This window comes from Artibeus jamaicensis, unplaced genomic scaffold, assembly GCF_021234435.1.
Source record: "Artibeus jamaicensis isolate MK-2021 breed Jamaican fruit bat unplaced genomic scaffold, CSHL_Jam_final contig_511, whole genome shotgun sequence".
In the NCBI taxonomy this organism is placed as follows: domain Eukaryota; kingdom Metazoa; phylum Chordata; class Mammalia; order Chiroptera; family Phyllostomidae; genus Artibeus; species Artibeus jamaicensis.
Window position 1 is genome coordinate 1,007,202 of NW_026521866.1, and position 72,089 is coordinate 1,079,290.

General features: G+C 37.5%; 1 protein-coding gene across 2 annotated transcripts; it reads left to right on the top strand.

Annotated features, from left to right (window-relative positions):
• Positions 1-5,609: 5,609 nt before the first annotated feature.
• VAPA (VAMP associated protein A) lies at positions 5,610-57,149 on the top strand. Of its 2 annotated transcripts, XM_037154071.2 has the most exons (7): positions 5,610-6,334; positions 29,292-29,444; positions 32,441-32,544; positions 33,011-33,091; positions 46,079-46,213; positions 50,340-50,513; positions 53,830-57,149. In XM_037154071.2, exons 1-7 carry the CDS (start codon positions 6,256-6,258, stop codon positions 53,986-53,988), a joined length of 885 nt encoding a protein of 294 aa, XP_037009966.2. In that variant the 5' UTR covers positions 5,610-6,255; the 3' UTR covers positions 53,989-57,149. The 2 variants fall into 2 exon arrangements, with proteins under 2 accessions (XP_037009966.2, XP_037009967.1); XM_037154072.2 differs by lacking the exon at positions 46,079-46,213 and having other exon boundaries at positions 5,617-6,334.
• The last annotated feature ends 14,940 nt before the right edge of the window (positions 57,150-72,089 follow it).

Consider the following 72,089-nt stretch of genomic DNA (forward strand, 5'->3'; position numbering starts at 1 on the left):
CCTCTTCCATCTCACTTATAACTTTCCAATATTACATGAGTGTAACTGACTAGTTGAACTTATTTCAAGAATAGAATCCTTGCTGCAAAGGAACATTCATATTTGTCTTTTCTGCTTTAATGTAAGCTTGTAAGGGCTGAATCCACGTCTACTGGCTCACCACTATATCACCTACTATTGTACTAGGCACATGGCAATAATTTAACATTTAATGCTAATAAGGTAACAGTCCTGGAACCAGGCACTATTCTAAGCTCTTCCTGTGTGTTAACTAATTTAATTCTCATAATAAATCTTGGATGTAGATATTATTCTGCCCAGTTAATAGGGGTAGAATGGGTATAGAGTAGTGAAGTTCCTTGTAGTAGAGAACAAGATTTGAACGCAGCAGTTCAGAACCAAAACCTGTACTCCTTTACTGCATCAATATTTACTGAAAGTATGCCTCTTTAAATATTTACTAAATTGAATTATGCAGAGAATATAATTATAATTATGAACATGTAGTTATATTCATAATTATAGAGAACATCAACAGCAAAGTTTAAAATGCATAATTGTTGATAAGATGATGGTATATTTTGTTACCAAGTGTACTGAAAACTGGTGTTTTTTTTTTAATCCTTGCCAAAAATGTAACAGATAATCTGTCCAGAGGTGAATATTATTAGTAATTCAAGTAGGCTGAAGTGATATTTAAGGCCTTTCTACCTCTTAGACTTAGGAAAACTTGGAAGCTGGAGAAATATGCTTGAGTATATATGTATTTTTGCTAATACCTCAGGAGACCTCTGTATGCTTCAATAATCAATGTAAAAAGAGCAATGGACATTAGGCACCATATTTCTGTAGTCTTAGCTTAACTGTTAAACAATAGAGAAGTCAATTACATTGTACTTAAATTGTTGCCTTAATCACTTTTGCTTGTCATTGTATTGTGGCTTGGGGAAGAACAAAATGCACAGAATGAAAAATTGGATAACTTTCTCCCCATAGTTTAGCTCTATTACTGAATGAGATTCTCTCACCAATACTTTCATTTTTATACTTAGCAATAAAAGTAACATGGACTTCATGTCAAGATGGTGGCATAGGTAAATCTGGCTTGCCTCCTTATACAACCCTGTCAAAATAACAACTAAAATATAGAATAACCATCACCCAGAACTGTCAGAAATCAAGTTGAATGGAATTTTGACAACTACAGAATTGAAGAAACCACATCCATCCAGACAGGGGGGGAGGGACAGAGACATGGAATGGGCTGGTCCCACAACCATGTATGATAGATAAAAATTCAGGAGGAATATCTCAGGAGTGAGGAGTCCCAGCCCTATACCAGAACCCCTAGCCCATGTTTTCAGTTCCAGAAAGATAAGTCCTTATAACATATGGCTGCAAAACAAGTGGGGATTGAGTTGGTGATAGAAACTTATGGAGTCCCGAGCAGTTCCCCTTAAAGAACCCACACACAGACTTACTCAGACTCACTCCCTCTGAGAACCAGCACCAGGGTAGCAGCTTGAAAGGCACTATGCATACAAGGAGGAACTGAAATGTGTGGCAAGCCAGGAGCTGGGGGACAGCCTTCTCCCAGACAGAATGGTGGGCAGAGGCCATTGTCCCCTTTCTAACTATCCCACAGAGCTACAGAATTAGCAGGAGGATGCCATATCTGAGACCCCATCAACCTGGCTAACATGTTTGCCCCACCCTGGGTATCCACTGAGACTCCTCTCACCCAGCTTACAGGCCCATCTAAACTGTTAACCATGACTTTTCCATATGAATGGCTGGTCTTCCTTCATGCTTTACAACTTCCTAAATCCTATCAAACAAGCAACAGCTGGCCTCAGTGAGCCCCCAGCCCCCAAACCTCTTAAGTGGCCTCAGACCTGACACTAGCAGCAGCCTTCCTAGATTCACAATTTGGTGTTGCCAGGCAATCTCCAAGCCCAGCACAAGTAGCAGCCATCGCAGAATGCTTTATAGCTCATGCAGGGTGGCCCCTGGGCAGAACACTGGTAGAGGCTGACCTTGGCCTGCACCACCCAGGAAACCCCAGACCATGTGCACCCAGTCGACAGCTATAGACCATGTTGGAGCTCCACCACTCTGCCCCTGCACAGCTGATCCTCTACAGAGGGTGGAGGTTGGTAGTCTGTGATCAGAGCCACTCCTTGCTGCTGACTGGCCGGGATAAATCCCTCTGATTGACCTGCCAACAGCAACCAAGTCTCAATGACAAGAGGAGGATATACTCAGCCCACGTGAAGGGTGAACCTTGAGTACCCAGCTTGGGTGATAGGGAAGGCTGTGCCACTGAACCCCACAGGACACCTATTACATTAGGCCACACTACCAGGACAAGGAGCCAAAGCAGTTCTACTGAACACATAGAAAGAAACACAGGGAGGCTTCCAAAATGACAAAACAAAGAAACATGGCCCAAATGAAAGAACAGATCAAAACTCCAGAAAAAGAACTAAACAAAATGGAGATAAGCAATCTATCAGATGCAGAGTTCAAAACACCTGCTCAAGGAACTTAGTGAGTACCTCCACAGCATAAAAAAGATCCAGTCAGAAATGAAGGATATGCTAATTGAAATAAAGAACAATTTACAAGGAAACAACAGTACAGTGGATGAAGCCAAGAATCAAATCAATGATTTGGAATATAAGGAACAACCTATGAGAACAACCACCAATGAGAACAACAAGAAGAAAAAAGAATCCAAAACAATGAGGATAGTGGGAGCAGCCTCTGGGACAACTTCTAGCGTGCCAACAGTCTCATCATAGGGGTGCTAGAGGAGAAGAGAAAGAGCAAGAAACTGGAAATCTATTTGGAAAAGTAATGAAAGAAAACTTCCCTAATTTGGTGAAGGAAAGAGACATGGAAGTCCAGGAAGCACAGAGAGTCCCACAGTTGTGATGGATACAAAGAGGCCCACTCCAAGACACATCATAATTAAAATGCTGAAGGCTAAAGATAAAGAGAGAATCTTAAAAGCAGCAAGAGAAAAGAAGTTAGTTACCTACAGGGGAGTTCCCATAAAACTGTCAGTTGGTTTCTCAAAAGAAACTTTGCTGGGTAGAATGGATTGGCAAGAAATATTCAAAGTCATGAAAAGTAGGGACCTACGAACAAGATTGCTCTAACCAGCAGAGATACGTAAAACTGAAGGGCAGACAAAGAGCTTCTCGGTCAAGGAAAAACTAAAGGAGTTCATCATCGCCAAACCATTATTATATGAAATGTTAAAGGGACTTACATAAGAAAAAGAAGATCAAAACCATGACCAATAAGATGGCAAAAAAATATCAACAATTGAATCTAAAAAAACAAACTAAGCAAACAGGAAGAACAGAACAGAGACAGAATCATGGATAAAGAGAGCTTTATGATGTTTGCCAGATGGGAGAGGGGTTGAGGGAAATGGGTGAAGAGGTGAGGGGCTTAAGAAGTACAAACAGGTAATTACAGAGTAGCCATGGGGTTGTAAAGTACAGTATAGGAAATAGAGTAGCCAAAGAACTTACATGCATGACCCATGGACATGAACAAAGATGTAGGGATTGCTTGAGAGAACAGGGGGTGCTGGGTTGAGGGGGGCAAAGAGGGAACATTGGGATAAGTGTATAGCATAATCAATAAAATATAATTAGAAAAACAAAAGTAACACTTGCTGTTACAAGGTTATTTTGAGTAGCATGCAATGATGTTTATAAAGTTCTTTGAACTGTTATTAGGAAGGTATTAATAACTACCAAAACACAAACCACTGAAATAGTGCACTATTTAATGATGGGTAGATGATTCAGGGGGCTCTGAGTCATTATAAATACAATGCTCTACAACTGAATAGAACTATTCCAAAGACATCTCATGTATTCTTAGACTACTACATATTTAAAGAGGTTTCTTCATGATAGACTGGGAAACTGGAATACATCCAATTTCAGCTTCATATTGAACTCAGGGTGAATGGGCAGCCATTGTCCCCTAAAGGAGTGACTGGTAACTTTCCGAGCATGCTGTACCTGCTAATTGGCTCTTTGCAGACTGGGGATTCCCTTATGCTTCTGGTAAGAGAAGCTGTGGAGGAGCCAGTTCAGCCAAGGCTAACTTGCCTGTGGATAAGATTTGTTAGGCAAGGGGAAAAAAAGGAGTTTGTGTCAGTTTTAGGCTTGTCAGTTCACAAATAAATATACGTGGGACACCATCCTGTGGGATGAATGTCAACCTCAACTTGACTGAGCAACAAGGAAAAAGTACTCATGGACCTGGACCACAGTATGGTAATTGCAGGAGGGAGAGAGTATAAGGGGGATAAATGGTAATGCAAAAAATATGATTAACAAAATAGTGATCATCAAATTTGAGAATATCGTATTTTTGCCAGGTATAATGCTTATCCATATTTTTGTGCGCATTATATATGGGATTATTATACCCATGGCATGTAATCATTACGCAAGTGTATAATGCGCATCCTTATTTCTCCCTAAAAATTTTAGGCAAAATTATGCATCATAAATGGTAAATAACAGTAACTCTAAACATAAAAAAATCTTAAGTTCCTTTTTTATAAACATGAAAATTTTTATTAACTTTAATAATTAAAATTTCAAAAGAACTTTGTGGATAAAAAGAAACAAAGTAAAGATAAATTTGGAATATGCTTTTCAAGTTATTTAAGCGCTACTATCCGAGGTTTTTCATGGCTGAAGATACATTCATTAGTTATGTATAGCAAGCACAATCTTCTGTGGATGCTAGGCTAGCTATTCCCGAGAGCTGTTCACAGATGGGCTCTAACACCTGGATTGTGTATGAAATCCTGGACTTTGTGCCCACGCCTAGCTTACTGCTCCATTTGTCTCGGCTATTCTCTGGACAAAGCTGGATGCTCAATGGCAGCAGCACCAATTTGTGCCTTGTTTCGTGCTGCTTCTAGGGATTTAATTTAAGGTAGTACTATAAAGGTTTGTGTACATTCCAGTACATTCCTTTATTTCATTTAATATTCCCGTGTCCTAGTATCTTGGCAATTGGTTAAAGACTTGTCAGCAACTTCGCTGCTGGGATTTTTCTCATTTGACTTAATTTGATTACATGCTGCCATAAGTGATGCAGATGGAATTAATTTGGAATATGTGAACCTGACAGCTGTTTTGGTTTGGGTCTATCACTAACCAGAACTCAGAAAGGACTACAACTGAACGCGGTAGATTTTGACTTTTATTTCTAGGTTGATATGAATGCCTTGTCAGATGTCCCCAACGACGCGTTTGCTTCTCGAACGAGGGGTTTCCTCATCAGCTTTTGTATCACTGGAAAGAATTCAGGAAGCAGGGCAGGTAAGTGAGATGGGAATACCCCAGAGAATTTATCTCTACCAGTAGAGGAACATATAGAATTACAGAGCATATAGAAAAAACCTGGCATGTTTTGTACAATATTTTTATTTTCAAATTTTTTTTTTAGCGCAAACGAGACGCTGACAGCGTGTCAGCAAGCCCCACCCAATTTGCCACCAACAGACTTCATTCTCATCCTCTCTCCCACAAACACTACTACAATTCCCAGCAAGCATCCCGCAATGCCGCAAGTGGACCAAGCCCTGGGCGGAGCCCCCCCTGCAAGGAGCATGCCGGGAGTTGTTGTGACTGAATGTGACTACTTTTTCATTAGGCAGTCCCACTTGGAAGATGGAGGTGCACAGCCATAGCCTTTTTCCAGTTTCGCAACAGAGTCCCTAAAACGTGATCGTTGATTGAGCCCTTTTGCCCCGCGGTGCGCGCGCAAGGGTTCCAGGGGGCTTAGCTCCGCCCTCTGCCCACACTCATCTACCTGACAGCTGGCGGTACTCCTACAGGCGGTGAGGCCAAAGAGCGCGCAAGAGCACTAGCGAGCTCCGCGTAGAGCGGAATTCTTGGGCGGGAGGAGCGCACGAACTCCCGGCTGTTGGGGCGCGCACGTATGCACGCAGAAGTCGTCACGTGGGGCGCCGTGGATCGCAGTGCGCGTGGCCGCAGTGGTTGGTGTGGGGTTGAGTCAGTTGAGACCCGGAGCTGCTGACCTAGCAGGCGGCTGACCAGCCTCGCGACTTAGCTGCAGGCATTGGGGTGCTGAAGCCTTGAACTGTCCCAGTCACAGAGCTCGTGGGAGCCGTCGCTGCAGTCTTCCCTCGTCCCCAACCAGCAAACCGCCGCAGCGGGCGCGCCCCCGCTCTGCGCTGTCTCTCCGATGGCGTCCACCTCTGGGGCCATGGCGAAGCACGAGCAGATCCTGGTCCTCGACCCTCCCACAGACCTCAAATTCAAAGGTAGGCCGGAAGAAGGCAGCGCCTGACTGTAATAGGATGGGCGGAGGGCTCGATTTAAAGTGGATGACGGGTATGGAGGGAATGTCTGCATCTGGAGTCCGAGTGAGTGTCCCCTCCCCCACACCCCAGCACTTTCCTGCTTCAGCGGCCGTCTCTTCGGCCCTCGGCAAGCCTGCCCGGCGCCGGGCTCTCTTTCCTCTTCTGCCCGCTTGCGCCTCGGTGAGCGCGCTGGCCTGCTCGAGGCGGAGGGCCCCGGTCCTGACGCCGCCGCCATCTTGTGGTCCCGCGGGGGCGCCTCCTGGTGCTGCCTGCGCTACTGCCTGCTCCTGGCACTTGTCCTTGGTCCCCGAAGGCCCACGGGCGTTGTCTGGGAGGGCGTGGGTGGGAGGTGACCTTAGAGAGTGCCCTCTGGTCTGTGTTAGAAAGGGGGGCTCTGAGACTGGCGTTAGTGCGTCCAACGCCCTCGCCGGCTGTCAGAAGCGGTGGGAGGCGAGAGGAGGCGAGCAGCGGCGCGACGGCCCTTGGACAGGGTTCGGAGAGACAACCAGTCCCCGGGCGGGCTCCCTCCGCCAGCCTCGGAGGAAGGAGTGGGTGGAGCCCGTCCCCGGCCCTCTCCGACGGTGTTGCTACCTACCTTTTAGTCCGGTTTCTTGGGTACTTCAAGAGCTAAGGAGGCAGAGAAGTCCATGAAGTCTGCTGGTTGTGACTTACGCGGTTGTTTGCTGAGACCCTAGCGCGCGTGCGAGCAGGAAAGCTGCGTCAGTTCCAGAATTGATAGTAGTAGGTTAATAGTAGACGTCTTCCTGGTCCTCCGATACGACATTTCAGCTTACCTTCCGGGAAGGGCAGACTTGGCGTTTGTCAGCTCTTGTTTAGCCCTTGAATTGAGCTCTTTTGCCGCGAAATCTTCAGTGTTTGAGGCTTCTGCCTTTACTTTTGTGGCTCCCAACAAACCTCGAGAAAAGCTGGTGAAATGTCACTCAGCTGTGGAGCAGCGTTGATTTATTTTGCAACAATACCTGTGATAACTTATCTGACTTTGATGATTCTTCAGGCATCCAAGGGGCTCTTTGGTTCATTTGCTTTGCAATATGTAGGGTTCTTTAGGGAAGAGAATTAACTGGACAGGTTTCTTTTTAGGAGTAATGAAAGTGTATGGAGATTCCAAATAGAAAATAGATTTCTTCTTCAGTTAAGTGTAAAGTGAATCCCTATTTGGAGGATTCAGTATCGCGTATTTTAGTTTGTGTCTATGATGAGAATAATTCTTGTGAAACGTATAACCATTCCAGTGCTTTAAAAAATTAAAATTTTTATTGCTGTACAAGATCAAATCCAAGAGAAAAACAATTAAATTGTTTTATATAGGAAAGTTTTAAATAGTTTTAAGCATTTAAAATATTGTGTTCTGGTATTATGAGAGTAATATATAACTCCTTTATTTTGTAAGCTTTTTAGTGCATTTACATACCTCTTTGAATGGAAATGTACGTGTGTGAGCTGCTGGTTAGGTGAGGATTTGGTTTTAAAACTATGAAATGTTTTGAGGGACACTAAGTGCATTTTATTGTATCAAGTTTATGTGTGTGGCATGATTTTACACAGTTTTAGCTGAAAGAAAAAAAGTCTCTGGGAAAGCATTAAATTCTTAGAGTTTACTTATTTTGCTTTTACTCTTTGACTTGCTGAGTTCACAGAGGAAATTTCCTCTGCTGGGTAACCATATGTGTATTGCTATTAGGGACAAAAGCCTTTAAATCTAATTTTAGGCTAGGAAATTTCAAGTTTGAAGCTTTCTCCCTAGAGAAGTTGTAATATCGCCAAAGGTAGAGACTCATAATAGCAGAGAGACATGTTAAACAACCAAAACCCCTGCACAATGAGTTATCCATGTATTTCACTTATTTTAGGTTTTGAAGAATTACTGGCTATGATTATAGGAGTTGTTCTAGTGTTATAGATGAAAGTAATTCACAAGGGCCATTTTAGAAAGTTTGGACATCAACTACTACCATTTAAAATTGGCTTAAAAAAGTGATTGAAAAAATTGGGTCATTTATTTAGTGAACAGTTACTGAAAGCTTTGTGCTCTCCCTGTATTGTAAGAGTATTAAACAATGAGCAATTCATTCAACAGGTATCAGCTTATTTTTGGGACTCACTGCTAAGCAAGGTGGAGAAAAGATTCATAGTTTGTGGTTTAATGGAGAAAGCATACAGTTAAACAACAGTAAAATGCAATAGGTTATATCTTTGGCCTTGAAGAACTCTGAGGCCAGTGAGGGAGACAGAAGACATATAGATGGAGGCAAAACAAGTAGGCAGAAAGGAAGCCCTTTCTCTCCGCCCCCTCATTCATTTAGGAAGTTTTCTGGGAAGAAGCTAGTTTTCAATTGGGGTGTGGTAGGAGGTTGGTCTAGGGATGATGGTTTGCTCTCCCACTGATGTGAGAGAATGTATGGCTTATAGATACCCAGTGGTTTACTGCCTGCTTCTTTTTAAAGATGTGGTAGTGGGAGGATTGGGAACATGGAGGGGTAGAATGAATTAGGAGGTGACATTTGGTTCCATTTGATTTCTTCCTCAATGTTATTCTTTTAATCAGAGGTACAATAGTTTGCTTTGATGGAATTCTAATGCACAGTTCAACACTAAACAAGGAGATTCATTTAGAATCCACAATCTCCTTATGCTTAGTGTGATGATACAAAAAGTCATTAACTCTGACTTGGCCTCAGTGACCTATAATTTTTAATGAAGTAAAAGTCTGTTTTAAAGGATAGTTTTGCAAAATGTCATCTCCATTTTGAATTATTTTGACTCCACATTTCAGTGATAGAGTATCTCCAAGAGTGACTTATTTAATCATTCTGAGATTGGGAAGTGAATTTTTTCTCTTAATATGTGTAACAAAGTAATGATGATATGAATTATCAGCACTTAGTACAATTGTGGAGAAGCAGATACCAGTTTAATTCATTCTCTGCATATCTCAGTATTATATTAAACAAATTTATTGATTGTTTTATATAACTTATCGTTGTTAATATATGAAAGTGCTTTTATAACGAGGTAATGAATTGTGAAGTAGCTCTTTTGTTATATTAGTAAAGAAAAAGTAGATGTTTTCAAATTCTATTACTTAAATCCTGTCAGTAATTTGACCTTGAATTCAGATTAGGAATTTATTATTACACATGAGAGACTATCTTTTGTCCTTAATTTTTACTGTTGTAAAATTTCTTCTTTTGTATTACATAATGTTTTATTTTTCCTACCAATTCATAGTTTTGGAGGAAAGTGGGAAGAAGAATGTCTGGAAAATGCTAGAATGAATTGCTAATATATTCTTTTCCTTAATGATCAGAGGAAGAGGAAAATAGACCAAAACCATTGTTTTGAGGGTGGCACATAACAGTAATGAATCAGTAAAGAAAAGTAAGCTGTATGAGGAACCAGGGACCTGTGATGTGTCAGCCAGAGCATCTTTGAATAGCTGCACATCACTAAGAGAAAGGGCAAGTGAAGATACAGAGTACTCCTAGTCTCGGATACCTGGCACATTTTTAGGGTTTCAGGTCAGCTTCTATATCACAATGGCTGCATCAACCCTCTGGGGTGATTGCCCTCGTTCCCCTAATAGACATCATCTTATTACTCTGTTCCTTAAAAGCTTTCAAATGCCATATTTTGCTATATATAATGTGCTCCTGTGTATACTGTGCACCCATGTTTTTGGCTGAAATTTTCAGGAACAAAAATCTTCTGTTTTAATTTTTTAATTCACTTTTTCATTCATTTATATTTAGATACTTGTTTTTTATATTGTAAAATAATTTTAGCATTTATTTTGGAAAATACTATGGTACAAGAAATTTTATGTAACAAATAATTACAAAACACAAGAACTGATACAAGGTATCTCATGTACTACCCATGTAGAATGTGCATCCTTATTGTTTCCTCAAAAATGTAGGCAAAAATTGGGCATTATACATGGCAAAATAGAATAGCTTTAGATTGCCCACTGAATAAAAGCCTCATTTGTTTACTATGCCATATAAGGCCTTCCATGATGTGCTATTTCCATTTCTAACACCTGTTTATTTGCACATCTGTATTTTCTTCCCTGAGAAAGAAAAATGCTTCTCATATTCAAGTTTGTTAATTTATTATTTTTGCTGGTTAGGGTAAGAACCCTTATTCATATCTGGATGATGTTCCATCAGATATTTTTCCACTCTTCAACCACTGGCTTCTTCCTTTAAATATGTTAATACACCTAAGTCTTTTACTTTTCAAGCAAACAAAATAGTTCTTTGACCCTCAGCTCCTTCTGGTACAATATGTGTTCTTCCCAGACCTTCACTTTCTTTGCAGTGAGGCTTCTTGGAAAAATAGTCCATATTCACTGTGTCTCCAGATCCTCTCACCTCCTGTACACTCTAGTACTGTCTCTGTATTTACTACTTATTCATTGTTAACTGCACTGATCATTTCCAGTTTTTGTATAACTTGCCTCTCTTTGGCATTTGACATTATTGGTAGTTCTTTTTAAAAATTCAATTCTTTTGACTTCTAAGATAAAGTTGTCTTCTAATTTTCTGCTTTGTTCCCTTTATTGTCTCATTTGTGGTCTAAAAATGCTAATGTTTCTGAGGTTCTGATTTGGTTTCAATTCTATCTCTGTGAATTTTGCTTGTTTAGTCTCATTGTTTTGAGGGCTACTCTTTTTCTTCCTCTGGTAGAAAGAAACACATTATTACACACTCTAATCAGTAACTGAATTCAGACTTTACACTCAGTTTTGGAATACATACTAATTACTTATTGACTATCTGGACTTGAATGTTATTCAGACATCTCACACTCATCATGTACCAGGCTGGTTTTTTCCTGCCCAGGCCTACCTGACCCCCTCCTTTTTTATTTTTTAGTGGCATCATAATACTCAGGCCAAAAATTCTCCACACATTTAATAATTAAAACTTGTATTTCTACACCTCAGAGATAACTCTTGAACCTGTCTTCAGTTTTAAATTTGTTTTTAATTCATTTCTACAAAGATTGTACAAATCTTTACAAATTTGTAAAGATTTCAATTTTTGCTGTATATAATGTGTGGTGAAGATATGTTGGAACCACAGTTTTGAGTAAAATAAAATCTTTTTTCATGAGGCAGTTCTAATGGGAGAGGTAGACACTAATCAGATAATTAGAAAAAGGAAATGTAGCCATGAAGAGATATGTAGTGCTATGAGAACATAAAATAGTGGACTTTGATCTGGTCAAGGAAGATTGTCACAACTGAACTAAGATTTGCTAAGAATAACTAGAAGTTACCTGGGTGAGGAAGAAAGGAAAATGTAGTAGATCCCATAGCAGGAGGGAGCATTAAACACTTACATGTTATTTAACAATAAATTTAAAATGTCAAGTTGGTATTTACAAGGTTGAAAGCGTCAGTGAGAAGGAGTGGAAAAACCAAGCTGAGTGTGGTGTTGGTTTAGTAGGTTAAGTAAGGAGTTCTATTTTTATTCTAACCTACGAGGGATTTTAAGTGGGCTGAATGGTAGAGGTAAAGGGGATGGAGTGACATCACTTTTGTATTTAAACATATATATGATTCTGGTAGCAATATGAAATAATATTAGAGGGGAAATAGAGATGAATTAGGCATTGTTGCAGTCCAGGCAAGAGGTGACAACCTGGACTGAGAGAGTGGTGTTGGAGATAATGAAGAGTTAAAAAGGTACAAAGTAGTGAGACTTGCCAGTCTGTTAGACTTGTGCACTGAGAGTAGAAAGTCTCTTAGATCTGGCTTACTGAGATTTTGGAGACAGATTTCTGAGACAACTGGAGGAATGGTGATGGTATGCACTGAGGGAAGGAAGAAACATTTGTGTCTGGATGAGGACCAAATGCATTCCTTTTATTTGGGTGTGTGTTGGAGAGTGTTAGGAGGAAGATCATGATCTCATTAAGATATGTTTAGGTCCTTTCAAAATATTAATATAGTGGGTAGTAGGCATTTGGTTATAGGGAGAGATCTGGGCTTTGGATAATTTCTTTATGTCAAGTGCTTATCTTTTATCTTTTCTCTACTAGTCACCAAACTGGTCTCCTTTGTTTCTAGTGTTCCTCTCTTCCACACTGGTGCTAGACTACTTTTTGAAAAATGAAAACCTGATAGTGTTCCCTTGGGTAAAGAACCTGCAATAATTTTCCATAATGTGCTTGACATTTTGAAGTCCAAAATCCACTCCCTATCACTACATTTCTCTTCTGTCCATCGCTTTGGTTATGTGAAACCATTTCCCAAACAATTTAAGCTATTGGAAGACTTTCTGTATGTTCTATTAGAATATTGTTCTCCCTCACATCTGTCAGACAATCTCCAGTTTAAGATTTACTTGTGAAGTCTTTGATTTTCCCAGTCTGAGTTGGTCACCACCTTCCTTCATGCCACTGTGGAAGCTTGTTTACCTGTAATGACAGCACTTACCACATTACATAGTATTGATGCTTATATGATTTTTATCTTCCCAAACTATTGTAAACTATTTGAGGATATACTCATTTATTTTTAAATCCATAGTAACAAGATTTGGCATGGGATTATTGCCCAATAAACACTGATTGCATCAGATGATTTCTCTTGTAATTCCTGTTTTTAGTCTTGCATGTCTTTCAGTAGAGTTTTGCATCTGCTTTTGTAGGTAGTTGTGTTTTCAAAATTTTGTAGTTCCAGAAAAGGGATGGGTAGTAGGGCATTTTGATAAGAGCTGATTAGCCATAGAAGAACTGTTCATTTTTTGTGTTTCACTTTTTTCATTTTTTTTAAAGATTTTATTTATTTATTTTTAGAGGGGAAGGGAAGGAGAGAGGGAGAGAAACATCAATGTATGGTTGCCTTTCGTGCGTCCCCTGCTGGGAACTGGCCTGCAGGGAACCTGCCTGCAACCCTGGCATGTGCCCTGACTGGGAATCGAACCACGATTGTCTGGTTCGCAGGCCCGCGCTCAATCCACTGAGCTACACCAGCCAGGGCCTCACTTTTTTCATTTTTAAAGTGAGCAGGTGATATGTTGGGTGTTGTTTTGGCCCTAGAGGTTTGTGAGTATATATGACAGGTGAGTATAAAAAGAAAACATTTTTCTTTGAAGTAGAAAAATATCATGATGATTGGGAAACCTTGATTAATTTCTTTAAAGTTTGATATTTTGCTATTGTTATTGTTTATAATTTTGTTGGTTTGCTGTATTAAGGTACCTTGTAAATTTCCTTTAAGGAAGGCCTTCCTTAATCATGCAGAGATGGTCTTTGAAGAGAGTATAGTCTGTTAGACCTTTTATTTTCTCAGAGGTACTTCCTAACCTCTTTTTTTCTTTTGCCTTTGTATCTTGACTTTCAGTGAAGTCTTATCTGACTTTCAGAGATGATAGTAGTTAAATATAGGATATATCTTGATTTCCTTCAGATGTAAAAAAGTTATTTTGCAGTAAAATTAAATGTTTGCTGGTTTATTGTAGTATAAGGACAATAAAATGTATTATTTTGTATAACTTCTAAAGAAAAATCCTTGTAAAACATTACATTTAGGAGGGAGCTTTTATTTGCAAATGCTTGTTTTACTGGGTTTATTATAACTGAAATGACTCATTTCAGATAAAAAGTTGAAAACTTATGAAAACTTTCAAACATTCATAAAAACAGATTCTAATGAACCTCTGTACACTTAAATGTAACACCTTTATATATGCAATGTTAACATTAGCATTTTAGCATATTTTTTTTAAAGGGGAAGGAAGGGAAACAATGTGTGGTTGGTTGCCTTTCATATGGCCCCCACCGGGGACCTGGCCCACAACCCAGGCATGGGCCCTGACTGGGAATCAACCAGTGACCCTTTGGTTCGCAGCCTGCCCTGAATCTACTGAGCTACACCAGCCAGGGCCGTATTTGCTTTTTTTTTGCTGCAATATTTTAAGATGAATTCTGGCTATCATAATATTTCAAGCCTAAATACTTGAACTTGCATTTCTGATAAACAAAAAAGGGATGTTAAAAAATATAGTCATGAAACCATTACCACTTAATAAAACCAAAAGTAATTCTTTAATACTTAACATTTGCTCTATTGAACATGTTCCATTGTATTCCTTCCTGTTCTTCTTGTTGGCTTGTCCAATCTGTGTATTATATCCAAGTCTTCTTAATGTTAAGCAGTGCCTTCCTCTACCTTTTTTTTTTTTTAATTATGTCATTTACTTGGTGAAAAGAGATGAGGTTACAGTCTAGAAGAATGTCCCATATTACTGATCTTTCTGATAATGTATTTCTTGTAAGTTTGGAGTTACATTTAAGGGCTTGATTACTACATTCAGGTTTCAAGCTTTTTTATTTTATTTTTTTTGTAAAAATGCTTTACAGGTAGAATTGTGTTACATCGAGTATGGATAATGTCAGGTCTCACTTTTAGTGATATTAAGTTGATTGGTGGTGATAGCCTTATTCCTCCATTGAAAAATTATATAATATAGTATGACCCCATTTATGGTAATATGTGCAAGGGAAAAATGAAAAAAATAATATTAGAAATACTACAATTTTAGGATTTGGGTATCTTTTGTTTTTATATTTTTACTTTTATGTGTTTTCTAAGATTTTTACAACAAACATTCAGTGTTTTTGTGTAATAAGAAAAAAATATTTTGCTATTACACTTAATGCCTTTGGTCTCATTTGTCATTCCTCTATAAATTTGTTTCTCATTAATAACTTAGCCCTTTACACAATCTGAAGTTTTTTTTAATAATGGGAAATATGTAAATGTAAATAGAAAACAAGTCTAATGTTCAGAACCACGTATTAACAGTTCACAAATCAAGGCCTATGAAGGTAGAAACATGGTAGAAAACTTTATCTGAAAGTAAATCTAATTTATAATTTTCCTGTAACAGTTCACCAATCCTAACTCTCCATACACATTATGTTTCATTGAGCTTTTATTGTTGGCCACTTGTGAGAAGTATGGTAGATTTGTTTGGGATTGTTTTTCTGAGAATAGACCCTGCCCATAGACTTTTAAAGGGGTTGGTAGATCTAAGCAGCAGACAAATTTATAGGACCCTTATTCTCCCAGGCAATATATATGCTGATAACTGACCAGTCAACATTTTGATGCCTCCCCTTTAAGCGCAACTATAGTTGGATATGATAGGCTTTAGACTTTTAATGTTATATAGGCTTGGAGGCAGTGACTGATTTGTGCAAGCAGAAGCAAATTAGTTGAGAGAGAAGAGGAAGAGAAAATCAGGCAAGAGATCTTGTGGTGCTAAGAATTGGTTTTCCTCAATGCAGTTTCTTCTAGTGAGACCATACTTTATTTCCTATGTCATTGATTGCTTATGTCTTATACTCTCTTAAATATGACTTTATTCTTCCTTCAACAAGGTTGGACTTCATGGTTTGTGAAGCTGTGTTCATGATTGAAGCACATAATTTCACTTTATAAAAATAATCGAGACCATGTCTTAAATTTTTATAGAAGAAACATCTGCATAGATACCATTTTTTGATGGCTAACATGCTTTTCTCTGGCATTTAGAATGTTCTCTATAGCTAGAATGATTATGAAAATTTGGTACTATTTTCAAAATTTAGATTTAAATGAATGAGAAGTTTAGCTATGTATATTACAGCTTTTTAAGGACATGATTTGATTCAGTTACTGTTTTTAAAAATAGAGATGTCATTTTAAAAAGAATCATTCGAGGTGGCTTTAAAATACAAGTTTGCAATATAAGAGTATGGACTTACATTTTTCACTGACTTTTATTTTGTAGCCATATATGCCCATATATCCCTCCATGTGTATTTATATTCATGCATATTTGTATTTACATGTATATTTTTATTTTGGTACTTGGGTAATCTGACATAAATTGTGGTGACTGCCGTACCTTTAAAGGTATAGCGTACCTTGACATCATAGAGTATTTTTTGTTTAGTTTATTTTCTCTATGACAAAATTTTACTTATTCTTATAACTTATAGGGGAAGATGAGATGTTTGGTCTTGTTCTGAGTTCTGTTCCCACTGCTAGAAACCTGTTGAACAACATCCTCGGAAGAAATTGGGTTGGCAAAAATTCTGTATGGGTTTTTCTGTAAAATAAAAGACATATTTTTCATTTTCACCAGTAACTATTGATTTGGATATTTTGAGTATATTGGCTATCTCCCACTATTGGCTTCTAGTGGGTAGAGGCCAGGGGTGCTGCTAAACATCTTCCAATGCACAGATAGCCCACAGTAAAGAATTACTTGGGCAAAATGTCAGTAGTACCAAGCAAACCATTTTTGACACGTTTGATCAGTCACAGCACCTTCTCCATATATTGCACAAATCTGTTTTTTGAGCTTCAGTTGCGTTTTTACCCTTCTTGAAGCAATAAAGATAATATGCTAAAAGTGTCGTGTATTTTCTTTCGTCTTAAGTATTACAGTGGCTGCACAAAAATTCACCGACTCTGATGTTTTTAAAATGAGTGAGAGCTGTCACAGTACAATCTAACAAAATTGTTTGGAACGAAATTAAAGACAACTAAGCACGACTGGAGCCATTGTATGGAACAAGCTAAAGGAACTTTTTGGCCAACCCAATATATTTTTCTGAATCTTTTCTGTTATTCCGCCTAGGACTTCACCACTAACAGATTTTATGAACAAATTAAGCTAGTATGTATATACATTTAAAAGTCCCTCCAGATTATAAAATTAATACTCAATGTTAACCTACCACTCGAAATATTTGCTATAGTTTTTATATATTTTCTGTGTATAATAACTCTGCACATTTATATGCTGTAGTTTCTAATTTATATTTCTTCATGTTATAAATATTGCTTCTAATCTAACAAGAGTTTTAGATCTTTAAGTGGGGCTAAAAATGTTTATTTCAGGTTATCCCAATTTCTTTTTTAATCTTTCATCCTATCTAGATTTTAAAAAGTAATCTAGAGTATGAGATTTCAATATGTTTGAAAATATTATAGAAAAGGTAAATAAACTGAAGTAACTTCATTTTTAAAATTTGTATTGGAAATGTTTTAGGGCTTTCTTGTATGTAAACATATACAATATGTTCTTAGTTTTTGATACTTGTTTTGGGAAAAGTTCATTGTTGACCTTTTCCCAAAAGGTAATTGCTAATTTGTCTGCAGTTTCATGCTTTAGTGTAGCATAAATCTACCTGGATTGCTTATGAATTAGGAACTAAGTATACCTAGGTATTTGGGTAAAATATGCACAGAATTTATACAGAATTTATGAGAGTTCATGCTCAGGAGTCAGGCCTAGTTGACTTCCTATTTTTATTGCTTTGTGGTTTATGACCTTGAATGAGTGTTTTAACCTTTCTGAAATCTGAGTTTGACTTACCTGTAAAATGGGGATAATACATACCACAAATCTCCATTCATAGACTTGTTATGAGAGAGTTAAATGTCTTAATTCATGCAGTTACTTGTACATGGTGAGTACCCAATAAAAACTAGCTATTGTAAGAACTTGTTATCATTGTTTTAAGTATTACTGCTGCTGTCATGGTGGAAAATTCTTGGTAGATATTCTGTATACTTCATGTGCAGAATTTGAAGTTAACTCAACATGATACTATTTAGCAACATAATTCTGTATAACTGGAAAACTGCTTTAATCAGTGATTTAGCTGTTGATTTACTAAAACTTGTGGGAACAATGAAGTAGTTGTCATCTGCATTGCTACAGCTACGTTATTTGTATATTTGAGCAGAGCATCTAGTTTTCCTCATTGGGATTTTTATATATTCTATTTCAGTTAAGGTAGGATGAAGAAGTAAACACATAATGCTGGAATAATTCCACTGCTAGGATTATATCCTAAGAATCCTAAAACATCAATTTCAAAGAACCTATGCACCACAATGTTCATAGCAGCACAATTTACAATAGCCAAGAGCTGGAAGCAACTTAGGTGCCCATCAGTAAATGAATGGATCCAAAAATTGTGGTACATATACACAATGGAATTCTATGCAGCAGAGAGAGAGAAGGAGCTACTACCCTTTGCAACAACATGGATGGAACTGGAAAGCATTATGCTGAGTGAAATAGGCCAGGTGTTGAAAGACAAATACCATATGATCTCACCTTTAACAGGAAGCTAAACAACAAAACAAACAAGCAAGCAGAATAAAAACAAAGACACTGAAATGGAGAACAAGGGGACAGTGACCAGAGGGGAGAGGGAAGGGAATTTAAGGGGGAAAAGGGGGAGGGATTTGGAGGAACAAGTATGGACACAGGGATGAGGACTGGGGGGGGGCGGGGGCGGGGAGGAAGTGGGAGGGAGGTGGGGAGCACGGTGCGGGGGGGGGGGGCTGGGATGGGAGAAATAGACAAAAAAACTGTACTTGAAAAATAACTAAATAAAATAAAAAAACATAATGCTGGAATAAATGATTTATGAAGACCTAGGGCCTTAGTGTTTGATCATAACATACATGCTTCTGATATTTCTTGTTGTTGATTGGTTAAAAAGATTTCATATGACTATTCAACTATATTTCCAGTATGTATTCTCACTCAACAAATGTGTTAGCAGTTACTTTAGGCCTGTGTTAATTACTCCAGTTTATTCAGGGATGAATTGAATGTTTCTTCACAAGGGGCTTATAGTGTAGTTGGGTGAAATAAGACCTGTACATAAATAATAAAAGCAAGAAGTACCATGAGAGAGGCATAGATTATGTACTATGTGAACTGCACAGGTGGCCATGTTTCTCTTCAAAGATTTGATGCTTTGCTACATTGTACTTTCTTTTATTAATTATCCAAAGGTCACTAACTCAGTCTGTATCTCATAGCCAAGAACTCAGGAAGACTTTGTCAAGAACTGAAGGATCTGCCCTGATCAGTGTGGTTCAGTTGGTTGGGCATTGTTCTGCCAAAGCAAAAGGTTGCCACTTCAATTCTGATCAGGGTGCTGTGTTGCAGGTTCAGTTCCAGGTTAGGGCATGTACAAGAGGCAGCCGATCAATGTTTCTCTCACACATCGATGTTTCTCTTCTTATTTTTCCCTTCCCCTCTCTCTAAAGATAAATACATAAATTTTAAAAAAATAATTGAAGGATCTGAAAGTTTAACCTGCTACAATTTTATGGGTGTTGGTAGAAGACATGAGACTCCTGGGTTTAGAGACAAAGGAAGTTATTATTCATAGCCCTGCAAGCAGCAGCAGGAGCTTCATAGTTGTTGGTTTCCTTTGTCCCCATGGGGGCAACACAAAGGGTTTCAGTTCAGGTAGATTCTATCCATATGGTTGGGTTTTCATCCTAGGTGAAAAACTTTGAGTTTGGGGAACCAGAATCTTTCATAATGGGCTTCATGGAAACCTGCCTGACCATCCAGGAAGCTTATCTTTGTAATACTGGACAGTAAACAAACCTCTTCAGGAGAAAGACGAACTCTTCCAAGACTGTTCACGGTTTAATACACACATGAAAAAATCTGATTAAAGCTCCAGTGCCTCCTCTTAAAAAACATTCAGAAATGCTAGAGACCCATGGAGAATTATCTCCCAATAGGCCTCTGAATAGCTAGCCTAAATGGATGTCACAGCGTTCATGAATTAAATGTTCATGTGGCATTGCCTGTTTATTCTTAAACTGCATCTCAGATGATTTTGTTTCTGAAGTGCTGCATGCATGCTATGTACCACTTTTTATCCTGAATTAAAATTTGATTCTCTTCACAGTAAGCAAATACTGAACTCAAGTTGATGTGTCTGCTGAGATTTTTAGGACTGAGTGTCTTGATGTCTTCATCTTACTTTAGAAAGCATGAAATATAAGATGGAAAGATGAACGGACAGATGAATATGTTATATCTCAAAATAATTAGATCAAAATATTTTAGAATTTAGGTAAGTGAATGTGTGATTATTCACTGTACAATAATTTTAGTTTATCTATATGAGATTTTTTCAAAATATCGGGAGAAAAGCCAACTGGTCTCTTTCTTTCTGTCTTTCAAGTCAGTTTTTTTTTGCAGCTAAACTTAGCCTGGCATTTCAAGAAAACTTTAATGGTAATTCACATCAAAATAGGAATGGGTGATAACCATTTAAAAATTTATTTATTTACCGTGGTTCTGTTTAGTTTAATGTGATTCCTTTAAGATTAGGAGCTTTGGACAATAAATAGCCCACCATTAGTAGGAAGTCATTGCTCAAAATGCTAGAATTTTTGGTATATAGACAGCTTGAATATAAAGGGCAGTTTATGCCAGAAATATGTTTTTAGGCAAAGGAGGCAAGTCCAGTCCACTTAAGACATGCTTCCTAAGCGAGCTACACTTACTAATCTTTTCCTACCTTTTTGAAATTTCTGGTTCCAAGTTTTTTCAAACTTATGTCCAAACCTTTTTATGCAGAAACTATCATTGTGTATGTTAACATTGTTGTCTGATTGTTAGAATTTGGGACCAGGAATAGGATTTTGACTTATTGTCAGTGACAACTGTAGTGAAGTTAGGACAGAACACTTAGTAACAGGAAATGTTATGGCCCTTTAAAAGGGAGACTAAAGAAGGACACCCATGTAATTAAAAGGTAGAATTATTTGAAAAAAAAAAAGGTAGAATTATTTGGAGTGTAGATTTTTTTCCCCAAGTGAAGGAGTGCAAATAAATGGAACTTTAATTATGTGGAATTCTCTTGTGTTTTATGGACTATATTATATATAAACAGTGAAATTTCATCTCTAACATAGGAAGTATATGTGTCAGGTGGTACTTGTGATTGGTGACTATTATACTATCAGGTAATCTTTAAATGAATTATTGCATTAATGTTAAGCTAAACATTTATATTGGGCAAATGACAGGATTTTCTTTATAGGGATTGAGTTTTAGAAATCCTCAAAACATGAGTGTTTATTGTCTGTATAAGTTGCTTCAAATGTTTACTTTCTCATCAAAGCTACTTTTTTCTTTTTTTCATATTTTTTATTGTTTACTCTAGAACAGTTGTCTCATTTTTCCCCCTTATGCCCACCTCCAACCAGACTCCTTCCTCTCCTTCAGGAGACTTGGGGTCTGTTTGAGACTTGGTGCTTCCTGGACTTGTATATCTAGTTCCTTCACCAAGTCAGGGAAGTTTTCTTTCATTATCTTTTTCAAGTAGATTTCCAATTTCTTGTTCTCTTCTCCTTCCAGCAACCCCATGATGTGAATGTTGGTATGCTGAAGTTGTCCCAGAAGCTCCTTACACTATCCTCATTTGGGGCGGGGGGGAAATTCTTTGTCCTTCTCGCTCTTCTGATTGGTTGTTTTTTTTGCTTCCTTATATTCCAAATTGCTGATGTGATTCTTGGCTTCATCCACTCTACTGTTGATTCCCTGTAAATTGTTCTTTATTTCAATTAGGGTATCCTTCATTTCTCACTGGATCTTTTTCATGCTGTTGAAGTTGTCACTAAGTTCATTGAGCATCCTTGTAACCAGTGTTTTAAACTCTGCATCTAGTAGATTGCGTGTCTCCATTTTGTTTAGTTCTTTTCCTGAAGTTTAGTTCCCTTCTTTCATTTAGGCCACATTTCTTTGTCTTCTCATTTTGGCAGTCTCCCTGTGTTTATTTCTATATATTAGGCAGACTGCTACATCTCCCAGGCTTGGTAGTGTGGCGTATGTAGTAGGTGTCCTGTAGGTCCAGTGACACAGCCTACCCTATCACCTAAGCTGGGGTCTGTACACGCTCCTCTTGTAGTTGAGTCTTGATTGCTGATGGAACATCCAAGGTCAGCCACTGCCTGTGTGGGGTTTTTTTTTGGGGGGGGGGGTGTCACATAGCGTAAACTACAGAGCATAAGCTACAAAGTGATTTGCAAATGCCTGCTTCTTATAATGGCCTTGGAGGTGCCCAGGAGAGGTCAAACTGAACAAAGGCTGGCTGATGCTAGTGCCTGGACTAGGGCAACTTAGTGAGAGGTACAGGGGTCACTGAAGCCTTATGCTGCTTCTTTGAGTGAATTTAGGTAAATCTAAAGCATGGGCCAAAAAAAGCTATTGTTATGGAAAAGCCATTGGAAACAGCTTATTTGGGCTCAAAAGTTGGATGGGGCAGAGCCTTAGGGAATCACCAGGGTGGGGCAAACAGTGATAGCCAGGTTGATGGAGTCTCAGTTATGAAGCCTGCCTGGCACCTCTGTGGCTGGTGAGGGAAGGGCTCAGAAAAGGAACATTGGCCTCTGCCAGCATAGCTCTGGCCCTGATGCAGGACAGTTCACTTCCTCCCTGTATGTCTGTGGTGCCATGATGCCTTTCAATATGTGCCCCAGTACTGGAACTCAGAGGGAATAAGTCCAAAAAAGTCTGTGTGTAAGCCCTTTAAGAAGAACTGCCTGGGACTCCAGAAGTTTCTGTCTCCCACAGCCTCAATCCCTACTGATTTTTTATAGTCAGAAGTTAGGGAGACTTATTCTTGGTACTGGAACCCTGGGTTGTGGGGGCACCTGGTGTGGGGCTAGGATTCCTCATGCCTAAGAGATTCCTCCCAGTTTTTATACACCACACGTAGGTGTTAGACCAGTCTGTTCCACATCTCTGGCCCTTCTACCAGTCTTGATGTGGTTTCTTCTTTAATTCAATAGTGGATTTCCCATTCAGCTTGATTTCTTTTGGTTATGAATGATGATTGTTCTATAGTTGTTATTTTGATATGGTTGTGTGAGGAGGTGAGTTGTGTTTGCCTATGTAGACATCTTGACTAGAAGTCCCAAACTGCTTTTTATTTCAATAAAATGGAGGGGGAGATCTCTGCTTTGCACTATTTTTTAAAAATATTACATCAGGATTACTGTTTCTATAAAAAAGAACCTTTATTTTGTATTAAATGTATAGTTCAAGGAAATATGAAAAGTAATGTTCATGTAATCACTATTTAGGACAAGAAATAGAACTTGGACAGCATTCCAGAACCTTTCTGTACCCTCTCCCAGTTACTACCTCTTTCTTTCCCTGCTAAGTTAACCCTTAATCCTGGCTTTTCGTAACTATTAACTTGTTTTTCTTAAGTATTTAACCACGTATGCATTGGAGAGGATAAGTATTCAATTAGTAAAGCAATAGAGTAGTAATATAATGCAGCATTTTTAAACACTATATGACACAATATGCCATTTTAATACTTTGTATTTTGTAATGTTCTCTTTACCATTCCAAAATGAAATTTACATATAAAATTACCTGCCAACATACATCATTCAAGTTTTAATATAATTTCCTAACTATAACATAAATGAATAAGTAAACTTGTAATTAAATGTGTTTTTTATTGTGTAAATGTTTGGGCACATACACTAGAAGGTAAAGTAGTCAGATGCTTGTAACCTACTTAAACGAAAAGGTTTGCATTCAGTAAGGCAAGAGTTAAATCTAAGTAGAGGACTGATGTAATAGTCAAGAGGACTTTTACATTTTGTAATAAGGGCAAGATACAAATATTTATGCATATAGGTAGAATCATGTGAATGTGTCACCTACAAATATTTGTTGAGTGATACAGATATGTTGTAGTTACATGATTCAAATAACATGAGTGATATTGCTGTTGGCAGAATAATTTTTTGTAATGGTAAACTCACTTTTTAAAGTTTTGGAGGAAAGAGAACATTTTTTTCCTCAATTTACATAGCGGATGAATTTTTGAAAAAGTTTTCATCAGTATGAATTTTTAGATACATATTTGAAAATTTGGTGGTATAAGGACATGATACTTCACTGAATGGGTCTGCCCTGGCATTGCAGAATGGCTAAAATCTTGTTCCTCTTTTCCACCTAGTCATAAATGTCAGGCAGAAATACCTGATAGGGGCAGTATTACCCTGGGGTTTAGGATCTTTTCATAGCAAGTAAATTACATATTTTTTCTTTCTCTCTGTTTCGGAGGGTTTGTAAAGGTAGATTTTATTCAGTCTTTTTAACTTGCAGGCTTCAGGGGTCCAGGTCTTCCTCCCACCCCCACCTAGTCTCCCTGTCTCACCCTACCCCCAAAAGATTTCATGTAAAATTGTATTTGCCAATGTATGTTTTTTCTGGGGCACTGTATAGCTTTCATTAGATTCTCAAAGGGTTCTGTGATCCAAAAGAGTGGACCAGATAATATCTTTATTCCCAAGACCTCTTATAGCTATTAAATCTGGTTATTCTTACATTGATGGTTATCAGCACTTGCTAATTTTCCGTTTTAACCAGGAAAATGGCTTAGACTCTAACTGTCTGCTGGCAGCAACCCTTATGGAGAGGCATGGTTAGAGAGACACAAAGAAGCAAAGAATATCATTCATTTTTAGATGGGTTTATTATAGGTAATTTTACATTTTATCGATAAAGCTAACATATCGAATTAATTAAGAATTTTGTTTGAAATTGGTGGGGTTTTTTCTTTGACATATTATCTTCATCCTTATGTAGCTTGCATTTTTATGTCTTGAAGGACCATAATCTATTACTGAAGATTTATTTTTAAGCCCTGCTAGGCAATATAAGTTTAACCATAAGTGGTCATGTGGATGACAATAGTCATCCATGCAAAATAATCGTCAGTTTTCATCCAAAGTCTAACTTTGTCACAAAAGTTAGATGGTTATTAATGAGAAATGTTTAAAAATTTGTTTACTTAAATTTTACTTTTAAAGTGGATGACCAGTTTTATCCACATGACCTCTCACACTCCATTTAGAAGCACAAACCACTACAGGGTTAAGTACTATTCCAGAGTTAATATGTTGATGGAAAGTAACACATGTTTATTTCTAAATCAGTTTTAAAAATCAGTTACTTTACCTTATTTTGGATAATTGGTGTTTTCTTTGAAATTGAGAATTATAAAAATTGAATTTAAAATTTAAAAAACTTTTAAATAATTGTTATGAAAATACACTATTATTCAAAATTAAAATTTTGTGAAATGTTTGTTTTCTCATGTTAAAGTCTTACTTGAGATAGTCCTATAAAAATTGATACATTCTGGACTTCCGGCCAAGATGGAGGTGTAAGTATACACACCGTGCCTCCTTGCACAACCAAAAGAAGGACAACAATTCCAAAACAAAAAACAACCAGAACTGACAGAAAATCAAACTGTACGGAAGTCCAACAACCAAGGAGTCAAAGAGGACACATTCATCCAGACCAGTAGGAGGGGCAGAGACAGGCAGCTGGGCAGAGAGGACTCGCAGAGAGGACTCGGGGCAAGGCACCATCAGTAGCTGATGGTCCCAGCAAGGTGGCAGATTGTGGAACAGGGTGCAGCATACAAAGCAGCTGGTGGACTGGCGGTCCCACATTCCTGTGCAGATAAACCAGGAGGAACAACTGGGGAGCAGGATGGACTGTGCAACCCAGGGCCCGAGAACAGGGAAATAAAGCCTCCAACTACTGACTGAAAACACCTGTGGGGCTTCAGGTGGCAGCAGGAGAAATTCCCAGCCTCACAGGAAAGTTTGTTGGAGAGACCCACAGGGTCCTAGTACGTACACAAACCCACCTACACAGGAATCAGCACCCAGAGGGCCTAATTTGCTTATGGGAAGTGGGGGAAATGACTGAAAGCCAGCAGAGAGTGGAGCAAGTGCCACTGTACCCTCCTGGACCCCTTCCCCACATACAGGGTCACAACCCAGTGGCTGGGTTGCTTGCCCAGTGTGAACACCCAAGGCTCCGCCCCCTCACTACTTAACAGATGCATCAAGATCAAAAAAATATATATATTTGCCCAAACGAAAGAACAAATCAAAGCTCCAGAAAAAATACAACTTAAGCAGTGAAGAGATAGCCAACCTATCAGATGCACAGTTCAGAACACTGGTAATCAGGATGCTCACAGAATTGGTTGAATTTGGTCACAAATTAGATGAAAAAATGAAGGCTACACTAAGTGAAATAAAGGAAAATGTACAAGGAACCAATAGCGATGGGAAGGAAACATGGACTCAAATCAATGGTGTGGACCAGAAGGAAGAAAGAAACATCCAACCAGCAAAGAATGAAGAAACAAGAATTCAAAAAAAATGAGGAGAGGCTTGCAGGACATCTTGAAATGTTCCAACATCCGAATTATAGAGGTACCAGAGGGGAAGAGGAAGAACAACAAGTAGAAAACTTATTTGAACAAATAATAGAGGAGAACTTCCCTAATCCGGCAAAGGAAGTAGACTTCTAGGGAGTCCAGGAAGCTCAGAGAGTCCCAAAGAAGGTGGACCCAAGGAGGAATACCAAGGCACATCATAATTACATTACCCAAGATTAAAGATAAAGAAGGAATCTTAGAAGCAGCAAGAGAAAAGGAGACAGTTACCTACAAAGGAGTTCCCATAAGACTGTCAGCTGATTTCTCAAAAGAGACCTTACCAGGCAAGAAGGGGCTGGAAAGAAGTATTCCAAGTCATGAAAGGCAAGGACTTACATCCAAGATTCCTCTACCCAGCAAAGCTTTCATTTAGAATAGAAGGGCAGATAAAGTGCTTCTCAGATAAGGTCAAGTTAAAGTTGAGTTCATCAACGCCAAGCCCCTATTGTATGAAATGTTAAAGGGACTTTATCTGAGAAAAAGAAGATAAAAAATATGTACAGTCAAATGACAGCAAACTCACAATCATTAACAACCACACCTAAAACAAAAACAAAAGCAAACTAAGCAAACAACTAGAACAGGAACAGAACCACAGAAATGGAGATCACATGGAGGGTTATAACAGGGGAGTGGGAGGGGAGAGAAGAGGAAAAGGTACAGAGAATAAGTAGCATAGATGGTAAGGTGGAAAACAGAATGGGGGAAGGTAAGACTAGTATAGGAAATGTAGAAGCCAGGGAACTTATATGTAGGACCCATGGACATGAACTTCTCATAAAGAAGGGGAATGTGGGTGGGAGGGGGTGTGCAAGGTGGAGGGGAGTGGGGGCGGGGAATGGGACAACTGTTTAGTATAATCAAGGAAATATATTTAAAAAAATAAAAATTTATACCGTCTCAATTATCTGTAGTAATTTTTGGACTTGGAGAATGTTAAGAAATGGAATCTATTTCTTTAAGACTTCGTTTTATTAGCAGTTTAAAATGCATCAATAGCCAACCATTTTATGGATTCGTGTGGCAAAATGGACAGATTGGCATTTTCTCCTTTATTCACACGTGCCTGTTAATCAAATGCTGATTAAAAAATGCAAGCATTTGGGATTAAAGAAGCAGCAAAGGGTGTAAAATGATATAGAAATTGAATGATTAATTTCACCATATAATTAATTAAAGCAAACTCTTCAACCATTGCACTTCATATATATAGGGCAGGGCAAAAGTAGCTTACTGTTGTGAATACAGGAAACCTGTATTCTATTTATTAATCATTGTATTATTTTCCATATAAACAACTTCAAACCTACTTTTTCCCCACCCCATGTGTTGTATATGTTTTTTTCACCCACAAAAAAACATACGTACTTGTTGATTTACTTGGCTATTTTCACATTAAATTATTTTCTGTAACTGTTCCTCTGCCTTTATATATTTTCTTTTAATGTTCTCCCATTTCTATCTTCAGCTTCTCATCCAGGTTCTAAGTCTTTATTTGTTGGAAAATAATTTGTAACTCAAACTTCAAATGTAGGATATTTATAATTTCCCTTAATAGGATATGAAATAAATATGTTCTAGAGGGCTTGAATTTGAAATTTCTTTTCCTCTCATTGCATTAAGCAGATCTGCTTGTTTTACAGTTTTAAAAGATAAGCTTACTCTTCTTTATTTAAATAAAATAAAGCCTTTAAAATTAGTCGTCTTTGATTTAAGTCTTCTGGCTTTTTAAAATGGAACTTAAGATTGATTGTTTAAAAAACATTTAAAATTGATTTTGGGTTAGTTAGAGGTGTGTGGTTATTGCTTTGAATTGGCACATATTTTTAAGTTTACGCTCTTTCAATGAACAGGTGTTTGTTTTATTGTTTAATCTGTAAATCTCTCTTTAGGTTTTTCTTTAGCCATGAGCAAAAATGATGTAATCTTTATTTTTCCCTCCTTTAAAAAAAAAGGTTTAGGATTTATTTAATTCAGGCAGGACTGGATCACCTGTTTTGATGGATTTTTTTGTGTGTGTTGCTAGGATGTAGAACCAAAGCTTTAAAACTTTGTATCTAGCTCTTACTGGTGTGGCTCAGACAGGTGGGCATCTTCAGAGGATGCACAAATCCTGGTCAGGGCACATGCCCGCATTGTGGGCCTGTATGTGTCTGCCTGTAGATGTCTGGGTGGGGGAGTGGGAGAGGCAGAAACCTATAGATGTTTCTGTCCTTCTCTTCCTCTCTCTCTCTCTCTCTAAGAAAATAAATAGAATCTTAAAAAACCCAATGAACTTTGTATGTAGAGTATTTGGCACAGTGGTCATAATAGGTACTTAACATATGTGAGTGAAAGAATGAATCAAATCTGAGGGAAGCAAGAGTATTGTGGTCAGATGTAGAGATGCATTTGGCTCAGTAGAGTGAGTTTGAAGATTAGCACTGGTTTGCACACCATTAGAAAATCCTGATCTTTTCAGTAATGTGGTACCAGTCTACTATAAGAATATAATTATAGACTTAAAAATTGAAACTTTCAAAATACTTTTATATGATAGAAATAATACATGCTCATGTAGAAAATTTTTAAAATATGGTAAGGAATATATAAGAAAGTAAAACTCATTCGTAAGTCTACCACTTTGAGAAAAGTACTCTTAGTCATTTGGTATATTTATGTACAAAGACTTTAATATTTACTTCAAATAAAATTGAGGTTATATACATTTAATTTTGAATTCTGTTCTGTGTGTAAAACACTCCAATTAAATTTTTTTCCTGTTTTTGGTTTTTGAACTTTACAGGCCCCTTCACAGATGTAGTCACTACAAATCTTAAGTTGCGAAATCCATCGGATAGAAAAGTATGTTTCAAAGTGAAGACTACAGCACCTCGTCGGTACTGTGTGAGACCCAACAGTGGAATTATTGACCCAGGGTCGACTGTGACTGTTTCAGGTAGCACATCATATCCAGAATTTACACAGTTTTGAGTTTTGACATTTTATGATTATTTTTAATTTGTTTTAATGATAGGCTTTTAACTGGTGGGAGAGGAAAGTTTTTGTTATTCTGGCTTTGCCTTTAATAATGTCCTGTTCTTATATATTAATTATGTGCAAATTGTACAAAATTTCTCACCCTTATCTGTGATGGGGTGTTACGTGGTCAATTTATAAGCAATTGTCAATTTAAAATTTTGAATCTTTATTTCTACAGCTCACTACCATATTATCTGCCCTTACTGTTTTATCTTTGAAATGTGACATAATTTTTGTAATTGCTCATTCTTACTCAGATTGCTAGCTATTGTTACATGTTACATGCAACTATAGAAGTATTTTAAATCTTTTGCTTAAAATATATAATGCCTCTTTCTGTTGATTATGTCAAATTCAATGAGTATTTTTGCTTTTCATTGTAAACAGTGCCCTGCATTTGAAATTTATTTCTATCACTTCCTTTTGTGTTTACTTGTAGTGCAAAGAGTGTGCTTGTTTTCTTCCATGCATGCTTATTTTTGCTGTGAAGTCTGTGCTGATGTTATAATTAATGCCTTCTATAAAATGTTCCTTTCTTTCCTTAGACTTCCCAAGATAGTAGTTTCTAATATCATCTAACAGCTGAGAAATAGAAACCCAGTGTAAGACTGTTTCTTACTTATGGGAGAACCACTTAGGCCTCACAAAGAAACCATTTACTCTTACTCTCTATCAGTAGTTTTCAACTCTTACCGTGTGTCATAATAACACAGAGAGCAGGAACACACGTGGACCCTCCCAGATCAGAATCTGTGGGGACATGGCCTGGACATGTGTACTTTAAAAACAAAAGAAAACATGGTGGGTGTTTTTGATAAGCATTCTAAAGATACAGTAATTCTATATCAGTTTTCTGGTTTTTCAAAGCCACAGAGGTTAAAAATAACAAATTATATATAAAGAGTGAGAGCCTAGAGGGAGACCCATTAAGAGTATTCAGGAGTAGGACCTGACTTAAAAGCGGTAGAGGACAGAGCATAGTCAAAGTTCTTGATGACCCTAAATCCTCCCTCTGTGCTATAGTTGAAAACTCAGAGCAAGGAGGACCTAGAAAAGATGTTTTAAGTGAGTCTTGTGGTATGGTGGCCTGGGAGGAATACTTTCATATTTGTTTGTTCAGGCCATCAGTTCCTGGGTAAAATGAATAGGAAATAAGATAAAACAATGTGTACATGCATTCTGGAAGTTGCTGTCTAAATCTTTAAGCTAAGTTGGAAGAAAATAGAATTATTTCTATTCATATGGTTAAAAATAGTTTATCCCTAGGAATCCACAAAGCTATTCAGAATGACTTTTTCTTTGAGGGTTCTAGATTGCTGAAATTTTACTACATTAATTTTTTTAATGTATATTTTTCAAAGCACTTTCTGCCATATAAACCCCTTATATTGAGCACCTGACTTCAGACACACTATTATTTGCATAACATGCCCTCAGATCCTTCTTCTCCCACCAGAACTTAGCTCTTCCAGTTTTTAGCGTAGTGCTTTTCCATATGAGGAGTCACTCAAACTACACTTCCTCCAGCTGCTTTCCCTGATTGACTCTCTGTACTTACTCATTTTTTCCCCTCTGCCTTTAGTGTGTGTGGATGCGCTCTCTCTCTTTATATATATATGCATATATATGTATATATATATATATATATATATATATATGTAAAATATAAAGATTGTCTTCTTGTTATTTGCAGCCTTGTATAACTGCCATAAAGTCACAACCATATTTGAAAATTTTCTTTTTGCCTAGTCTGTAGTGACTAGCTGGTAATGATTGCTAAGTGAACAGTATTAATAGAAATTTATTGTCCTTTTTTGGATTTTGTGTGTTTATCCTGTTTATTTTCTGCTGCTATGTATTTGACCTTTTAAAAAAGTTTTTTTTAACTGTTGATAGTTGATGGACTTCTCAGACATACTTAGAAATAATACTTTCTTGTATAATTGATACTTCTCATGTTTACTTAATTGTATTCTCTTTCTGAAAGTGTGACGTGCATATATATCTTAGAAATAACCTAAATATTAGCATGTAAATGTTGATTTATTCATTATTAGATTTATATTACATAATTTAAAACCACATGGAGTCTCTACAAACCCTCTTTTATAGGCTAATGCTTAGAAAAATTTGAATATGATTATTTGGATGCTAGAAAAGTTCTAGGAATCATGAGGCCATATGATTTCTTTGTATACTTTGTTTTCTTAGAATTGTGTTTAAACAAATTGATAAACTCTAATGGGTGTTTCTTTAACATCTATTTTTAAAAAATTAGTTGTATTAGAACACTAATAGTTTGTAAGTGTTATCAGGCACTTATAAACTACCATTTTGTATAAGGGGTAGTTTATAAGTGCCTGAAACCACTTAAGGGATTTCAGGTTCTTTTTCAGGCAACTATATCAATAGTCTGAGGATAAAAGGTTTAATTTATATGGATAAGCAGTAGTTTATAAGTTACTTAGTATTTCTCCTTTAGATAACCCAGTTGTCTAATTTTAAGAGGGATTATCTCTCCTAAAAGAAAGCCTAAATTTATAACTAGTTTCAACAGAAAATTTATTAGATTTAATCCAGACTTGTAGGCATGAAAACAGTTAATGGTGGTGAAATTTTGAAAACTTCCTAAACATAAGTCTAGAAGGGAAAGTCGGGTTGATACTTACCTTTTTAAAATACTCATTTGTTTATTTTGTAGATTGTTAGAGTTAGCATTTCAGAAAGATGGAAATATTTAAAATAATTGGAAAATATAAAGTTGTTTCTGAGTCCTTAATGTGAATAATCCAGTGTTTGGTTTCTTGAACCCTTCCTGGTTTTCTTTAAACTTGCATACTAGTGAAGCAGGTAATAGGAATAAGAAGAAAACAAATGCAGAATACAATGTAATGTTTTTTTTTTCTTATTTAGTAATGCTACAGCCTTTTGACTATGATCCTAATGAAAAGAGTAAACACAAGTTTATGGTACAGACAATTTTTGCCCCACCAAACATTTCAGATATGGAAGCTGTGGTAAGTACAGAAATTGAACACAGTTTGTTTTGGGGAATGTTGTTTAAACTTTGGGTTTTGTTTAGTTTTCAATTGAGAAAACTAATTTGAAAAAACCTATAAATCTATTTATTACAGACAGTCCAGACTGCAAGAATGAAAGAATTTTGAAGTAGTACTTCTTAAAAACAATTTAGAAATGCTATTAAGACAAAAGTCCTGTAATATCTATAGAGATGTTTGTGTCATTTTAATGGATAGCAATAGTAGCTCTATTAAGGAGGATTATATAGAAAGTTCTGTGGCATTGCCACATACTTATGGCAGGGTGATCAAGACAGAGTGTAATGCACTGTTGCATCTTGGCTGAGCCAAAGACAGCAGCTTTCCTGCTCCTAGCAGCTGCACCAGTTCTTTAGTTGTCCTTTCATGTTAAACTTGTTATATCTTCTGTGTCAAGTTTAAGTTTGGTTTTGTTTGTTTTTAGTGGAAAGAGGCAAAACCCGATGAATTAATGGATTCTAAATTGAGATGTGTTTTTGAAATGCCCAATGAAAATGATAAATTGGTAAGTAGGAAATATAAGAAAAATGGAAGTTCTTAAGAAGCTCTGTTACTTTGAGATTAATTTTCCTTTTGTTTTGAACTTTGTAGGGTGTGTAATAATGGTATTCCACTTTATAAGATTGAGTGCTTAGTTAAAAAAAACTTGACATGCTCTTTTCATTTTAATAACATTAGTTCAAGAATAAAAATACAGTAGTACCTTGGTACTCTTTCACTCGTTCTGGAATTCATGATGTGTGCCAAAACTGATGAGTACTGAACAGTGAAGCATTTTCTCTTGCAGGGTAGCACCGTGACTCATACAATTTTTAGCAAGTGGGATGAGTCCTGAGCGAACGCTGAGTGCTGAAATGTTTTTTCTTGTCAAATGTGATGAGTACAGGGTTTAAGGAGTTCTGAAGCTGATGAGTGCCAGGCTGTGACTGTAGTTTTAGGTAGAAGCTTTATGTTGGAGAATAATTATTTGATTCTACCAAATTGTTGCCACTTAAGCGATTTCAGGTTCTTTTTTAGAATGATACATTTATATATATATATAAATATAATTAAATTAACAAGACACATGAACCTGAAATTGCCACTTAAGCGATTTCAGGTTCTTTTTTAGAATGATACATTTATATATATATAAATATAATTAAATTAACAAGACACAAACCACTTTTTGGCAACTATATCAATAGTGTGAAGATAAAAGGTTTAATTTACATGGATAAGCAGTTTATTTCAAGTTTGGCTATTCCTGGCTATTTTGGTCAAAATGGGTTTTGACCAAAACCCACCTACCCATCTACACAGGTGGGTTTGTCCTTTGGTCAAAACCTATCTGATTTTGTTCTTTATTTCTTTATTGTAAGTTCTTTATTATAAATATTGCTGTCTTAATCTGATTTTATTCTTTAGTAAACAGTTTTTTTGTTTTTCTATTTTTTATTAAAAAACTTAAAAAATATATTTCCTTGATTATACTAAACAGTTGTCCCATTCCCCCCCGCCCCCACTCCCCTCCACCTTGCACACCCCCTCCCACCCACATTCCCCTTCTTTATGAGAAGTTCATGTCCATGGGTCCTACATATAAGTTCCCTGGCTTCTACATTTCCTATACTAGTCTTACCTTCCCCCATTCTGTTTTCCACCTTACCATCTATGCTACTTATTCTCTGTACCTTTTCCTCTTCTCTCCCCTCCCACTCCCCTGTTATAACCCTCCATGTGATCTCCATTTCTGTGGTTCTGTTCCTGTTCTAGTTGTTTGCTTAGTTTGCTTTTGTTTTTGTTTTAGGTGTGGTTGTTAATGATTGTGAGTTTGCTGTCATTTGACTGTACATATTTTTTATCTTCTTTTTCTCAGATAAAGTCCCTTTAACATTTCATACAATAGGGGCTTGGTGTTGATGAACTCCTTTAACTTGACCTTATCTGAGAAGCACTTTATCTGCCCTTCTATTCTAAATGAAAGCTTTGCTGGGTAGAGGAATCTTGGATGTAAGTCCTTGCCTTTCATGACTTGGAATACTTCTTTCCAGCCCCTTCTTGCCTGGTAAGGTCTCTTTTGAGAAATCAGCTGACAGTCTTATGGGAACTCCTTTGTAGGTAACTGTCTCCTTTTCTCTTGCTGCTTCTAAGATTCCTTCTTTATCTTTAATCTTGGGTAATGTAATTATGATGTGCCTTGGTATTCCTCCTTGGGTCCACCTTCTTTGGGACTCTCTGAGCTTCCTGGACTCCCTAGAAGTCTACTTCCTTTGCCGGATTAGGGAAGTTCTCCTCTATTATTTGTTCAAATAAGTTTTCTACTTGTTGTTCTTCCTCTTCCCCTCTGGTACCTCTATAATTCGGATGTTGGAACATTTCAAGATGTCCTGCAAGCCTCTCCTCATTTTTTTGAATTCTTGTTTCTTCATTCTTTGCTGGTTGGATGTTTCTTTCTTCCTTCTGGTCCACACCATTGATTTGAGTCCATGTTTCCTTCCCATCGCTATTGGTTCCTTGTACATTTTCCTTTATTTCACTTAGTGTAGCCTTCATTTTTTCATCTAATTTGTGACCAAATTCAACCAATTCTGTGAGCATCCTGATTACCAGTGTTCTGAACTGTGCATCTGATAGGTTGGCTATCTCTTCACTGCTTAGTTGTATTTTTTCTGGAGCTTTGATTTGTTCTTTCGTTTGGGCAAATATATATATTTTTTTGATCTTGATGCATCTGTTAAGTAGTGAGGGGGCGGAGCCTTGGGTGTTCACACTGGGCAAGCAACCCAGCCACTGGGTTGTGACCCTGTATGTGGGGAAGGGGTCCAGGAGGGTACAGTGGCACTTGCTCCACTCTCTGCTGGCTTTCAGTCATTTCCCCCACTTCCCATAAGCAAATTAGGCCCTCTGGGTGCTGATTCCTGTGTAGGTGGGTTTGTGTACGTACTAGGACCCTGTGGGTCTCTCCAACAAACTTTCCTGTGAGGCTGGGAATTTCTCCTGCTGCCACCTGAAGCCCCACAGGTGTTTTCAGTCAGTAGTTGGAGGCTTTATTTCCCTGTTCTCGGGCCCTGGGTTGCACAGTCCATCCTGCTCCCCAGTTGTTCCTCCTGGTTTATCTGCACAGGAATGTGGGACCGCCAGTCCACCAGCTGCTTTGTATGCTGCACCCTGTTCCACAATCTGCCACCTTGCTGGGACCATCAGCTACTGATGGTGCCTTGCCCCGAGTCCTCTCTGCGAGTCCTCTCTGCCCAGCTGCCTGTCTCTGCCCCTCCTACTGGTCTGGATGAATGTGTCCTCTTTGACTCCTTGGTTGTTGGACTTCCGTACAGTTTGATTTTCTGTCAGTTCTGGTTGTTTTTTGTTTTGGAATTGTTGTCCTTCTTTTGGTTGTGCAAGGAGGCACGGTGTGTGTACCTGCACCTCCATCTTGGCTGGAAGTCCTAGTGAACAGTTGTTATGTTGTTTCTTGATTAGTGTGAGGTAAACAATTCAGGGGACTGAGGCATATATGTGTATAGTTTAAAAAGTAGTCTTTGAATGTATAGAATGGGTTATGGTCATTTTCTGTGTTCTCTTCTGAAATGCAAATTTGAATCTTTCTATAGTTGTAGGGGAGGCTTGAGAGGTAAGAAGGGTTTTGGGGGGATGACTTAATATATAAAATAATATTAATTAGTAGAATTATTTGTCACAATCAGATTACAAATTGGCATGAATCTTACCTTGATCTGGAGGCTCTTTGCCCTATTGAAAAGTAAATTCGCAGTTTATGTATGTAGGCTTAATTATTGTGTTACTCTTTCAGGATAAGCTGAAACAAAAAAAAAGTCCCTGAATGGTAATTAGGTGTTGACCAAATCACTATTATTATTTTTTTAAGATTTTATTTTATTTATTTATTTTCAGAGAGAGAGGGGAGTGAAGGGAGAAAGAGTGGATGATAAACTTCAATGTATGAGAGAAACATCCATACACTGCCCTTCGCATACAACTCAGGCATGTGCTTTGACTGGGAATTGAACCAGCAACCTTTTGGTGTGCAGGATGCTGCCCATACCACTGAGCCACACCAGTCAGGGCTTGACCAAATTATTTATTGTGTTTTTAAGTACGTCTTAAAAGGAATTTTGAGATATTTGCCCAAAACAAAAAATGTGAATGCATAGATTCTTACTGGAAAATGAGGGTTAGCATGTTTATGCTTTTCTTTTGGAATTTACTTTCTCTTTGCCTAGGCTGCCAGGGAAGCCAAGAGCTTTCAAAGCTGTTATTATTAAAACTGAGGAACGTGACAGTTCTTGTCTGGGTTGACTAATTTTATTTTTCCAGTTTTGAGATATAATTGACATATGCACAGGATAAATGTAAGCATACTGATTTGCCTTGTAAATATTGTGAAGTTATTGCCATAGTAAGCTTAGTTACCATTATCTAATACAAATACAAATAGGGAAAGAGATTTCTTTCCTTATGATGAGAACTCTTAGAATTTGTTGACAATTTTCAGGTACACCATAGTGTTAACTGTAGTCATTGTACATTATAGCTCTAATTCTTTCTTGTAATTGGAAGTTTGTATATCTTTCCACCACTGTCATCCAGTTCCCCTTCCCCATCTCCCACCTGTGGTAATACAAATATCATCTCTCTTTCTATTTTCTCTCTTTCTCTTTTTTTAAGAGTTCACATTAGTGAGATCATAGAGTATGTCTTTCTGTCTTGACTTGTTTCACTTAGCATGTCTTCATGGTCATTTGTATTGTTGCAAATGCGAGATTTACTTCTGTTTTTTTGTATGACTGAATGATATTCTGATATATATATTATATATATATATAATATATATACACATATCTCACAACTTTTTTGATCCATTTATTTGTCAACGACCACTTAGATTATTTGTATGTCTTTGCTAGTGCAGATAATACTGTTATATAAATATGGTGGTACAGATATCTCTTTGATATAGTGTTTTTATCATCTTCAGATATATTCAGAAACGTGGAATTCAGTGGAATAAGGGTTGACTTATTTTAAAAACATTTGGGTATTTTTTCAGTACTTACATCATTTTTTAACAGTCATTTATCAGACTTATAGACTTATCTTTTATCTGAGCTTATGTTATGCTCTGGATAGGAGATAAGTTGACATTATAGTCTGCAAGGGGCTAGAAGCCAAGTATTTAATATTTTTGATTGAGTAGTTCTCACTGCTTTGGAAACCAAACCAGAAGTTGATAGAAATGGCATGTCTATGATAGTTGAGCCTAGCCATTTTACCTTATCATAGAGGAGAGTAGCAGGTATATTTACGTGTAAGTATAGCCCAGAGTAATCCAAGAAAGTGGTTTTGGATCTGAAGGGCTTGAACAAATACCATATGTAGTCCCCAGAGTCCCATACCATGGAGCATGAGCGAAAGTAGTTTGGCCCTGGAAAATTTTTAGACCAGGTATTAATTAGTAACCTGAAGTCTGTTCAGTAATTTCAAAGTACTCCAGAGATTCTCTGATTTTGAGCCTGGATGAACTAGCTGTAGAATGTAGTTGTACTAACTGAACTATTGGGACTTCAGGTATAGTATTGACTAAGTTGTAGGGAATATTTGGTGAAGATAGTGCTTTTTTCTTAACATTTTACTTTGAAAAACTTCAGACTCTTAAAAACGTAGTACTCTGAACCCTGTGAACAGCTTTAACAATTACCAGTTTATGATTAATGAACTTAATAATCCTATTTCACCTAAACCACACTACTTTCCATCTCATTATTTTAAGGCAAATCCACAATGTGATACAGTTGCTATTTCAGTATGTATCATTCAAATATAAGGACTTTAAGCTTAATATGTTATTGGTATCAAATAATCTAGGCAGTATTCAAGTTAATCTTACACATGCATTTAAATTTTTTTTTGCAGTTTGTTGGAATTGAAATAAAAATAAAGTCTACATACTGCAATTGGATGATGGTTCTTAAATCTCATAATCTCTAGATTTCCTGTTTTCCTCTTAAATTTTATTTATTAAAGAAAGTGGGTTTATCCTATGAATTGTTCCAAACAGATTAGATATTGCTGATTGCATCATTGTGGTGTCATTTAATTTCTGTTTCTGTATTTCCTATATTTGGATCTAGAGGCTTGATTAAATTGAGATTTATTTTTCTGGTTGGGAGAGACAAGACTGCTTTGTAAGTAGGATATATTCTCTGAAGAAGGCTCATACTGTCTTTCTGTTTTTGTGAAGTTAGCAGCCATGGGTATGCAATGTGTAGATAGATGAATGGTTTTCAACCAGGGCTAATTTGCTGCTGCCCACCCAGGGGAAATTGTTAACGGCTCCAGACATTTTTGGTTGTCACAACTAGAGAGGAGGGCTGCTGTAGGCATCTAGAGGGAAGAGGCCAGGGATGCTGCTTAATATCGTAACAGTGCATAGGATAGCTCCTACAACAAAGAATTATCACGCCCAAAATGTTGAGTTGAAATTGAAAAGAATGTCGTTTAGGTCGATTAATTAATTGAAGATGCATAATGATGACATTCTTTCATCCTGGCTTTTTAAAATATTAGTAGAGTACTTGTGAAGAGAGAAACTTGAACCCATCTCATATTTGATTATTCATTCAGTGGCAGAGTTTATAAAGGCAAGATAAATACCTAAGTCTTTCTCTTTAGTTATAGGCTTTCAAAAAGTGAGTTGGCCATAAATGTCCCTCTGAAATGATGTTCAGTGAGTCAATCTCCCTTCTTCCTTGAAGGCCTTTCTCCCTCTCTCTGTCTTTTTTTCTGTATTACTATAAACTCAATAGCCAAAACATATCAGTGTTTCAATTCTTTCCAGTTACTGTCATTAATTGCTCAAATTGGCTAGTAGGAACCTCATCAGATTGGTTCCTGAGTCCTTCTACCTTAGTTGTCTGTTAATTTTTAAAAAATTATATTTTATTGATTATGCTATTATAGTTGTCCTGAGTTTTCCCCCTTTTCTCCCTCCCGACCCAGCATCTTCCACTGCCTTAGGCAATGCCCCCACCATTGTTCATGACCGTAGGTCATGCATGTAAGTCCTTTGGCTACTCTGTTTCCTATACTGTACTTTACGACCCCATGGCTATTCTGTAATTACCTGTTTGTACTTCTTAAGCCCCTCACCTCTTCACCCATTTCCCTCAACCCTTCTCCCATCTGGCAAACATCATAAAGCTCTCTTTATCCATGATTCTGTCTCTGTTCTGTTCTTCCTGTTTGCTTAGTTTGTTTTTTAGATTCAATTATTGATAAATATTTTTTTGCCATCTTATTGGTCATGGTTTTGATCTTCTTTTTCTTATGTAAGTCCCTTTAACATTTCATATAATAATGGTTTGGTGATGATGAACTCCTTTAGTTTTTCCTTGACCGAGAAGCTCTTTGTCTGCCCTTCAGTTTTACATATCTGCTGGTTAGAGCAATCTTGTTTGTAGGTCCCTACTTTTCATGACTTTGAATATTTCTTGCCAATCCGTTCTACCCAGCAAAGTTTCTTTTGAGAAACCAACTGACAGTTTTATGGGAATTCCCCTGTAGGTAACTAACTTCTTTTCTCTTGCTGCTTTTAAGATTCTCTCTTTATCTTTAACCTTCAGCATTTTAATTATGATGTGTCTTGGAGTGGGCCTCTTTGTGTCCATCACAACTGTGGGACTCTCTGTGCTTCCTGGACTTCCATGTCTCTTTCCTTCGCCAAATTAGGGAAGTTTTCTTTCATTACTTTTCCAAATAGATTTCCAGTTTCTTGCTCTTTCTCTTCTCCTCTAGCACCCCTATGATGAGACTGTTGGCACGCTAGAAGTTGTCCCAGAGGCTGCTCCCACTATCCTCATTGTTTTGGATTCTTTTTTCTTCTTGTTGTTCTCATTGGTGGTTGTTGTCATTGGTTGTTCTCATAGGTTGTTCCTTATATTCCAAATCATTGATTTGATTCTTGGCTTCATCCACTATACTGTTGTTTCCTTGTAAATTGTTCTTTATTTCAATTAGCATATCCTTCATTTCTGACTGGATCTTTTTTATGCTGTGGAGGTACTCACTAAGTTCCTTGAGCAGGTGTTTTGAACTCTGCATCTGATAGATTGCTTATCTCCATTTTGTTTAGTTCTTTTTCTGGAGTTTTGATCCGTTCTTTCATTTGGGCCATGTTTCTTTGTTTTGTCATTTTGGAAGCCTCCCTGTGTTTCTTTCTATGTGTTCAGTAGAACTGCTTTGGCTCCTTGTCCTGGTAGTGTGGCCTAATGTAATAGGTGTCCTGTGGGGTTCAGTGGCACAGCCTTCCCTATCACCCAAGCTGGGTACTCAAGGTTCACCCTTCACGTGGGCTGAGTATATCCTCCTCTTGTCATTGAGACTTGGTTGCTGTTGGCAGGTCAATCAGAGGGATTTATCCCAGCCAGTCAGCAGCAAGGAGTGGCTCTGATCACAGACTACCAACCTCTACCCTCTGTAGAGGATCAGCTGTGCAGGGGCAGAGTGGTGGAGCTCCAACATGGTCTATAGCTGTCGACTGGGTGCACATGGTCTGGGGTTTCCTGGGTGGTGCAGGCCAAGGTCAGCCCCTACCAGTGTTCTGCCCAGGGGCCACCCTGCATGAGCTATAACGCATTCTGCGATGGCTGCTACTTGTGCTGGGCTTGGAGATTGCCTGGCAACACCAAATTGTGAATCTAGGAAGGCTGCTGCTAGTGTCAGGTCTGAGGCCACTTAAGAGGTTTGGGGGCTGGGGGCTCACTGAGGCCAGCTGTTGCTTGTTTGATAGGATTTAGGAAGTTGTGAAGCATGAAGGAAGACCAGCCATTCATATGGAAAAGTCATGGTTAACAGTTTAGATGGGCCTGTAAGCTGGGTGAGAGGAGTCTCAGTGGATACCCAGGGTGGGGCAAACATGTCAGCCAGGTTGATGGAGCCTCAGATATGGCACCAGCGTGCCAGATCTGTGTGAGTAGGGTTTCAAAAAAGGGACAAGGGCCTTTCCTTATCTTGATGTGAGACCCTTCAGTTTCTCCCTGTTTACCACTGGTGCTTTTCAAGCTGCTACCCTGGTGCTGAAGCTCAGAGGAGGTGTGTCTGTATAGGTGTGTCCTTGTGTGGGTTCTTTAAGAGGAACTGTTTGGGGCTCCAGCAGTTTCTTCCATCAACTCAATCTCTGCTCATTTTTTACAGTCAGAAGTTGTGGGAACTTTTCTTCCTGGCTCTGGAACCTTGGGCTAGGGGGCTTGGTGTGGGGCTGGAACTCCTGGGCCTGATGTATTCCTCCCAAACTTTTATCCACCACACGTGTGTGAGGGACCAGCTCCTTCAGTATCTGCACCCCTCCGAACTGGTTTGGATGGATATGGTTTCTTTAATTCTATAGTTGTCAGACTTTCATTTAACTTGATTTCTCCTGATTCTGAGTGATGGTTGTTTTGTATTTTAGTTGTAATTTTTATGTGGTTCTGTGAAAAGGTGAGCTGTCTTGATGGAAGTCACACACCTTTGGTAGTTTTTTTTATGTCTCATGACAACATGTTACCAAACCTAGAGTTGGAATCAGTGATTTATTCAAGAGTCTCTGGCTCCTCAGTGGAGATGGTATATCAAAGACCTAATTTGGTCACTGTAATAAGACAATGATTTTTCAGAATTTTTTCAAATCATTTTATTGGCTATAATTAGATGAAAGCCTTGATTATCATTGGAAAACACTTCTTCAAATGTTAAAGATTTTAATGAATCATGTCATGATCACATAGGAAGATGTATCCTTTTTATTTCTTGTGGTAGTGATGCATTTTGTGGTTGATGGTATGTTCTTAAAGGTCTTGGATAACTAAAAATGTCTAAAATTAATCACTGGCCCTAAAAAGAATGGACATGTATTATGTGAACTAGCTGCAGTGCTCTTTGGCTCTATCAGCTCATGTGGCATGTTAACTTTGTTATGATTCTTGATGGATATTTTAAAGTGTGTAGACTTTGCATTCAAGTTTTTCACATGAGACTTTTAATATTTCAGTATATTAGTCTTTCAGATTTACCTAATTCAAATGTACAAAAAATGGATCTATATTATATACAGACTAGAAATGGCCTTAATTGATTATGTTATGTATTTTAAAAAAGGGCCAAACCACAGCTGTGTTTCTACAAGGCAGCATTTCCCTAACTGTGTTGTGTTGGAAGGGTTCTGTGGTCAAATGAGTTTGGAAAAACACTCCAAATATTAGCTCTTCCAATAAATAAGCATATTGCATTTATAGACCCTGAATGAAGAAAGTATTGTTCAACACAGCATTTCTTTTTTATTTCATGTAATGTAAACTCACTTTTGGAAACATTATTGGTTAAACTCATTCTTGTGTTGCTTGCTACTAACCTGCAGGTTCTATAAGAGATCTTAATTACTGAGAAATGTATTTAAATTGAGTGCACCCTGGCACAGAACCAGTTCTGAGTTGTTCTTTATGTGACTTTGTCAAGTCATCAATTTAATGTTGCAACTCATCCCTTTTAGAAAATATGAAACCTTAAGGTCGCCAAATCTGTTAATAATAGTAGGAAATATATGACGAAGTTTTTATTTGTTATAATTAAGGATGAAACCTTTTATATATAAAATGCATATAAACATTTCTAATAATTCATTCAGATGGTAATTATACCCTGTTGATAATTGTGTCTTGTCATTTCCAAATCAGTGTTTACCATTGAAATTGATAAAACTTCTTAACTGAAGTATCTTCGACATACTGGTTTCTTTGTAGCATCCAGTTAGAATTTAGTTAGAAATCATCTAGTATAGATCAAATTCCAGAATTACTTAATACCCTCTTTCTGTATATTTATCTTCAGTTTTGTTAAACTTGTCAGTTAGGAAATTAGGGAATTATAGAATAGTGTTTTGTCTAGATAAAGTTTGTTAGTTTCCTGCAGATAAATTGATAAAATGTTATTATTGATAAAAGCTGAATTATGATCTTCATAGATTGATTAAAGGTGAGATACTCTCTTATTTAAGGAAAATGCATTTTATTAATGCATTTTAATACAATATTAATAAAATGTTAAAAATAGTTTTTTAGTTTATAGTATGATTGCTGTATAGTGAATTACTTGAGATCCTTTGATCTTTACTCTTTTTTCCTTAGTATGTTTTAAAAAGTATGTTAATTGAAGCAAAATTCAGTTTAGTTTTTGACAACTTCAGGTTTTATATGCAAAAAACTCTCTCAGGATGGCATATTTAAAGAGGTCATTAGAATTTGTGATCTTTAGTAGTCACCTTAGAATAATTTAGTATCTAAAGTAGATTGAGAGTAGCAGTCATAGTTGTTGATACTTCTCAAAATTGGTGTAGTGAGCAGGTCTTGTACTTGCTAGTGTTGTTGTTTATGTTCAGCACCTCAGCCCACTCTGAAACCCTTGCCTGCAGCTCCTTGCCCACCCTACTGTATACTGCCCACTCCCCTGCCCCGTCCCACCCCTTCCAAGAAGTAGATAGGCATTGAATTTAAATAGAATATGTAAGTATACCTGTTTGAAGGTTTGGATCTAATGAGGTACGCTATTAATTATTGGGTATTTGCATGTTCTAAAAACAGTGGAAAACGGCCCTCGCTGGCATAGCTCAGTGGATTGAGCACGGGCCTGCAAACCACACGATTGCTGTTTGATTCCCAGTCAGGGCACATGCGTGGGTTGCAGGCCAGTTCCCAGCAGGGGACACACAAGAAGCAACCATACATTGATATTTCTCTCCCTCTCTCCTTCCCTTCCCCTCTGAAGATAAATAAATAAAATCTTAAAAAAAAACAGTGGAAAAGGGTATGTTATTTTATTGGTTTCATGAGTTCTTTTAGGACCTTGATACCCTGTATATAAAAAGATTGAAGTTTTGTGGTCAGTCTTATAGAATAAGAAAGTTGACAGCTTTAAAAGTATAGTGGTTGAGTCCATGTTTTTAATTTATTTGCCCCACCATTAGAATGTGGGCTTTTTGGGGGGAAATAGCTGTCTAATTTGGATCATAGATAGAGTGATCCAAGAATCCAGGGACCCTTCTGTTTTAGAATAAAAGGAGGTACTATTAATAATTATTCCTAGGTAACTGGTATCAGCTAACATTCTTCTTAAGCATAATAAAATGTGTGGTCTCTCTTGTCCTAGGGAATAGCAGGTCTTTGAGTGGATATACTTTAGTAAATTAAGGATATATTTCATTAAATTAATGGCCCATAAAGTTCAATTGAATTGTGTTCAGTGCTGATACTGAGAGCCATTCTTTATGGTCCTTGGGTTTTTGGACTAAAGCATTGACTATTTTATATTTTACCAAGTTGGGTTTTTCTAAATTATTAGTTATTTTTAGTTACTGTCAACTCTGTATTAAATCTAATGTCTAGTTAGTAGTAGTGTTTTTTTTCCAGGATTGAATATATTTATAGTTAACTCATTTATCATGTTTATCACCTATTTAGTTTTTTGTGTTCAGTTACACCCAAATTTTGGGTTTTTTTGTTTGTTTGTTTGTTTGTTTTTGAGGCTTACAACTTTACTTGACATTTTCCAAATTTTTAAAATGTATTGGATTTCATTTATGCCCTACATATAATATCTGTCAATAATATATTTTCTAGGGAAAAAGAATTTGTCTTAATAAAGAATGAAAAGCTGTCAAGAACAGCATTTCAGGGGTCTTAAGTATAAAGACTTTTCATGAGTAAATATACATTTTCTATTGAGACAAAGAACAGATTGGGGATAGTACATTATTAGTAAGGTAGCGTTCTCTTAGTTTTTATATATAATGTATATCAATAAGTATTATTTCAGAGTCAGTTCTAAACTTTTTTTGTAATATTTTTATCTATATTAGAGGAATTTGAGAAAATAGGAGAACTATGGAGATAATGGTATACTAGGCTGTTGTGTGCATCTGAAGTTTGTTCATTGGTCCTGGAAGAGGTGTGTGTATTTGGGAGGGGTGTTGTTGAGTCTGGAGAGGTTTATATATTACTGTAGTTTCTGAACCTCGAGGGGAGAAAAGTCATTTAATTAAAAATTGTTCAGATTATTATCAAATGTAAGAAAATATGAAGTGCTTGTTTTTCAGATATTAACAAGTGTTGATTAATAACAAAAATTTAGCACCACAAAATTAGAAGGTATTCATTTTAAGATAACATGAGGCTAGCATAAATTTTAAAAGGTTTATACATTTAAGCTTGTAAACATGCAAATTGATCATAGCTAATTTTGTTTGGGAAATAATGTAAAAAAAGTTAAGAAATTTTGTACTTTTTGCTTTAACTAATAACATAGCTATTATTTATTACTGTTATTTCTTATGTATAACACCTTTTAATAGAATAAAATGGTAATATTTTAGAGCCTAATGGTTTCTGTGTTAGTCACTCCCAATACCATATAGGGAGAAACCAGAGTTTGGTGCAAATCTGAGAATGTATTTCCCATACCATCTCAGGGTATAACTCCACCAGGGACTACTCCGGCTGTCACTTCAATAAGCAACATGAACAGCACAGTTGCAACTCCTGCCAATTATAACATGAAGAATGACCCCAGGGGACTCAATGTGTTCAAACAGGAGAAGCAGAAGGTTTGTTTTAGGGAGTTAACAGACATAGGAATCTACTAGTGTTATTGGTTATGTTAATGTAGTTATCTACCACATTGGTGGTATTGTATGTTATGTGAAGTAAATAGATTGAAATTTTCAGTTATGTTTAAAATTACAGAACCACAATTTACTTAAAAATCATGCACATAGACTATTTGCTGTCCTGAAACAAAACAAAACAAATTTAACCTTAAAATCTCAATAGTGGGCAGGACAGATGTAAGTTTGAACATTACTATGAAATTGCTGTAATTTTTCCTGTCACTGAAATTTTGGGATGAAATTTTGGGAGCACACTCTAAAAAGGGAGGTAGGGGCATATCTAAGTACCTAAATAGATTAGCAGGCATAAGAATCTTGTAGGGGCTGGCAAACATTGCTTTCCGGGAGGGAGGGGGAGAGAGAGAAGTGAGATTATTATTTTATATTTTATTATCAAATACAAATAATAGTAATTCCTCTTTAACTGTCATGTTAGTTATTTACAGTGTCCCAGGGTAGGAGCATTTGTGGTAAAAGCCCTAGAGATCTTAGGTTATATTTGAATTTACTAATGTCTTCGTGTGTATGTGTGTGTGTGTGTGTGTGTGTTGACTTTTAGGTGGTATAATGGTTGCTGTATGATTCCCTTTTTCATTTCTTGCTTACTGGAAACTTCAGAAACCCCAGTTTGAACAATTTGCTTATATTTTGATTTGCCTTTGCAGAGACAATGTATACTAAGGCTTAAAAAAACCTGATGCTTTATGTAAATGTCTAGTTAGTTATTAATGATCCTAGAGTAACAGAATAAATTGGTTGTTTAGAGTGAAAATAAATCTTCAGTAATCTTCTTATTCAAATACTATCAGTATGTTTTCCCAGGATAAGGCCTTAATTATGCCTCCAAACAATTTCATGCCATAGCTCTTGGCTTTAGCCTTTATATATTTACACCCCTTACTCACAAGAATGTAGTCCCATATTTACATCCTCTTGCTTCTCTTTCTTAAGACTTCATTGCAAAAATCTACTTTGCCTTATATTTTACCTTTCCCTAGTTCCAGTTGCTTGCTTTTTGTCTAATTACTCCCAATAAGAATTAGTTAGAATCTTGGAATTAAAATTCTGAAGGATATTAAAAAAGGATACAGAAATAAATTCAACTCAGATGGAGAGAGATTACTGTAGCTAGACTAGTTAATATAAGACAGTAGAATAAGTGCGGGACAGGGTATATTTTCTTTATTAACATCATGGCCTTGACCTTATGGTTTATTCTAAATTCATCAGTTTCTGAAGATTTGCAGCATGTTGTTGAATCCCTTTAGTTTGCTTTTTTCATGGTTCTCAGAACAACCAGTCTCCACTTTCAAGACCAGTCTGAAGCAACTGTCAAGGAACAGGCTGTTTTCTGGGAGCCAAACCTCCTGAATAGAAGTTTATACTTAAAGTCACAGCAGCCTTAGTGTTTCTCACCAAGCTCTTCAGATTGTTACTACATGAATGACTTACTTCCTCCACTTCCCTTAACCCCCAACTAAGTTAGGAATATATGACTATACTTTAAATGTGCATAAATAAATTAGATTTCTTGGCATCTTCTATGTATGTTGACTGGTTTGTAGGGTGCCTAAATATTACATGATATAATTAGACTTCATGTAACTTGTTTCACGACTTAATTTGGCTCACTTTTGAAATGTGTTTAAGCTTCCCTGTATCTTTTTGCATTTCTAGTCTTGTGTTTATGCTCCACAAATTGGTTAAGACATTTCCTTTCCTTTTGGTTATAAAAGTTATATAAACACATTAAGGAAAATGTCAATAAAAAAGAAAATCTAATTCTGCCACTGTAAGAAGATATTCATTGACATGTTAAATCCCAAAGAGTGGAAATCTATCTATCAAATGTCTAACAAGAATGAAATGCTTTAAGTAATTTTAGTAAAGTATGGGATACAATATCTAATGGCATATTGTATCATTTAAAATGAAAATAAAAAGATGCACATATAGTTGAAGAAAGATTAAAATGTATATGTATATGGAGTTTACAAAATGGGCTTATGAAAAAAATATTGGAAGATAAATAATAGTGTTGGATTGATGAAATAATGGGAGATAAATTCCTCATAATTCTAAATTTTCTGGAATTTCAGGATTTATTTAAAAATAAAAATTCAATTGTGAAGAGTTTGGTAATTCCTCATTTAATTTTTTTTCTCTTCACTTGTTGGCCTCACATATTTCCTTCTAATTTTTTAGTCAACGTTTTGGTATGAGCATATTTTTTTCTCTAATTCTTAACCAAAACCTAAATACTCCTCAGTTGCCATATTGTTGACTATTGCCTTCATTTTTACAGAGGAAGGCAACATGGCACCCTCATTTTCAGAAGTTGGACTTGTTTTAGGTTGGAATTTGAACACACTTGAAAAATCACTTTGAAATATAGTTACTATTAAGTAGTAAGGGAAGGAATATTGGTGGAAAGCAAAATGTATCAGGAACTGATTTTTAATAATGGAGATGGGATGGGTTCAGGATAGGGTAAAGAATAAGAGGGCAAGAGAAAAACTCAAATAAGAAAATTGAAGTAGCCACTTTTGAAAGATTTTATTTATTTATTTTTAGAGAGAGGAAGGGAGAAAGCGAAAGAAACATCAATGTGTGGTTGTCTCTCACAGGACCCCTACCAGAGACCTGGCCCAAAACCCAGGCATGTGTCCTGACTGGGAATTGAATCAGTGACCCTTTGGTTCTCAGGCTGGCACTCAATCCACTGAGCCACTCCAGCCAGGGCTGAACTAGCCTTCTTAAAAACCTTTCACAACTCTGAAGCTTCTAAAGAAAATTGGAAAAATTCAGGTTTAATACATATAGCGTTGTACATTAGAATCTCGTCATAACATTAATTTTAGATGGATTTAGGCATAATAATAAAATCACCTCTCTTTCAAAAGAAAATACTAATTTTAAACAAACTATTTACTCAGTATAAATTCAGGAGGTGGGATGATGTGATCAGTATATAATCTGTGTTGAAAATGTCATCAATAAGTACTGTGAAGTGCCATAAAGTTGATTTGGAAATATTTTTGTTAGAAGTTTATATCTGAATAAAGCAGTTTATATCTTTTTATCTAAAATTAAAAATATAATTAAAAACATGACTTGTTACACTAATACTGTTACGTCATATGTGACGGAATAAATGATGGAGGCACTTTAGATCAGAGGCTCAGGAGTACTTAAGTACTGCCTTAGGTATTTATCATATGCCTTTGCCACTAGTTTTAAATGGGTGAATGTTGGTGAAAATTAAGATTTTGGGGGCTCATGGTTTTAAAACTGGGTACTTTGATTCCATATTAAATCTCATAAATTAAACAGTGGTAATTTGAAGGAATCATTTATGTTTGAGTTTGAGATCATGGAAATAACTCCCTTCCATTCCCTTCTCTCTCTCTCTCTCTTTTTTTTTTTTTTGGTTTGTATTCATTATCTCCCTTTCAAGGTTTACATTCTTTAGTTATTTTTCCCCATTAATAGATGTTAGGTTTTCTTTAAATGTTTTTCTTAGATAGTCTAATTTTATTGGAATGATTACAATAATATCCCCCCTACCCTCCCAGAACCTCATTTGAATTGCAGAATCAGAGCTCTGAAAATGATCTTCGTATTTGGATTTTGGTTGTCGTCAGTTATTCAGCATACTTTCATTAAATAACTACTGTTCGTCAAAGTGCTGGGTTAAGGGGTCAGTACAAAGAGAAATGACTTTTGCTCTCCCAACCTCTGAAGTATTGTAGAACATCAAAAATACATTATTATGATATATGATAAGTGCTTTGGTAGAGGTAAGTGCAAAGGGTTATGGGAGTAGAGGAGGGAGTGGGCTTATTTGCTTTATCTAACTACTGATATTTACTGATTTAGTCCTTCTAAAATTGTTCACAGGTGACTGTAACATTCGCTATCAAAAAAATTCTTATTGAAATAGAAAATTGTCAAACCTTTTAAATAATTATTTTGATAAGAAGGATGTGGAGTTTAAATTTTGACTTGTTTAAAACCTGTAAGGAGATTTAGTTAAAAAATTCCCACTGTCTTTGTAACACAGAATGATATGGAACCTAGCAAAGCTGTTCCGCTGAATGCATCTAAACAAGATGGACCCATGCCAAAACCACATAGTGTTTCACTTAATGACACTGAAACAAGGAAACTCATGGAAGAGTGTAAAAGACTTCAGGGAGAAATAATGAAGCTGTCAGAAGAAAATCGACATCTGAGAGTAAGTTGTATTTTGATAATAAGTTGATTTAAATAAAGGCATAGGACATGTGACTGTTGTTAGGCCATTTTATCTGTCAGTTTGGGGGCAATTCTTTCTCCTTTTCTTTACTTTATATCCTGTCCTTTGTTCCGTACTCCCAGCCTCTTTTAACAGTTTTACCCTGGCTTCTCATTGTCTGCAAGTTCTTTTCCTAGGCATTGCTAGCTTGAACTTAGTTGAACCCTTCACATTCTGTGCCCTAGTCATATGAACTGCCTAGAATGGTGCTGCTCATAGAGTAGCTAGCCGCTGGTCACTGGGGCTATCGAGCACTTGAAATGAGGTTACAGTCATTAATTTGTGTAGAGTGCTGAAAATGACACATTGATTGACCTCTGTTTCATCTTGAGAAATGGGTGCCAAGTGGGGAGCAAGCGCCAAGTCCTGAAACATTTTTTTCTTGTCAAAATGTGAAGTGTACAGGGTTTGATGAGTTCTGAAAGTTATGATTACTGAGATATGACTGTAGTTTGGATTGAGAGGTGCTGTGAGTGTAAAATATACACTGATTTCTTAGACTTAGTACCAAAAAAAAGGTGAAGTATATATTTTTTGTATTATATATTAAAGTAATATTTTGGTTATATGGGATTGAATACATTATTAAGGTTAATTTTGCCAGTTTCTTTCTGCTTTTTTATTATGCCATTTGAAAATTTAAAATTTAATATGCCATTAGAAAATTTAAAATGTGGCTCACGTTTGTGAAGTTCATACTATGTTTGTATTGGACAGTGTTGAGCTATAGTATCCTGAAGAAGCATCTCTGTTTTTATCACACTTCCCCCCTTTTGCTTTGGCTTAAGTTCTTCCACCTTACTGGAATATCTTTGAATTCTTGTCCCTACCCTCACACCACATACATATATGTACTTTTGTTTCTTGTAATCTTTTCAGTATAACCTTTTAATAGGGTACTCTCCCTCCAAAAAGAAAAGAAAAATTCTTTAGGAATGCTGTCTCCTTTTTTCCCCACCATGTCTTTTACTTGTTGGATGTGTTTCTCCCTCTAGTGGACAGTACTTTTCTGGGGGCAAGGACTGTGTGGAGTCATTTTTGCATTCATAGACATATGTATCATAGTCATTAGTATATTTAAATGAATAAATGAATGGGACTGGTGAATTGAGGACTAATTTGAATGTATGGAGGTTATTATTAGCCTTTAACAAGTAGTTATTTCAAGATCTGAATACCTTTAAATTTTTTAAGGCTTTGTTTTAGGTTTTTGTGTTATAGTATTGATAGATGATACAAGAATGAACTAAGTTATGGAACTTAATCTACATTTTGTTATGCTGTCTGTTAAGCGAACATAAGAACCACCCTGAATCAAAAGCACTGTATCTTGAATTGATCAGTGCTGAAATAACTTTTCTGGTTATCTTCATATTTCTTAGTACCCCTCAGGAACCCTCTGCCTCCAGCACCTATCTGAATAGTTGAAAAATTATCTCCATTTCATACTCCACATCATGCAGTTTTGTTAATTTATCTTCTAGTACTTGCACAAGTTGTGTTCTTTGTTGAAAGATGTATTCCCTAGTATACTCAGAGTGTTTGTTCAAAAAACCACTATTTATCTCTTGGCAGCGAGGGGAGAAGTGGAAATGATAGGATTGGTTGGTACAGGTAGGGCAGGGCTGGAAAATAGGAAGAGTGAACCAGGAGATAGGTGAGTGGAACTTAATTTCTGGTTGTAACTCTTTATAGGCTGATGTTCTCTAGGAGATGTTATTTGAAAAAACATTCTGCTGTCTAAAACATAAAAGACCATTGGCTTATAGCATCAATTTCAAGCTTTTTAATATTTTATACATAAGACCCATAATATTTTGTTGCCATATTAACTTTCTTGAGCATGTCTGATCACTAACCTTTTATATTCCTCTGCCCCTATGGTTTTTATCCAGACCATATCCTAATCTCCCAGAGAGCTGTTTAAAAATGTACCTGGCTAGGCCCTGCCCAGACCTAGTGAATCAGAATCACTAGGACCGTATTTTAAAGTTCTTGCTGGGATTGAGAATCATTGTTCTCACCACCCAGGATTAATTAGCATAAGACAAAAAAGACGCACAAACCTTCAGAAAATCTAGTAGTGAAAATAAAACAGTGTTATGTCAGGTAGACTCTTATACTTGGTATACAAGAGTCAGTATGAGGATATAAAAATTAGCTTGCAGTGAGGAGATAAAAATGTGCCGTCATTCATCTGGTTGAGATGATGGACACAAAGAGATAAAGCCAAATGCCTTAATTAACAAATACAGATATTGGTATTTTCCCTATGGTCATACTGCCACTGATAAAGTGTCATAACAACCTCCCATCTTGAGTGACTGCTCCTTTTTTATTGAGAAACATTGTCCCCTAAAATCATAGACTGTCAGAAACTTTGCTGTGTGAAATCATATCAGTAAGAATGAAGCAACCCACTCTTGTCTGGAGCATCAAAGTTAGCTTGGTGTAGAAAAGCAGCCTCCCTGTTGAGTCTAGGTGCAGAGCTTCGAATGGGTGTGTTGATGTATATGACACTCCACATCTATTGTAATTTGAACTTTCCAAAGAAATAGTATTCAGTGTTAACAGTTCAGATCCAGTGCTGACCCTTTTACACACAGCTTTCCTGCTTTACTTTGAGTATATAAAAAAACTACATTATTTAAACTTCACCCTGAACTTCCCCTTTCTTTCAAATCTATAAAATTCTTCTACCTTTGGTAAGTTAACCTGTGTCTCTGCTGTGCCAGTGCCCTGGTTGCTGGAAGTAAGTGAACCTGTCAGACTGCTGGTTTGTTTCTAGTAGTCTTTGGCTAATTGGGCTAGGGTAGGTGTGAAAGCAACTATGGGCCACCTTGGAAATATATACATGCACAGAACTCTTTAGTGGTATTAATTTTAATAATGGAATTTTTTCATCTATTTAAATACAGCCATATGTGATTTTCCAGATTTTTAGGAATATATTTCTGAGCTGTAGTTTTTAAAATCCTCATTATTGTGGCATAATTTACACTGTATAGTCACTCATTGTAAGGGTATAATTTAATGATTTTTAGTAAATTTACACAATTGTGGAGCCATCACTAGAATCCAGTTTTAGAACGCTTGCATTGTCCTAGAAAGTTTTCATATGCCAGTTAGCAGTAAATCCTGTTCACACCCCCAGCCACTGCATACTGATCTGTTTTCTCTCTGTTGATACTTAGCTTGGTAGTCTTATATGCATATTTGTTTTTAAAACTTTTTGTGCATATATATTTTTTTCTAGGATGAAGGCTTAAGACTCAGAAAGGTAGCACACTCGGATAAACCTGGATCAACCTCAACTGCATCCTTCAGAGATAATGTCACCAGTCCTCTTCCTTCACTTCTTGTTGTAATTGCAGCCATTTTCATTGGATTCTTTCTAGGGAAATTCATCTTGTAGAGTGAAGCATGCAGAGTGCTATTTCTTTTATTTTCTCTTGACCAGAAAAAGATGTGTTTACCTACCATTTCATTGGTAGTATGGCCCACGGTGACCATTTTTGTGTGTGTGTACAGCGTCATATAGGCTTTGCCTTTAATGATCTCTTATGGTTAGAAAACAGAATAAAAACAAACTGTTCGGCTACTGGACAAATTGTATATTACCAGATCATCACTAGCAGATGTCAGTTGCACATTCAGTCCTTTATGAAATTCATAAATAAAGAATTATTCTTTCTTTGTTGTTTTAATAAGAGTTCAAGAATTGTTCAGAGTCTTGTAAATGTTATTTTAATAATCCCTTTAAATTTTATCTGTTGCTGTTACCTCTTGAAATGATTTATTTAGATTGCTAATCCCACTCATTCAGGAAATGCCAAGAGGTATTCTGTGGGGAAATGGTGCCTCTTACAGTGTAAATTTTCTCCTTTACCTTTGCTAATATGGCAGAACTTTTCTTATCCCTTGTGAGGCAGTTGTTGACTGAGTTTTTCATCCTTACAATTCTGTCCCATGGTATTTAACATTAAAACAAATAAAACTGTTAACAGATTCTTGCTCAATAGCTTGTGTCTGTTGTGTCATTAGATGGGGATACCAGAAAGTCCACTCTATGATAATTTGAAATTTATAATGCATAATTTTATTTCAGATGGAAACCCTTTTAGATTTACAGTATTTGTAAGTAAAAGTCCTCATTCTATTAATGAAAGGAACTGATCAGTTTCACTCTACTTTTGGTATTTTGAAAGATCATAATCAGTTTGTCTTCAAGACAATATAAAGTAAACAAATACGATGAGAATAAAAGTGCTGTTATTTTTGTCAGTTTATGTGTATGCCTTGTGGCTGTATTGCATTTACCCCATTCTAAACAGGTCCTTTTAGTATTGTCCCAAGAAAGATTCATTCTTGGTTCTAGTCAAGTGCTTTTTAATGAGCTTATTAATTCCTTTTATAATATTTCATAATAATAGTTAAAAGTAGGTGTTTTTCCTGCCCAATTTGACACTCAAAGTAAATTCCCATTCTGGAAATTTCTTATCACTGAGCAAGCCTTGGGAATCTTTGTGAGAAATGACTTTATTCCTTGCAATTCTATTAACCATGTGAAACACATTTTCAGTATAAATGTGCATTGTAGAGTTTGAATTTATTTCATTTGTATCAGCATAGAACATTTTGGAACAGTAGAAAATGTGTTCATTTTTTTTTTAACTGAGTACAATCTAATACAAGTGAATTTTGATCCTGAAAATAGGTGTTGGTTTTGTGAAAGATACACTTCTATCTGAAAGGGAGATTGGACTTTGGGACTTGATGTGGAGCAGTGAAATATGTTAGGCCCAGGTCTGTGTATACATTTTGTGAATGAATGAAATGCTTTAAGTATTTTGTTTGCCTTTTCATTTTAAGTATATTTTGATTTGTCTAATCACATTTATTGTGTCATTGGCTCTATGGTATTTTCTACAAAACTTCTTGCTGTTGTGCAAAATACTAAAAACAAGCACAAGTAACAACTATCCATTACTAGCATGCTATTGCAGGTAATGTTTCCATTGCTATATGAATTACAGTCATTATAAAATTTCCTTCCCTTTCTGATAACTGGAAAAGCACGATAGAAAGAGTCTTGCATTTTTTTACCCCGTAAATGCAGAATCAGTAATTCTTTGGCTTAAAGCTTTGTATAATCTACATTATTGGTGATAAGTATCAAGCTTGATACTTAATGGCTGTCATTTTTTTTTAAACATTTAAATTCTCAAAAATTTACCAAAATCCCATTTCATGGGAATGCTCCTTAGATTTCATTTTGTTCAACCCCTTTGTTTAAAGCTGAGGAATCTAAGGCCTTTATGAGAGAGAGTTAAAGAGAACTTTCCTTGCATCTCATAGGTGAGGCAGGGCTAGACCTAGTAATCTCTCCTGACTTTGGTTTGGTGTGTTTTCTGTTCACTTTGTAGGAAAAAAAATTGTATTAATTTAGTTCATGACTTGAAATAATGAACCTAAGATGCCATTTAATAAGAGTATGTGTTTTTCTATCATAGGCTTGTATTATAGGCCACTGCTGTTGAATAGTCTCATGTATATGTTTTGTTTTAGTGTTTAGGCTGGAAATGCTCCCATCCCCCAACATTGGTAATAAACACTATGAAATACAGTGTATTTTTAGATAGGTATTCTGTAAAATGCATTATGCAATGCCTGGACTTTAGATAGAGTGTAGTCTGGGTAGCACCTTCAAAGAAAAGGGTGTGCGGGCTTAACTGCTTTACATATCAGGAGATGTTCTAATTGTATAGGAGACTTTTGTTCTTTTTAATGAGTGTATGAAGTGTGATCAGATTATTTTATTACCAGTGGTTACTTTAAGAGTTCAACTGTATTGACTGATAACATAGATTAAATTGTCTTCATTCCTTACATTTTTAGAAAATTTTGTCTGCTGGCTTACTTTTGTATGTAAGCATGAGGGAAATACACTGTTGCTAATACTGAAATCACAATCCAGTAACTAAGGCCTTAAGTTCATATGTGATGTTAAATGCACTACCTTCCTTCATTCTTTCTATAATTAATGTACCTTAACTTTGCCCATTCTTTCATTTACAAGAAACAAATTTAAGAATTGTATTCTTGAGTGTGTTACCTTTTAAAAAATGACATTGCGAAAAATGTACTTAAGTCAGAAATTCTAGTCAAAGAAAAAATAATATTTCTCCTTCAAGTATCTTGCTCAGAACTTTTGCTAAAATTGATATCTGCTGTGGGAATTACTTTTGAATTGTAATCATTCAAAACATGCCACTTCAAAAAGAAGTTTTATCAATACGGTAAAAAAGCAGAGTTCTTGTACAGTATGACCCCCAATTGTGATCTTTTGCCACTTTAAAAGCAATCAAGAAATAGTTTTCCTAGGGCTTTGCACATTCCTATTCAGTGATTTGGTGTGTGCATAGATTTAAAAAAAAATTGATCTTTCTGGGAGTTAGGAAGAGATCAGTGTTTACCGTATAGAAAAACAATAAAATAAGGTAAATGATCTTTATTTTCTAGCTTTCAAAGGAAATTAAACTGTTGCGTGAATAAATAAACTGATTAAAAATCTGGTGAAGTGTCATTTTCATTTCCAAAAACAAAAAAGTAATGTGATTTTAACAGATTATGATGATTTATATGTTTGTGTTATATCAAGTACTATTAGTCAGTCATTGACTGGGACTTGAGTTCTGATGGGAGGTAAGTCTTTTTCTGAAGGACCTAGAAGTTAAATGCTTTTTTGTGGGAAATTGGGATCAGCTAGTTTTTTGGTTCCTCGTTTGATAGCACACAATGTTGGTAGAAGCCATGCTTCTGAAGAGTGCAGTGCAGGAGCAGTGGCCTCTTGTCAATGCCCAGCCTGTTGGGGATTGGTGCAAAGAAGTTTGACCATTCAACCTTAAAGAGAAAGAAAATTTTATCTTCCTACACTTCTGATTATAGAAATAATAATGTTTGCATTTTAGAGAATTTGGAAAATACATTTTTAAAAAATGTCAAATCCTGGCATCCAGCAGTATCAATTTCTATGGACATTTATTTCCTTACAATGCTTTTAAAGATAATTATAAATTACATACAACTTTATGCCCTATAAATTACATACAAGTTTGTGCCCAACTTTGTTACACTTAATCACTTCTCTGGTTTATTGAAAACCAAGCATAAATGACTGCAAAATACTTTATGATCACTTTCTTCACTATAAAGTTATGGACATTTTGTTTATAATATAAAGCTTGATTGGCCAGATAAGTTTATGTCTAGGTATGCATACCCACATTTCTTTTGTTTTAAAACTCGGTTTTTTATTTTTCAGTTCCTGTATATAACACCCATCTTGAAAGAAGGTGTAGGGAACTATTAAGATAACTTTTTATTGGTATTCAAATGCAGTATTACATTAACTCATGTAATAAGCTTAAATGATTCTTAAACAGTACCTGTATTGATAATGACAGTTCATCTGGGCTGGAGACCTGGCATGGTCATTCGGTTGTAAGTTCCACTCATTTTGATCTGTAGCCAGACAACTGCATTTGTCGGCTTTTAAATATCAAAGCTGGATACAAAATAGGTTTAAGCAAGACAAGTCATCCAGTATAGGGAAGCAGTGTTTTCTGAATTCCTTGTATATCAATTTTTACAAATAAGTTGCAGGAGTCACCTTTAGTTATTGCTTAATGCAAGTGCCATCTTTGTAAAGTTAGGGTTGTTAGAACACTGGCAGGTTTTTAACTTGTAAAGTGTACAGTGTTAAAGCTGAGCTGTTTGTATGAAAATAAGTGATTTGAGAAATGTTACAGCATTCAACTTTAATTACCACTTGACTAACACTCAAAGTGATTATCTTCATCCACCTGAGAAATTTATTTTGCCCAGTACGTATTTCTCAAAGTTATTAGATGGACTTAAAGATGCTTATTAACTATATACTAAGTACTAGTTTTGCCAACTCAATCTTTTAGATTGTATGAAATAGGTACTGTTTTTATCTCTATTGCATGGGGTGCAAGTTGGCAGACAGCTTCAGAGAACTTAAACACACTCAGATTTACACAGCTTTATGTAACTGGGTGGGAGTTAAAATTGGAACCCGATGGTCTGATCCTGGAGCCCTTGCTGTTAACCATGCAAAGGAAATGACTTGTACCAACTCAAATGTTGATTCCAAGGAAATTGGTAGGTGGTTTTGTGATGCTTTTGAGTTCATTTTAAAGGTAGTACTTACTGGTATTTCTCTGTGAAAACTTTTTGTCTTAAATTTTTAGATTTTTTCTTGCCATTATCAAAGAAGTGAAAAGAAAATGCCCATTAGCAATTACAGCTCTTCAACAAAATCAACATAAACATTAGTAAGCAAATTTATTAGTGTATTATATTAAGGAGGTCCTAGAAGTGGTTTGTGTACACCTAAAGATGGGAATTTTGATAATTTATGGTCAAAATTCTCGATACTGTTTATGGTTCTACAAAGAACGAAGGGTGTCAAATAATAGGAACCTTGAAGGAAAATTTTTCAGAAGTTACACCTAAGCTCTAAAAAAAAATGTTACAGATGGTTGAAATTGCAAGTACTGTTACACATTACTGAGTAATAGGAATTCTTTAGTTCATTCTTTGTCTCAAGTAGAGGTTTGTGAGGAATTACATAAAGAGGTTTAATACAGTGTTGGAGCGCAAACTTGCCTTTTTTCTTTGTGTGTTATTTTAATCCAAAATATAACTCCTTAAATGTATAGTATGTAGATAAATACGTGAGGGTGTGTGCCAAGCTACTTTGAATTAAATTTAGACAAATACGTCACTTCAAAAATTCAACTGAAAGATAAACCGTTGAGGCTCAAAGTTTTGCTGCAAAGTATTCCTTAGGATGCTTTTGTGTAGTTGCCATCAAGTTTTATGAAATTGAAGTAAAATTCAGATTTTTTGGGATAAGTTTAGAGATTGTTTAATTTATTAAATAAAAATTCCCTCCCCAAGGGAAAAATTCTCTTGCACTTTGAGACCCACCTCTCTCTTCCCCATTGAATTTGTCGAGTGGGGGATTTACATGTGTTTTAAGAAATCATGGTTTTTTTTACCAAGGTCCTACATTGTGCAATGATTTATAGGAATCTTAGTTTTTAATTGAATAAAGTGGTTCCTTTGTAAGGAAAGTGGTGGGTGGAATGAGAATTTAAGGGGCTCAAGTATATTGAACGTGTGCTGAAAGCTTTTCAGCATGAACTTTGAAGTGTGAAAAATTTGTGTTCATCCTCATTTTTGTATCAATATGCAACGTGAGGGAAACAGCTACCACTATGGAGTATTTAACAAGTAACATCTGTGAATTTGGTTGAGGTAGTAAATGGTGTAAGTGTTCCCAACAAATAGTGTTTAAGCTACTTATGTAAACATTCCACCCAATAATGCTTAAATCTCCTAACTCCCAAAAAGCTGCATTGCACATCTTGATAGAACATGAGGATGTATGTTTAAATGTTTGACATCCCTGGATTGTGGGAGATGAGATTGACCATAGTGCTCAGAGGACGGTGTTTTCTATTTCATTGTGAAGTTTTCTACAGTTTTCAGAAATTTTATTTTTCTATATTTGCTTTGGATATTTTGGTTTCTTTTAAGAAGCATTCATCAAAGACAATAACTATAAATCCCCTTAATTTCCTTCCACAATCACATTTTCCTTTGTGAAACTGCAACCTGAAACTTAGGTGTACCATTCTTGTTCTGCATTGTTTTATTACACATGTATGAAATAGTATATAATGAGTTATGCATGTTTTAAGATGTCCTTTACACAATTTTATTTCTGTATTGCTACCCTCATCTAAGATTCTATTTTGGAAGCCCCCATACTTTCAGGTATATCCTTTGGGGTGTCTTCATCTTTGTTTCATGAACTAATAGACCATTTTCTCCTCTGTTTTACCAGCTTGGACCCACTGTAGTAGTGATGTTTTCAGATGCCGCCAGCTAGAATTGAAATGACACCAGTACCTACAAGGGCCCTTGCCACTGCTGCTGAAGCCGATTCTGGTGGTGGTTTGTTCTAGGACTGGGATATGAAGGCTGCTGGCCGAAGGATAGTTGGTCTGACAAATGCTCCTAAAAACCACCTGCTATGTGTGACTGTGTATATGTGTATATACATATATGCACACAATACTTCTAGAAAATAGAAGTCTAAGGAGACGAGGTGCATGAGTACACTTGAGATCTTCGTGTTAGTGTGCATTTGTGTTTCTGCTTGGGCTGTGGACTGTGAGTGTGGGTGTGAAGGTTTTTCTTGGATGTTTTGAAAATGTAATGTCAATTTGGAGTTCCTACTTTTGAAAAATTCAAGATTTGGAACACAAGACTTGCACTGTCACAGGCAACAAGAACTACTTGGGTTTTACCTACAATTCTCATCAATTTCTTATTCTGGCCTTCTTAGTTACCTGCGTATTCCCTGTATTCATCTGAATTTGTCACCCTGGTTTAGATACTCATCACATGTTACTAATATTGAGCACTTGTGCTGGACATTAGTGTGAATGGAGGTGGAGTAAGATTATACCAGATGGGAATTTTGATGATGGGCAGTGGAATCTAAAGGACTCTTATTAGGTGGCAAAAAAATAAAAGTAAACACCCAAAAAACCTAAAAAGACACCTTTTCCTAGTCAACAGAATGACCGACCCCACAATGTCCAAAAATGGTCAATTGAAACAGGCATACAGTTTGAGGAGCACTAAAAGCTACTTTTATAGACTGTTGTATGTCAGGGCATTGACATACATGCACACGTTATATCTCTTGCAGAACAAACTTCCAACTTTTTAACGAGGTGAACTTGGAGAAATAAATTTGCCCAGGCTTACTGTGGTAGAGCCAAGTCTTGCTCCCAAGCTTGGGTCGTTCACACCATGCCATTCTGCCTCTTAGGAGAAGGAATGATAACTGAAATTGACTAAGTGATCATTTCATTAACAGTGAGAGCTGTGGACTGTCACTCCGAGCACTGAGTTTAGATAGTTCCTGCTTTTCAAAATTTTGGTGTTAAGAATAATATATTGAGCCCTGGCTAGGTGGCAGAGTTGGTTGGAACATTCCTCCCTACACCCCAAAAGTGGGGGGTTGAATTCCCTGTCCAGGCACATAGGCTGCTGGTTCAATCTCTGGTCAGGGTGCATGTGCGAGGCAGCCAATTGATGTTTCTCCATTCTTTAAAATTTATAAATACTTTGAAAATATTGAAAAAGAATAGTATATCTAAAACTTACTACACAATACACTAGCTAGGAGTTGGGGTGCAGCTGCAATATGGCTCCAGAGTTTAAGGTATTTTGAAATTCAGGCTCTTTAAGCTGGACTTGAAACAAGTTAACTTAGATTAATAGCTATATAAGTAGTATTTAACATCATAGTTCAAATATTAAGCACGAGTAGCTTGGGAAGGAAGCCTATCAAATGGACTGGGGTCTGGAGTGACACTGTAGGTGGTAATTTTGCTTCAATCACTTTATTAGTTAGGACCTTGGGGCATTTTATTTCACTGCACTCCAGCTTTCTCTTCCAAGACTGCCTACTTCACCGGTTGTGAAGAGGATTGAAGAATTCAGCACCTAGAGCAGAGGTCGGCATAAAGCGGGTGCTCTGCAAATGTACAAATGTGGAAAATGGGGCAGTTGTCTGATTACTTAGGTTAAAAATTAAAACAAGATATCCAGGCAGTTTGCAGCTGAAGTCATAATCTATGCAAAAATAGAACCTGTATTGCTAGCAGGATGTATATACAGTGTGAGTTTTGGAGGATGGACGAACTCGGATTTGGATCCCAGCTCTGCCCCTGGCAAGATGTGTGCCCTTGAATGAATGATGGAACCTCTCCAAAGTGCAGCTTCCTCATCAGTGATGCTGATTTTCACACTCTGTTGTAGCCTTGTAGGGTGGTGGTGAAGACTGTAAGACCTATTTTAAAGAACCTCGCACAGTTTCTGGTACATAATAAATGTTTAAATTGCAATTTTACTCTGTCCCTTAGTCATATATCAAAAATATGGCAAGAATTTAATTTTAATAGCTGTTTAATGGTAATGGATGACACTGAGTTAGAAAATGTAAAAATACTTTTAAAGGATATTCTTCAAGGTGAACAGCCTGTGTTGTGTGATATACTTAAATTGTTTTTAATTTTCTGAATATGAAGGTAACAATTGATTACAATAATTGGAATTGATTTCTATAATTGGAAATTATAGAAAAAAATTCCAATATCCCACTCCCTAGAGAAACAACTTACAGCTTCCTAAAAACCTAAGTGAGTGTCAAATATATATAATATTTAGTATAAATACATATTAATAGTATAAAAATCAACATGTATGTTTTTGTAAACCAAATAAATGGGTTCGAATGCTGACTTTGCCATGCAATCTTAGACAAGCCTAATGCTGTCGTAATTTCCTCATCTCTAAAAAGGGGATTTCAAAAAAATTCACTGCTTCCCACCTCATAAGGTTGAGTGAGTTCATATACATAGAGTGGTGGAAACTGGCTCATAATTGACACCATCTGGGTACTAGCCATCATTATTGATTTTGATTCTCCCAGTGATATAATTATTACTATTAGTTTGAAGAGTTTAGTAAGAAAATAGTCTCAAATGCTGAAATGCTGTGTGCATTGTTTTGGCTTGCACAGGTAGAATCCTAAGTCTCATGAATCTAACTACTGAGCTCTCCTTATTCATGACATCTCTATTTGGTTTTCACAAGATCTGTTTGCAAGCACAGTGCATTTCTCCAGAATAGATTTGAAACATCAGGAGAGTATTTTCTTGAGTCACACAGTAATTGAGCACCTCGGAGAGATTAGTCACTCCCATCTTCAGTGCACCTCGTGAAGCGCAGGCTGCTGCTCTGCCTTTGAGAAAGGGAGCAGAGCTTGTTCATTTGCAATCTAGTGATAGCTGTTTAAGTAGCTCTCACCAGATAAAACAGATTAATTTTATCTTGACAAATCTTTGAACATTTGTGGAATATATTTGGAGCTTTTTAGTGAAAAGTGGTGGTAATCTCTAAATTGGCTCCAGGCATTGTGATAAAAATTTATATGTGACTTTACAAGTATATTTGCACAGAACTGTGCTAATTTGGGACCTACATGATTTTTTTCTCTTTGGTCATTTTGGACTAAGCTTCCTTTCTGCATTAGAACAGGTAGGGGAAACATGTCAAAAGCAATCTAGTCTCTTATTTGCTTAGACACTCAAACTTAAAACTCATCTATCTCTGGCAATGTCAGTCTTCTTACTTTGGGAAAGGACTTGATTCCATTGATTTTTGTAGGGAAAAATCCAGCAATCTGGAAACTATTCTAAAAGGTGAAGTAGATATCAGTATATAAGCAGAACTAAGCCTCTCACAGGTGAGAGTCCCCATGATGGAGTGTGTGGAGTTAGGGAGAGGCTGCCTGCTCATGAATATTTTCCTCACCAGGGTGTAAGAACACCACCCATTCCCCACCTGCCTTGACTCCTCTCTCCAGTCATTAGTGTTAGGACAGTGAGGATGGAGAGAAGGGAAAGGTGAGTAACAGGCTTTGCTTATTCAGCAGAAGAACTGAACAAGGAAGAATGGATATAGATAATTTATTTGACTTTGCAACCAGGCTTCATTCCCTCTTTTTTTTTGTAGTTGAACCCTAATTTCCTTCTGGGGGAATATATTAGTTTCCTATTGCTGCTCTAATAAATTACCACAAATTTACTAGTTATTGAGGATGTCAGAAGTCCAAAATCACTACCAGGCTCAACTTATGAGTGGGGCTGCCTTCCTTCTGGAGGCTCCAGGGGAAATGGTCTCTTCCCGTTTCCAGCATCTAGAGGCCACCTGTATCCCAGGACTGGTGGCCCCAGTCAGCAGCTACATCACTCTGCCCTCTGCTTTCAACATCACATCTTCTCTCACTATGAGCCTCCTGCCTTCCTCTTCTAATGACCCTGTGATTACATTGATACTTCCTGGGTAATCCAGGATACTCTCCCCATCTCAAGGCCCTTCACTCAATCACATCAACAATGTCCCTTTTGTGTAATGTAACATATTCACAAATTTCAGGGATTAGGATGTGAACCTCCTTGGGGGCCGTTATCCTGCTGACCATAGGCACCATCATTTTCTCCCTCTCAGTCCAGGTTGGGCTCCACTTCCAGCACAGGGAAAAGTAGATGACCTGCATCTAAGCTAGTTAGAGAGAAATGGTTCAGAGAGAAATGTGACCCAGTCAGAGCCAGAGAAACAAAATTTTACCCCTTAAATGGATCTCACTTCCTTCTGGTTTTGTCTATTTCAGATTAGTTAAGTCTTTTTCATGTTAAACTCAAGTTTCAAGTCATTGTCTACTCTCATCTCAAAGATTCAGATTTCACGGTGCTGCTGGTCCTCAGTCTCAGTAACATTCTGCATCGTGTGCCTGCTCCAGTATCTCCTCCCCCTCCTCCACTTTTGTCCCCCGCACCCCTGCAGCAGGGCTGCTGGCTCTCAAGTCAGGGTTGCTTTCTGAGTCCCCAGTGGAATCATGTAGGTCCTTCTATATCACAGATTGGTGAAGGGAGATGCTTTACCCTCTCTGGCTGTCTTTCTTCCTAAGGGAATATCACACTTTCTTTTTTTCATCCCATGAGGCTGCCACCTCTTGGGAAGGGGCAAATTGTGAAGGAAGTCTCCTCTGGGAAGCAGAGATTTGGCTTTCTTCTTCATGTAGCTGAAAGATTTAATCTCTGTTCCTCTCCCCTCCCTAGTTCAGCTCCCCTTCCCAGTTCAAATATCTGCAGCTCAGATATCTCTCCTGAATTCCAGACATGTACTCAACCACCTTGGACATCCATTCCACACTTCGAACTAGATATGCCCTCACTCTTGTGCTTGCTTCATCCAAGTCTTCCCCATCAACATCCTTCTGGTTGATTGGGCTACAGACCTTGGAGTGGTCCTTGATTCTTTTCTTTTTCATATGCCAGAGCCAATCTTATTAAACACTTCTGCTGGCTCTGCTTTTAAAGTACCCCCAGACTTCCGCCAAGATGGAGGCATAGGTGGATATGCTGTGCTTTCTCACACAACCAAGTTTAGAAACAACTAAATATTAGCAACAGAAAACACAGCCAGAACACAGAAAATTGAACTTTTCGGAAGTCTGATAACAAATTCTTCAGCCTGACCGGTAAGAGGGGCGAAACCAGCAGCTGGTGGAGCGGAGTTGCACAGGAAAACTTGGTGAGATGGACTTAGGCACGCAGATCCAGGCCCAGGGTTGGACCTGGTGGGCAACTCAGCAAGCGACCACGGGAAACAGCGAGGGAGCAGAGCTGCGGGTTGACTGTGGTCACGCATTGGCGTGTGGATAGACAAGCAAGGGAGTGGGCGATTGGACGAGAGCCAGCAGCCCCAGCAGCGAACAGCAGCGGAGGGCGCCACCATTTCCCCGCTCTGACCCTGCCTCCACATGAAGCGTCATAACCAAGCGACCTAAGTGGCCCTGCTCTGGTGAACCACCTACCGCTCTGCTCCTCACCCAGCAGAGCTAAACTGCAGAGGGGGCCCCCATTTCCCCACTCTGACCACGCCCCCACATATAGCATCACAACCCAGCGACCTGGAAGTGCAAGGCTCCGCTCCTCCTACTTAACGGGCATGAACAGACCAAAAATGGCTCAAGAAGATCTCAAAGCCCCAGAGCCTATAAATCTAAGCGATGAAGAAATAGCCAAACTCTCAGACACACAGTTTAAAACACTGGTGATCAGGATCCTCACAGAACTGGTTGATTATAGCCACAAATTAGAGAAACATATGAAGGCAAAACTAATTGAAGTGAATGGAATTGCACAGGAAACCAATAGCGATGAAAAGGAAACTGGGACTCAAATCAATGGAGTGGACCAGAAGAAAGCAAATAATGGCCAAACAGAAAAGAGTGAAGAAGCAAGAATTCAAAAAAATGAGGAGAGTCTTAGGGACCTCTAGGACATCTTTAAACGCTCCAACATCCAAATTATAGGGGTACCAGAAGGGAGAAAGGAACAGCCACCAGTGGAAAACTTATTTGAACAAATAATAAAGGAGAATTTCCCCAATCTGGCAAAGGAAATAGACTTCCAGGAAATCCAGGAAGCTCAGAGAGTCCCAAAGAAGTTGGACTCAAGAAGAAACACACCAAGGCACATCATCATTACATTAGCCAAGATTAAAATGAAGGAGAGAATCTTAGAAGCAGCAAGAGCTAAGGGGACAGTCACCTACAAAGGAGTCCCCATCAGACTGTCAGCTTATTTCTCAAAAGAGACCTTACAGGCAAGAAGGGGCTGGACAGAGGTATTCCAAGTCATAAAATCCAAAGACCTACATCCAAGATTGCTCTATCCAGCAAGACTTTCATTTAGAATGGAAGGACAGATAAAGTGCTTCTCAGATAAGGTCAAATTAAAGGAGTTCATCATCACCAAGCCCTTATTATATGAAATGTTAAAGGGACTTATTTAAGAAAAAGAAGTTAAAAAACATGAACAGTGAAAGGACAGCAAACTCACAGTTATTAACAATCACACCTAAAACAAAAGCAAACTAAAAGGACAGCTAGATCAGGAGTGGAAACATAGAAATGAAGATCTCAAGGAGGGTTAGCAACAGGGGTGTGGGAGGAGGAGAAGAGGGGAGAAGGTACAGAAAATAAGTAGCATAGACAGTAGATAGAAAATAGATGGGGGGCAAGAATAGTATGGGAAATACAGACCTAAAGAACTTGAGACACATGGTCATAAACTAAAGGGGGCGTAATGGTGGGGATGGGGGTAGGGTGGAGGGGAATGAAGAGGGGGAATAGAACAACTGTAATGGCATAATCAATAAAAAAATAAATTTAAAAAATAATAAAGTATCCCCAGAATCCAGTTTCTTTGCACCACCTCCATTGCTACCACCCTGGCCTGAGTCTCCTTCATTTCCCTCTTTTTCTCCATAGTCTTTTAACAGATCTCCCTGACTCCACCCTTGTCCTTCTTCTGTCTGTTCTTAGACCAGGAATCAGAGTGTGCCTGTTAAGTCAGATAATCTCTTTCCTACACTCCAAATACTCTAGCAGGGGTGTCCAACCTGTGGCCTGTGGGCTGTTTGTGGCCCAGGCTCTATGAATGTGGCCCAAAACAAAAATCATAAATTTACTTAAAAACCTTTTCTTTGCTCATTAGTTTTCAGTAGTGTTAGCATATTTAAAGATTATATTTACGTATTTATTTATTTTTAGAGAGAAGAAAAGGGAAGGAGAGAGAGGTGATGAAGACACTGGCAAGCAGTGTGTGTGGTGTTGAGGATGAGATATGAGACAAATTCACATGGACTACTGAGTCCTGTGGAAGAAAAGGGATGGCATGGCCACTCTCTCAAGGGGAGAGCATGCCAACCCTTGCCTCAACAAGCTTTTATTGCTTTTCGGGGCACATTACATTGAGGATAGTTCTCATTTACTATGCACAGGCTCGCTTTAGGTGATTGCCTTTTACAGAAACAAAGGAGAGGATGCCACTAATCACATCACAGAAGAAGGGTATTTGAAAATGCAAAGGGAAAAAGTTGAACTGGTTATACTCATCCTTGGAAGGCTTAGCATAAATTATAGGAAGTCATTTTAAAGATACTCAGTAAACTTTTTCTGCCTCAATTCAGGGTGAGGGAGTTTTAGCAAAAACCAAGTCTCAAAGTAGCCTAGGTACAATGCAGGCCCAATTTCCCCATGGAAGAGCCCATCCATGGGTGTGGGTCTTTTGTACTGGACCTCACTTTCTACTGGCCTTTCCAAGTGGGAGCTGGGCCCACACCACCCAGAATGGTCTCCTATATAGAGGGAGAGAAACATTAATGTGTGGTTGCCCCTCATGTGCCCCCAACTGGTGACCTGCATGTGCCCAGACTGGGAATGGAACTGGTGACCTTTGGTTTGCAAGACCACACTCAGTTCACTGAGTTACACCAGCCATGGCAGTATTTGTGTATTTAATGTGTGGTCCAAGGCAACTCTTCTTCCAGTGTGGCTCAGAGATGCCAAAAGTTTGGACACTCTTGCAAGCCTTCCTATTTCATTCCAAATAAAAGTTGAGAACTTGTTACAATGTTCTACAAGGCTCCACAGTCTTCCCCACCCCACTGACCTCTCTATACTCATTTCCTCCTCCTCTCTTTACTCCTTCTTGCTTGTCTTTGGATATTTTTGGAATATACCAGCATATCCTACTCTTTTTTAAAAAAATATATATTTGATTAATTATGCCATTACAGTTGTCCCATTCCCCCCTTCATTCCCCTCCACCCTGCACACCTCTCCCCTACCATTCCTCCCTTTAGTTTATGTTCATGTGTCACAAGTTTTTTAGATCCTATATTTCCCATACTATTCTTGCCCTCCCCTTGTCTATTTTCTCCCTACCGTCTATGCTACTTATTCTCTGTACCTTTTATCCCTCTCACTCCCCCTCCTCCTGCTCCCCTGGTGATAACCCTCCATGTGATCTCCATTTCTGTGGCTTTGCTCCTGATCTAGCTGTCTGCTTAGTTTGCTGTGTTTTAGGTGTGGTTGTTAATAACTGTGAGTTTGCTGTCCTTTCACTGTTCATATTTTTTAATCTTTTTTTTTTAGATAACTCCATTTAACATTTCCTACAATAAGGGTTTAGTAATGATGAACTCCTTGAATTTGATCTTATCTGAGAAGCACTTTATCTGCCCTACCATTCTAAATGAAAGCTTTGCTGGATAGAGCAATCTTGGATGCAGGTCTTTGGATTTCATGAGTTGGAATACTTCTTTCCAGCCCCTTCTTGCCTGTAAGGTCTCTTCTGAGAAATCCACTGACAGTCTGATGGGAACTCCTTCATAGGTGACTGTCCCCTTATCTCTTGCTGCTTCTAGAATTCTCTTTTTCATTTTAATCTTGGCTAATGTAATTATGATGTGCCTTGGTATGTTCCTTCTCGGGCCCAACTTCTTTGGGACTGTCTGAGCTTCCTGGATTTCCTGGAAGTCTATTTCCTTTGCCAGATTGGAGAAGTTCTCTTTTATTATTTGTTCAAATAAGTGTTCCACTTGTGGCTGTTCCTCTTCCCCTTCTGGTATCCCTATAATTTGGATTTTGGAACCTTTAAAGATGTCCTGGAGGTTCCTAAGCCTCTCCTCATTTTTTTGAATACTTGTTTCTTCATTCTCTTCTGTTTGGTCATTTTTTTCTTCCTTCTGATCCACTTAATTGATTTGAGTCCCAGTTTCCTTTCCATCACAATTGGTTTCCTGTGCATTTCCCTTCATTTCAATTAGTTTAGCCTTCATTTGTTCCTCTAATCTGTGACTAAAATTAACCAGTTCTGTGAGCATCCTGATCACCAGTGTTTTGAACTGCGCATCTGATAGGTTGGCTATTTCTTGGTCGCTTAAAAGTATTGGCTCTGGGGCTTTGAGCTCTTTTTCTACTTGAGCCTTAAAGTTTTGGTCAGGTCTCACCCATTACATATGAGGGGCGGATCTTTAGGTGTTCACCAGGGTGGGGAGACCCAGGTGGCTGGTTTGTGAGGCTGTAGGTGGGGGCAGGGTCTGAGAGGGGCAATGGTGTTTTTTCTGCTCTCTCTCAGATTTCTGTCCTCTCTGCTACTTCCTGCAAGCAAACCTGTCCCTCTTGGTGCCGGCTCCTGGGTGTGTGGACCTGTGCACCCTCCAGGATCCTGTGAATCCAACAAACTCTCTGTGAGCTTGGGAGCTTCTCCTGGCACCTTGACCCTGAAAATTTCTCCAATTGGTGCTTTTAGGCTTTATCTCCCGGTGCTGGGGCCCTAGCCTGAGCAGTCTGTCTCACTGCTCGCTCCTTTGCCTGTTTTATCTGTGGGCGCAAATGTGTGACCTTGGTCAGCCAGCCACCTTGCGCCCCCACTGCGTCTGCCCACCACCACCCCACACCCAGGATCTGCCAACTGCTGCCTGTGCTCCTGGGTCAGTCAGGCCGCTTTTGCCTGCCCAACTCCGCTCTACCAGCCGCTGACTCTGCCTCTCTTACCCGTCTGGCTGAATGGTTTGTTGTTGTTGGACTTCTATACAGTTCAATTTTCTGTGTTTTGGTTGTGTTTTTGTTACTAAAACTTTGTTGTCTTTAAACTTGGTTGTGTGTGGAGGCACAGTGTTTCCAACTTCGCCCCCATCTTGGCTGGAAGTCACCAGCATATCCTACTCTCGAAGACTGTACTCGGCTGGTGTTGCATGTCCAGATCTCTTCCTTCATAACCACATGGCTTACCCCTCATCTCTCTCCATGAGGCCTCTCAGGGCCTCTACAACTAAACCTGTCCCACCCTTCACTCTCTAACCTCCTTTCATGTCTGTTCCCCCTACATCTCTCACTTCTATTGAATTTGTGATATACTCTATTGTCTGCTCCTCCACCAGCATGAAAATTCCACAAGAACAGGATTTTATGTGTTGTTCACTGCCTAGAACAATGCTAAATATTTCTTTGGAGAGAGATGGAGAGCACACAATCATGCATGCACACGGGATAATGATATAAAATGCATTCTTATTGTGGGTTTTAGTTAAAAGAAAACTCTGACTGACTGCCTCAGTTTGATTCTATCTCTCACCTTTGTCCCTCTAATCTTTGCACAGAGATCTCGATTTCTTAACATGATCAACAAACTTCCTCTATCTTCACCTTCTAGAGATAGCCTTTGGCCAGAATGTTCTGACAGAAGCTAAGATGTCAAATGGAGAAGGAACTGCAAAGCCAGGAGGAGGAGGAGCTGGTTTCCTTCCTCATTTTCATGTCTTTTCTGAATTAGTATTTCCTCTTCTCTTGCAAAAACCACTGCTCATTTCTAACGCACTTCATCCATAGTTTACTTGCCTCCTTGCTGCACCACTGCTGTTTAGTCATGAAATTGTTTCTTCCCATTCATGTAACATGGCGGCTCCTGGCTCCCAGGCCTCCTTGCCACCTCGCTTTCCCAATTCCCTGTAACTTTAGTGGGCGGGTTTCTAGTTCTTCACTTCTCTTCTTCACTGGCTTTATCCTCTTAGCACCTCTGCCACCCATTTTGTCAGTCTCTTCCTGAAGATTGTCACTGCCAGGATAGAAGTAGCTTGGGAATCTTGCCTGCAGATTTACCACTTTGCAGTCATGGCTTTCATCTTAGTTGCAGAAATATTCCCATCTGCCATAGTTTTTTTTTTTACCCTAACTCTTCCACAGACAAATGTGACCATTTTCTCATCATTGAGATTTGGTTCCACTACCCCAATCATAATTCCTGCTTACACAATACTTTAACTCTGTTGCTTCCATTCACCATCCCCATCTAGCAAGTACCAATCTCTGGGTTCACAGGGAATGTTTTAGCCCCAGGGAAGTTTCTTGAAAATGCAGAGGCCATTAGGTACTTGGGCATTCCTCTTATTTCAGTTTTTCATTCAAGGTGAGCATGCAGATATAAG

Bases quoted from the DNA above. Each gene is read 5' to 3' on its own strand.
- VAPA (XM_037154071.2), top strand. From the start codon at position 6,256: ATGGCGTCCACCTCTGGGGCCATGGCGAAGCACGAGCAGATCCTGGTC. The intron at 6,335-29,291 runs GTAGGCCGGAAG...TGAACTTTACAG, and splicing joins CACAGACCTCAAATTCAAAG to GCCCCTTCACAGATGTAGTC. The intron at 29,445-32,440 runs GTAGCACATCAT...TTTCTTATTTAG, and splicing joins GTCGACTGTGACTGTTTCAG to TAATGCTACAGCCTTTTGAC.